General features: G+C 42.4%; 3 protein-coding genes across 7 annotated transcripts; all 3 read right to left on the bottom strand.

Moving 5' to 3' along the window:
* Window positions 1-6437: 6437 nt before the first annotated feature.
* LOC118666111 (cytochrome c) lies at window positions 6438-8863 on the bottom strand. Of its 2 annotated transcripts, none has more exons than XM_036327853.1 (3): window positions 8760-8863; window positions 7529-7705; window positions 6438-7184 (listed from the first exon to the last, which is right to left on the bottom strand). In XM_036327853.1, the coding sequence occupies exons 2-3, from the start codon at window positions 7695-7697 to the stop codon at window positions 7036-7038; spliced, it is 318 nt and encodes a 105-aa protein (XP_036183746.1). In that variant the 5' UTR covers window positions 7698-7705; window positions 8760-8863; the 3' UTR covers window positions 6438-7035. The 2 variants fall into 2 exon arrangements, with proteins under 2 accessions (XP_036183746.1, XP_036183745.1); XM_036327852.1 differs by having other exon boundaries at window positions 8725-8862.
* A 7380-nt stretch (window positions 8864-16243) lies between these two features.
* CUNH7orf31 (chromosome unknown C7orf31 homolog) lies at window positions 16244-43614 on the bottom strand. 4 transcript variants are annotated; one of them, XM_036327850.1, is made up of 10 exons: window positions 43325-43610; window positions 42577-42734; window positions 36180-36356; window positions 31819-31887; window positions 29144-29173; window positions 24198-24379; window positions 21893-21981; window positions 21002-21176; window positions 20626-20717; window positions 16250-17519 (listed from the first exon to the last, which is right to left on the bottom strand). In XM_036327850.1, the coding sequence occupies exons 2-10, from the start codon at window positions 42708-42710 to the stop codon at window positions 16698-16700; spliced, it is 1770 nt and encodes a 589-aa protein (XP_036183743.1). In that variant the 5' UTR covers window positions 42711-42734; window positions 43325-43610; the 3' UTR covers window positions 16250-16697. The 4 variants fall into 4 exon arrangements, with proteins under 4 accessions (XP_036183744.1, XP_036183743.1, XP_036183741.1 ...); XM_036327848.1 differs by having other exon boundaries at window positions 16251-17519; window positions 31819-31890; window positions 43325-43609; XM_036327849.1 differs by lacking the exon at window positions 43325-43610 and having other exon boundaries at window positions 16251-17519; window positions 31819-31890; window positions 42577-43315.
* Window positions 43615-56379: 12765 nt separating this feature from the next.
* On the bottom strand, window positions 56380-58382 carry NPVF (neuropeptide VF precursor). The gene is given in 5 exon segments (XM_036328984.1): window positions 56380-56558; window positions 56561-56760; window positions 57570-57577; window positions 58246-58307; window positions 58310-58382. Coding segments are annotated over 5 exon segments (522 nt in total).
* Window positions 58383-71633: the final 13251 nt, after the last annotated feature.

The following is a 71633-nucleotide window of genomic DNA, read 5'->3' as shown; positions in this document are numbered from 1 at the left end:
TGCTGAGCAGATTTTCATGGATGGCCTGCTGCTCTCCTATGCTGCCGGCATTATTGAACTAAATGCTCATATATCATTCAACCCTGTCTCTGCTTAATTGGCTCAAGTAGTGACAAGCAGCCAGACCCATTAATTGTCCAATTTCAGTAGTGCATTTGGGTTAAGATCCTCAAACTCATGCCATCCTCCAGCTCTGGACTCATTCTTTGATTTCCATAAAAATCCAAAGTTATGTTGGGAGACCCTTATCCATCCAGGGCCCAGACCTCCATCCTGGGGCCAAAAACTCCATTGAGATGCCCAGACCTCCATTCGGGGCCCTGATTTCCGTGCCAGGACCCATAATTCCAAGCCAGGGCCTAGACCTCCATCCCGATGTCCAGAACTCCATCGGAAACCAGGCCTCAATTCCGGACACCAGAACTCCATGCCAGGGCTCAGACCTCCATGTAGGTACCAGACATCCATCCCAATCCCCAGAACTCCATTGAGGGCCCAGATATCCACAGAAGCACCAAGACTTCCATTCAAGATCTCAGACAGCCATCCAGTACCTATACCTACATCAGGGCACAGATATGCATGGCAGGACTCAGATCTACATCCAGCGTCCAGACTCCATTCTGAACCCAAACCTCCAAATGGGACCCAGACCTCCATCCGGGGCAAAGACCTCCCTCCTGTGCTCAGACCTCCCTCCCAGGACCTATACCTCCATCAGGGACCCAGACCTACATCCGGGTCCCTGACTTTCATGCCAGGGCCCAGACCTCAAACACAGTTTTCAGTCCCTTATCGGGGTCCAGACATCCACAGTAGTCCAGACCACCCTTTCTTGACCCAGAGGTCCAGCCCCTGACCCAGACCTCCATCCTGGGCCCAAGACCACCCTCCAGTGGCCAGACCTCCCTCCCAGGACCCAGACCTCCACCTGGGCATCAGGCCTACATCCGAGTCCCAGACCGTCAGACCAGGGTCCAGAGGACAATCCTGGGGCCCTGCCCTCAAACACAGAATCGAGTCTTGTATCATGGGACGATATCTCCATCGGAAGTCTGACCACCATTCCATAAACCATAGGTCCAGACCATGAGCCAGACCTCCCCATAGGGCCCTGACCTCCCTCCGGGGCCCGAACCACCCTCCCAGGACCCAGACCACCTCCGGGGCTCAGACCTCCAATCCGGGTCCCAAACCTTCTTGCTGGGGCCCAGAAATCGTCCCGAGGCCCAGACCTCGAACCCAGTTTTCAGTCCCTTATTGGGGTCCAGACATCTATAGCTGTACAGACCAACCTTCCATGACCTAGAGGTCCATCCCACAAATGAGACCTCCCTCCAGGGCACAGCCCTCCAGCCCGACCCCTGACCTCCATCCTAGGACCCAGAAGTCCATCCAGGTCCCAGACTTTCATGCTAGGGCCCAGAAGTCCATCCCTGGGCCCAGAGCTCAAACCCAGAATCTAGTCCTGTATTGGGGGCCCAGACTTTCATCCATGGTCCAGACCTCCATTCCATGACCCAGAGGTTCACCCCATGACCCAGACCTCCACCAGTGGCCCGGAAGTCCATCCCACGACTCATCCCTCTCTCCAGGACAAAGCCTTTTATCCTGGGCCCAGACCTCCATCCCAGGACCCAGATCTTCATGCCAGGGCCCAGAATTCCATCCCAGGACCCTGATCATGAACCCAGAATCCAGTCCTGTATCGGGTGCCCAGACCTCCAGCCGGGGCTCAGACCTCCATCCCAGTATCCAGTCCTCCCTCAGGGGCTCAGACCTACATTCGGGTCCCAGACCTTCATGCCAGGGTCCAAAACTCCATCCCAGGACCCTGACCTCGAACCTAGTTCCAGTCCTGTATCGGGTGCCCAGATGTCCATCCTAGGACCCAGATCTCCATCTGGGGCTGAGACCTACATCTGGGAGTTTATTAATTGCTGCAATAACAGAAGCCAGAGTATCAGCAATTCCCTAATTCCCAAAGGCCAACACCAGAAGGTCAGATAATACCTGCATACACAGTGGATTATATTACATGAGGAACTCAGAACATAGGGAACCCAATCTTTTATATTGGGCCTAGGCCTGCCTGACCTTTGCCCCTTTGGGAGATATTATCTTTATTTTATTGGACAGTAAACCAACCTTCCCAGAGAGACACACTATCTCTTCCAAGGCTGTTCATTATACAAGCATCCTTGAAAAATCACCCAGACATGGGCCTGTTTTCTAGAGCAGTACCTCTCTCTGTTCATAAGCTTACGTAGAACATGAGACCCCTGGAGAAGAGTTCATGAAACTAATGACACACTAACAGAGGCAACACACTGTGGTTCAGGCAAATATTTTTTAGCAGCTTCCTCCCCTAAAGTATTTCAGGAGCCGATGAAGATCTCCTCTTTCTTCTTTTTTTTGTTTCCTATTTTTACTTTGACAAATGTCTTGTCTATACAATCCAGGAGTGGGACAGAGTGGGACCCCGGATGGAGGTCTGGGCCCTGGGATGGAGGTCTGGGTCTGGGATGGAGGTTTGGGTCTGGAATGGAGGTCTGGGTCAGGGCCCTGGATGCAGGTGTGAGCCCTAGCATGGAGGTCTGGGCCCCAGATGGGGACAAAAATTAGCTAATATTTGAGTGTTTACCAAGTGCTAGACAATGTGCCAAGTAAAGTCTATTGTTTAATTCTCAAAACGACACTAAGGGTAAATATACTTAATGTCAGTTTACAAATGAGGAAACTTAAGGCACAGAAGGGTTAATGTGCCTAAGATTCCATTAAGCAGTATTAGCAGAGGGTTCAGACCTTGAGCTATCTTCCTCCAAGACTCACCAGAAAAAAGGATCAAGTTTTCAGCTGATAACATGGCCTGTCCCAACTCAGGGCAGGTGACTTAAAAATTATCTATAGATTTCCCCTATTACCCTCAAACTAAAAAGATTTGTCAGTTCAGTGCAGATGTCTGATTTTGGTAGCGACAATTTCATTAAAATTAAATGGAATAAAAACTATGTAATTTGTAGAACGTACACAGTTTATCTGTTTTTGTTGGGAGTGCAGTTCCAAGGCAAAGTTCCTGCACAGAAAAGAAAGCAAGCATTCAGCTCTTCCCCTTTCTAAGGGAGGTGAGGCAGAGGACAAGGCGGTTGGGATGGACATCAGATTGACCACACTGCAGCGTAATATCTGGAGCTGCTGTCTGATGCAATTGAACATTCTGAACCATACCTGAATTAAGAGCATTGTTGAAGGTAAGGGATGGTGAACAACCTTCCCTGTCGTCAGAAGTAGAGAATTCATATCTGAAATGGGAGGCAAGGGCATGTGAGAAGGGAAGCTAGGGGTGAGATAAGTTTGAAGAACACGATGAACTTCTACATTAACCTGTGAACACTGGGGGGAGAATCTATAGATATAAAAGGCTAATATGCTAAGTGTCCAACCATTCGGGTAATGTCATGTAGCAACACCCGGCTTCCTCTCCCTAGTGACTAGCCTCCTTGCAGTTCTTCAGCCCAGGAACAGGACTTGCTTTATAGCCAGGTGGAAACACTTTACACTTTAACCGAGTGTCTGTGAAGCATTTTCCTGTGCCTCATCTTGTTTGATCTTCACAGAAGTCCTGGAGTAGGTAGATAGGAGACTCGGTGGAATCCTATTTTCTTTTCATTAGCTGGAAAACGAAGATTTAGAAAGCTTAGAAACTTGACCTGACTAAAAATGATGGACCTTGAAAATGACTTCCAGTTTTCTCACTGCGCAGAATATAGTCAAACACTGCTGCAGTTAAATATTTTACCCTTTGTTCTCCTTGCATGATCTACAATAATAATCTGCTTTGTGTTGATATTTACTGCTGTGTTGCTGACAATTACCTGAAAGTGAAGTTGGGGGTGCTTCACTGGGCTGGAAAAGGTTTAGCTAGATCAGAAAGCAGGTCTAATTAAGCAAGTTTATTCTATATCTATAAAAGGCTAAGTTGACTTGCACATGCACAACACACATAAAGCACTCGCTGGCGCCAATAGCACATGTGTGTTTCTGTCATTGTCGATCATGAATTTGGTTGACACTTCTATTATAAAGGGGGGAATAGTGATATGAATTCGTGCACTGGGCCACTAGTAAATATATTAAAAAGACAGACACAGGGTATCTGCTGGTTCAGTTGAACCAGTAATATTAATGAGAATAAGAGACCAGGAGGGATATGAGGTTGTAATCAGATTGGTGGAGTGGCATTCTAATTTCAGAGGTAGGGAGGTTCTTGAAGCAATGACAAATCTAAATTGCAACCAACCACGGGAAAAGTGCTGAGAAGAGTTAAAATCAAATAAAACGTTTTGAGGCTACAGTGGCACTAAGGATAGGTCATTCATTCACTTCTGTGCAGCTATTACCATTATAAAAAGAAAAAAAAGAGAGAATGCAGTATATAAGCTAGGTGCTGAAGTTGTAGTGTGTGATTAAGGTCCAGAAGTACAAACAGTAAAGGGCCCATAAAGATGTCATGAATCACCCCGCTGGTGTGGCTCAATGGTTGAGCATCGACCTATGAACCAGAAGGTCACAGGCTCAATCCCGGTGGGGGCACATGCCCCAGGTTGCGGGCTTGATCCCCAGTGTGGGACTTGCAGGAGGCAGCCGATCAATGATTCTCTCTCATCACTGATGTTTCTATCCCTCTCTTTCTGAAATCAATAAAAATATATTAAAAAAAAAAAAAGATGTCATGAATCTCACACAGGCAGTTCTGCATGTGAAGGGAAGAGTAATGACCTGGAAGGTGCCAAGACCACAAAGCCTCTTGTGGACACTGTGGAAGAACACGCAGGCTCCACCTGGGAGGGCTGCAGAGGTTCAGAGGCCTGGAGAGAGCCGTCTCTAGTAGGGAAAGACATGTGAGTTCTGTAAAGAGGAAAATAGAGATGACCCAGTTTACATGGAGTTTTAGAAGGCAGGGTCCATACATGTGATACTCCCAAAGTAATGCTCTTGTGTAAACTTTGGCTGTAACACCCTCCAAGCCTGTTAACACGTTAAGCGCCATGTCACTGGTACCGCCAGCATTACCGGTGAAACTGAATATTGCGGGTTTAACGGAAAGACAAAGCAGGCTTGGTGCTTAACGTATTAACTTAGGTACAAAATAGGGACAGCATAGCAGGTCCGTGAATAACATCATTTTGTTAGAAGAGATGCCATAGGAACGTCACTCGTTTATATCAAGTAATCTAGGTTAAAATTGGTTTTGTTATATGCCATTTAGCTAAAGTTGCAGAGCTTATCAACAAGACTTACTGTACTTATTCCATGAGGTAGTGAGGATAAATTGAGATGTGAATGTGCCTTACAACTATAAAGCAATTCAAGTTATAGGACTCGAATTTGGGAAAATGCCATGCTGAATTATCTGGATTACAAACAGGTGATTATAGCTGTATGTACATGAAGATTTTATGCCAATGTATTTTTAGTCCACGTGTGAAAACTTAAACTCAGGATGGTAAAAAAAATTATAATCAAGGGTGTCAAATGTCCCAGAGAGCATCTGACACAGTTGAGAATAAAAAGAATATAGACATGGCAGGTCACTGCTAACTTGCTAACTATGAGAGTGGTAATTTTTTATGTAATTTTCAAGGAATATGACCTGGATATAAAATGAGTATTTCAGTGCTTACCAGTTAAGAGCTTTCACAGATGTCAATGAATGTTTAACAGCAATCTTATGAGGTAGATTACTTCTATTCTCCAGATGGCAAAAATGAGATTGTGCAAAGCTCTCCTGTAAGCCAAGGGTTGAGAACCTTATTCTATAAAGTGCCAGTCTGTATATTAGGCATTGTGGGTCATACAGTCTGTAGCAACTACTCAGCTCCGATGTAGCATGAAAGCAGCCTATGAATGTGGCTGTGTTCCAGTAAAGTGGTTATTTACCAAAACAGGTCCCATGGGCTGTTTGCCAACCCCTACTCTGAATACGATCTAATTTCAAACCCAGCATCTTCCGCACTGTACCACAGATACAATCTAGTCCATGGTCATAGAGGACAAGGAAATGTAATCTAGTAGTACGACTAGTAACACTGCTGCATCATTTAGGGCTATTGCGCTTTTCAACCATTAAAGTTTGGGCGTCAGGCATTAAATCAAGCACATTAGCAAAATCATGATCTGTGACTTTGTTTTTAATTATCTTAAGCCTTGTGATGATGACATAATTTACAATTTTGTGTTGATCTATTCTCTACTTTAATCCTAGTGAGCTGGCAAAAGCACCATTACCAATCACACACATATATAGTCAATGAATAGCTATTCAAGACAATCCTGAATTAAAACTTAGTCTGACCTAAAGAATTCACAGTTTGCTCCTATATCTTGTCACGCTGAATTTTAAAAGCACCTGACCTTAAAAGATCATCTATAAAATGTAAAAGTGTTAAATACTCTTTATTTGATATTATACAGAAACCACACTAAAATGCCTTTCATTCAGTAAAAGGCAACAGTTTAGATACAGGGAATTTTATTAAATTGGCATAGTTGGGACCAAAGAGATAAAACGATCACTGCCAGCTTATCTGCAGCCCTTCCTTTTAACAAGCTAATGAACACAACCTGAAACACAAGCTAGTCTTGCAGGTCTAAGAGACAGTGAAGGGGTATCCTCAGAATTTAAACATATTAACACAACCAGTCATATAAATCTACATGTAAGCCAATCTCCTACAGGTTGTGAGACGGCACTCGCCACCTCTGTGAAAAGTTGAACACTAGGAATCAAGTCCCACCATACTGTTAGAAGGGAGGACAGTGACAGTGCTTGCTGAACCAAAATGATCATCAAAGCTCAAAAAGCTGACCCTGTTCATTTAACCACAAGCCAATCTTATTTAAATCAGGACTGCCCGAAAGAAATGCTCTATTAGCCATTCATGATCTGAATTCTGGTGTATGAGATCAATTTAAATATGGTACACATAAAAAAAGTCATGAGACATTTGTAATAAATAAGGCAGTGGCCAACTATTACTCATTAGTAGCTTTTTTGAGATAAGCTATCAAGTCTGCCCGCTCTGCACTCTTCTTAATGCCAGCGAAGATCATTTTTGTTCCAGGGATGTACTTCTTGGGATTCTCCAAATACTCCATCAGGGTAGCCTCTCCCCAGGTGATACCTAAACAGGAAGAGATGTGCCGGTAAGTATTTCACACTCCTTTTATTTTTTTTAAAAATATATTTCTTTATTGATTTCAGAGAGGAAGGGAGAAGGAGAGAGAAGTAGAAACATCAATGATAGAGAATCATTGATTGGCTGCCTCCTGCACACCCCCCACTGGGGATCGAGCCCGCAACCCAGGCATGTGCCCTTGGCCGGAATCGAACCTGGGACCCTTCCGTCCGCAGGCTGACGCTCTATCCACTGAGCCAAGCCAGCTAGGGCTCACACTCCTTTTAAAGCATCCACCACAGGTCACACCCATGGAACGTGCTTCAGTGATTCCACCGGCTCCCTCTTACCTTTGTTCTTGTTGGCATCCGTGTAAGAAAATCCAGGGGCCTGACCTGTCTTTCGCCCAAAGAGACCATGGAGATTTGGCCCGGTCTTGTGCTTGCCTCCCTTTTCCACAGTATGGCACTGGGCACACTTCTGAACAAAAATCTTCTTGCCCTTCTCAACATCACCCATTTTTAAATCTAAAAATAAAAGACTCAATTTATTAAGTCTTTCCTCCAAGTAAAAACATAGCGGGACCCAATCAACCCGCGATCACCTAACTACCAATCCACTGCAAATCTATGACATCCACCTTCACTGAGGACATTTGCAATAGACGCTTTAACACCAAAATACTATTCGGAAGAACTTTCTTAAAAAAAAACAACACGCCTCTGCTTCAGCGAGGGAAAGTCAACGCCCGAGCACGCGAAATGGGAACCTAATTCGAAAGTGTTTCAAAGGATGAGGTCAAGGTCACGAGTGGAGTTTGAAGGTGAGCACGGTAAGCCAAAATCGCAGAAATTCCGACTAAAAATGCCTATTTATCCAGACTACAAGTTAAAGCCACCCCTCGAACTGAAGAGGAGACGGAGTACATTAAGGAAAGGGGTGGAGGCCGCCTCGGCCCGCGCAGGTCACGCTAAACGGCCTGGCTGCGGGTGAAAGGTCAGCGGGGCGGCGAGGGCTCCGGGCTCCCTGGGGGCGACCACGAGGTCACCCATCCCGGCCGGTTTCAAGGAGACTGTGACGAAGACTTCCTGAGATGCCACGGCGGGTTTGGGGGTGAAGAGACAGGTGGTCGGAAAAAATTACCCCTTCTCCGAGAAGCAGCCGCTTTCACTCTCCTTGAAGAAGAATGGGGAGCGCTGCGCACCTCCTCCCACTCCCGCCCTCACCCCGGAAAGCAAGCCCCCTCCGCCCCGACAACCGGAGGGCCCCGTTCACTCGGCTCCGCTTCCAAGCCGCCTCCGGGGGTCTCAGGGCCCCGACCTAGTTGGCTGGGTCCCCCCGCCCCCATCTCAAGCCGCAGCCCACCGGGTTCCGACTGACCACAACTCGGGGTCCTAACTCTTGGCCCGGCCTGCCCGCGTGGGCTCCACCCGGAGATCCCAGGCGCAGGCCTCCAACCGCCCGCGCGCCCCCCACGCTGGTGCGCCCCCCAGGGGTCGGCCTCCACCCGCTGCCACCTGCTGCGTACTCCGTGCCCTGCGCTCACCGCTCGTTAGTCGCGCGCGACACGGAGATACCCACTCGCGAGCCGGACGTCCCGCTCTCTAAGTCCAAGGACACGCCGGTCCGCGCCTAAGTACCGGTGTTGGTGCAACCGAACTCGCTCCGCCCTTTTGCGGTCCGACGTGCGGCCTGGCCTACCGGTACGCAGTGACGTTGCCGCATCTCATTGGCTCTAGCCGCCAGGCCCTGCGTCAGCGACCAGCGCGCGCATGCCTGCTAGCAGGGTAGGGTGTACCGCACTGGTGCCCTTCCTGTGGAAGCCTCACTGCCGGGCAGTTACGACAGTCCGCTAGACTTACGTCACGGAGGAGGTTTTGGGCGGGGCTGACATCACCGTCCGGCCTTTGTGTGCATGCGTGGCGCGTGCCGTTGGGGAGGGTGGAGTGGACCCCCGACGTGGATCGTGGGCGTTATCCTGCTAAGGTAACGGCTCTTGCGCTCGCTGACGTCCGGCCTAGGAGGACGGCGTTTTGCCTTCCGGGATAGAGACGTCTCCTGGCCACTTCCCTTCAGCTGGCGACCTTTACACGCACTTGGTCAGACTTTCACTTCTGGTGCCAGCGGCACCGGGAGAGCGAGCCTGGAGTCAGGCGTTAGGACTGTTGGACACGTGCACCTGACCTTTCTCCCTCCGCCCTGGGACTTTAAGTCACCTTCCAGGGCGGGGACAGGCACTGCGGGCGCGCAGAGGCTGGGTCGGAGCTCTGGCCCCTCACCTGCCCACACCAGTCTCTCTCCCTCGAGGAAGCAGCGCTGTCACACGATGAGCACTTTCTGTGAAATCTAGGCCGATTGCACCACCTGTCACCTAGGTGAAGGTCAGGCTCAGGAAGCGAGTGTGGCTGCAGTCATACTAGAGCCCTGGCTTGATCGCCACAGCGTCCGGCTGTGCACTTTCCCTCCAACCAGCTCCCCTGACCACGTGCTCAGGTGAATCCCTGGAAAGTTTCTTCTGGGCGCCCTTGTCTCTCAGATTCAGCCCCGAGCCCCAGCCGGTTTGGCGCAGTGGGTAGAGCGTCGGCCTGCGGACTGAAGGGTCCCGGGTTCGATTCCGGCCAAGGGCACCTGCCTGGGTTGCAGGCTCCATCCCCAGTGGGGGGCGTGCAGGAGGCAGCTGATCAATGATTCTCTCTCATCATTGATGTTTCTATCTCTCGCTCCCTCTGCCTCTCTAAAATCAATAAAAATATATTTTAGAAAATTCGGCCCCGGAGTTCTCATGGATTTTTCCTGTTCATAGTTACTGAATACGTATTACGTACCGAGAGGAAATCAGTGGGGACTTTTTCTCCCATAGGAATTGATAATTCGAGCCTCCTTTCTCCCGACCACAAGTTAAGCAACAGTTGCTTGGAGGTTGAACTAAATGACCTCGGATCCCTTCCAAACCACTGGGCCCCTGATTTCTGTTCTAGGCCACCCAATTTCTTTTCAGAAAAATTATTAAATATTTTTATTGATTTTTTTTTTTTTTTTTTTTTGAGAGAGAGAGGAAGGGAGAGGGAGAAATAGCCATGTGAAAGAATGTCCATCAGCTGCCCCCTTGCTGGGGATTGAACCCCTGGGCATGTGCCCCAACAGGGAATTGAACCAGCAACCCCTGGGTGCATGGGCTACCGCTCAGACACCCCCAGGGCTCTTTGTGGTTTTAATTTGCATTTCCCTGATGGCTAATGACGTTGAACATCTATTGTGCTTATGGGCCATCTCTATATGTTCTTTGGTGAAATGTTTTTTTGTCCGTTTTCTAATTGGATTATTATTTTACTGTTGAATGTTTAGAGTTAATGTATTCTAGAAATTAGTTCTTTGTTAGATATGTGGTTTGCAAAATATTTTCTCCCGGTAGATAGCATAGCTTTTCATCCTTTTACCAGGATCTTTTTTTTGCACAGCAAAAGTATTAAATTATGATGAAGACAAATATATCCATTTTTCTCTTATGGAACACATTTTGGTGTCAAGTCTAAGAACTTATGCCTGAATGAAGCAAATCTAACAAGCATTCCCTCCGTAAGGCACACCACACCGCAGACTTCTTGTGTTTGGCTACACTAGACAGCAATTCAGCACTACGCTTGGGGGCCATTTGAGACAGTGAAATCACCAATGAAAGACACAGAAAATACGGGGGGAAAAAAGTGGCAGGAAGTAGATCACAAACAGGACACTTTGTTTACGATGTGAGAACTGAAAAAAAGGCAGCATGTGGCCATGTTGGGCCTCAGCTGGGAGCTCTCTGGGAGAGTTGATGTCAGTGTTCTGGTAGCCTGGTGGGTGGGGGAGGGGGCTGCCCCTCTAGACCGAGGAGTCGTTGAGCTGGTTTTCTCTGCTTGCCTCTCTAGATCCATTTCCCACCCTTTTTTTTTTTTTGCCTTAGGACAAGGGTGTCTAAGGACGGTGGTCCTCTGAGCCCCTTCGCTCTCGGCTTCTGGTTGGGTTTGCCAGCTGGAGGCACTGTAACACTGGGGGGTTGGGAGTGCTGACCTTGCTATTGCTCCTTCCTGGTACCCCACTCTTGAGGTTTCCATAACCCTACCCACATCTTCATAAATAGTCCCTGCCGGAAACTCCCCTCAGGGGAGGCCTTGGGGGCCTGTTCTGCTGAGACCCTTATTGATAAAACTACTCATTTCCAATTTTCAGAACAGTACCCAGTCCTCAGCTATACCTGTGTTTTGCATGCCAGAAATCCTATTTTACCTTTCTTCAGAAAATAATCCTCAGGGCTTCTGCCAGGATGAGGGAGGGCAGCTACCTCGCAGTGTGAAGGAAGCGGGGTGGGGCAGGGAGAGGATCTAGGTAGCAACTGTGCCTTCTCCTTCACTCAACCTTCCTTGATTTAGCAACCTTCCACCCCACTCCACCCCTGCCTCATACACGCCTGGTACCGAGTTCCTGAGCCTTTTGAGGATTCTGATGTGTAAAGTAGGCCATTTTCTCCACTGCCAGGGTAGGGCTCTAGTGTCTCTAGCTCAGTGATGGCAAACCTATGACACGCGTGTCAGATGTGACACGCAAACTCATTTTTTGGGTTGATTTTTCTTTGTTAAATGGCATTTAAATATATAAAATAAATATCAAAAATATAAATCTTTGTTTTACTGTGGTTGCAAATATCAAAAAATTTCTATATGTGACATGGCACCAGAGTTAATTTAGTGTTTTTCAAAATGCTGACACACCGAGCTCAAAAGGTTCTCCAACACTGCTCTAGCTAGTTAGGATCCGTCGTTTTTATCCATCTCCTTTCCAAATGTTCCTAACATCTCAGCTCCTATTCCCCCTATTGACCTATGCTTTTACCTATACATATAAAAGCCTAAGCGACCATTATAACCGAACGACTGGAATGACCAGTTGCTATGACATGCATTGACCACCAGGGGCAGGCGCTCAATGCAGGAGCTGCCCCCTGGTGGTCAGTGTGCTTTCATAGGGAACCTCTCACCAGCCAGCCAACCTCCTGTGGTCCCTCCCCCCTGCTGGCTGGCCTCCCCTCCCCGCATAGGCCCTGATTTGGGGGGTGGAGGGTGGCTGGCCAACCACCTAGGGTCCCTTCCCACAGCTGGCCAGCCAGGCTTAGGGACCCCACCTGTGCATGAATTCGTGCACTGGGCCTCTAGTATATAGGATAAAACAAAAACAAAATAAAAACAAAAAAGTTGAGGGAAAATCAAGATGGTGGCATAGGTAAACACCAGAAATTGCTGCCTCCCACAACAACTTCAAAAATACAACGAAAAGATAAAACGGACATCATCCAGAACTACAGGAAGGCTGGCTGAGTGGAAATTCTACAACTAGAAGGAAAGAGAAAAGCACACTGAGACTCAGAGGAGCTGCAGAAGTAAAGTGCAGAGGTACGGAGGCTCGAGCGCACGCGAAAAGGGGCTGGCACCTGAGGACACGGCTGTTTTTCTGAATCGGGAGGGAGTCACAAGCTCCCGGCTGCTCTGAACTCCGGTTCCGGGAAGTCTCTGGGGATCCAGGACTCATACGGGGAGAAACTGGACTGTCTGGCAGCAGGCAGAACTCTGAACTTGAGGGCGGCTTTCCCTCAGGGGTGCTTGCAGCAATTACCGGGACACTGAGATGCAGGGCCCCTTAGGGCAGGGCTGAGGATCAGCCATAGCTGTTTGCTCCGCCCTGTTGATTCCCTGAGACCCCTCCCCACCCAGGCTGTGGCAGAGGCTTTTGCATATGAATGCCCTGGCCCTTTGCAATCTGAAAATTACCTAACAAATTGCAGCTGGGCCAGACAGACCCAGAACTTCCAAGAGAAGGCCCAAGGCCCCACAGCAGCTTGCATTGCTTCACAGCTGGGCCTCATCTGGGCACCTCCAAACCCCCAAAAAAGAAGGGGAATCTGCAGATCTCTTCGTACTCCTGCTGGGTAGCCTCAGGCAGAGGCTAAATTAGCATGTCCTTAAATCCAAGAGCCAGTGTACCCAGTGGTCAGAGTGGGACCATCCAGACTACAACTCCTCATATCCATAAGGGACACACTCAGGGGGCAGACTCAGTGAGCACCAAAGCCCCACTGAAGCAAGTCTTGCCCCTAAGGGTGTCTTTAGCACAGAAGTTCTCCCACTGCAGACACAGCTGATTCTCACAGCAACTGGCCTGGAGGTCAATTCCTCCCAGTAATACCTACAATAATCAAGGCTTAACTACAATAAGACCATGCACAAAGCCCATAAAGGGGTGCACCAAGAGTGTCCACCTCAGGTGACTGGGGAGGCTGAGCCACTGGGCCCTATAGGACACCTAGCACGCAAATCCACTCTATCAACACAGGGAAGCATAAAAAATGCGGAGACAAAGAAACAGGACACAAATGACAGAAATGGAGGAAAGCAAACGACTGGATATAGAGTTCAAAACCACAGTTACAAGGTTTTTCAAGAATTTTCTGGAAATCACCGATAAATATAGTGAGACCCTGGAGGATATGAAAAAGGACCAACTAGAAATTAAGCATACACTGACTGAAATAAAGAATAATATGCAGAGATCCAACAGCAGACAAGAGGATCCCAAGAATCAAGTCAAAGATTTGAAATACAAAGAAACAAAAAATACTCAACCGGAAAAGCAAAAAGAAAAATGAATCCAAAAATATGAAGATAGTGTAAGGAGCCTCTGGGACAACTTCAGGCGTACCAAGATCGGAATTATAGGGGTGCCAGAAGAAGGGAGAAGGCAAGATATTGAAAACCTATTTGAAGAAATAATGACAGAAAACTTCCCCTACCTGGTGAAAGAAATAGACTTACAAGTCCAGGAAGCACAGAGAACCCCAAACAAAAGGAATCCAAAGAGGACCATACCAAGACACATCATAATTAAAATGCCAAGAGCAAAAGACAAAGAATCTTAAAAGCAGCAAGAGAAAAAAAGTCAGTTACCTACAAGGGAGTACCCATACAACTGTCAGCTGATTTCTCAACAGAAACTATGCAGGCCAGAAGAGAGTGGCAAGAAATATTCAAAGTGATGAATACCAAGTACCTACAACCAAGATTACTTTATCCAGCAAAGCTATCATTCAGAATTGAAGGTCAGATAAAGAGCTTCACAGATAAGAAAAACCAGCATTATATGAAATGCTGAAAGGTATTCTTTAAGAAGAGGAAGAAGAAAAAGGTAAAGAAAAAAATTATGAACAGCAAATACTTATCTATCAACAAGTGAATCTAAAAATCAAGTGAATAAAAAATCTGATGAACAGAGTAAACTGGTGAATATAATAGAACCAGGGGCATGGAAAGGGAGTGGACTGACAATTCTTGGGGGGAAAGGAGTGTGGGGGTGCAGGAAGAGACTGGACAAAAATCGTACACCTATGGATGAGGACAGTGGGAGGGGTAAGGGCAGAGGGTGGGGTGGGAACTGGGTGGAGGAGAGCTATGGGGGGAAAAAAAGAGGCACAACTGTAATAATCTGAACAATAAAGATTTAATTAAAAAAAAAAGAAATGAAAACTGGGGCTTAAAAGCCTATATAATAAAAGGCTAATATGCAAATAAAAAAAGTTTACTATAGTTTTCATGGACTTTTTAAAGTAAGTGAAATTATATGCATTGGTTCCATCTGTCTTAATCTGGAAACCTCCATAAATATTTTTTGAAACTATTTCATGAGCATGTGATGAGCATATTTGGAGTGTATTCTCTGTGGCCTAAATAAGATCCACTAGCCGTAACAGCCTGCAGTGGGGAGTAGGAGAGCTGAGGATGATGACTAGGACAGACTTCTGAATGAAGGCTGCACCACTGCTGCACAGATGGGTGGAGTGAATACCCATAGTCAGAGTGCAATTGTCTAGCCCTGCAACCCAGGGCAAGTGCATTCTAAACCCCCAATTCCTATACTGCAGAGTTGCATCTTCCAAAGTTTGTTCTTTGGAATTCTAGTCCAATGATGTGCTTTATGATAAGAGGGTCAAATTAGTTTGAGAAATGTGTATACTCTATCCCCTTCACCTTGGGAATTCCCAGATATGTTATATATTATAGTCTATGGAGAATCCTATCGTAGTCACATGATTTATTTTGTTGCTCCCAGTTTTCTCCAATATTATTTTACCATGTAACTTTTTGCTTCCATAATATCTAATATAACTAGTACTACAGAAAAGACTTTGGAAAATATTCCATAATATTAGCCCAGAATAATTTTAAAGAGGGTGTAACCAAATGACATGTCGGTTATGAAGCAAAAACAAAAAAGAAATCTCAATCAATGCCTCCTAGAAATTCCTTATGAACTTTCCGTGATAAACTATCTAAAATAAACCTCTTGGCACATTAAATGAATTTTTCCTGCATCTGGGGTAGCTTAACTCCTGTGGACACCTTCCAAAAATGAGGTGATTTGGCTTAATTAATATCAAGCCATTTGTTATGGTCTAAATGTTTGTTACCCTAAAATTCATATGTTGACATCCTAATTCCCAAATTTATTTATGAGGACGGGGCCTTGGGAGGTGATTAGGCATGAAGGCAGAGCCCTCATGAAGGGGATCAGTGCTCTTATAAAAGAGGCTCCAGAGAGACCCTCACCCCTTCTCCATGTGAGGATACAGTGAGAACCTCACCAGACACCAGATCTTTCATCACCATGACTTTGGTGGACTTTCCAGCCATCAGAACTGAGAAATAAGTTTGTTTATAAGCCACCTAGTATATGGTATTTTGTTATCTAGCAGGCCAAACGGACTAAGACACCGTCCTTTCTTATCAGAATAAGAACTCACCAGTTATTAAATAAAGCCATTGCCAGATCTTCACAATAGAATCATTTCCCCCCCTGCATTCAAGAAATGGTTATGTTTCTCTACCACTTGTGTAAAGGAAAAGAAACATCTAGTGTAGAATGCGTGCATACAGAGCATTTTGGGTTTCATCTTTTCTACTGACATTTTGTTCATGTTTACATGTGAAAAGAACAGGGCCTGCATACTTACTTTATGAAGGAATGCAGTTCGCAGAGTTGTCTATCCCTCAATTGACAGGGCATTTGAGTTTTGTCTTTTGTACCTAATGTTATTTTGTACAAACATTTACATAAAGAGAGAGTGTTCACCTATTTATTTTATTAGGGTAATATAATTTGTATAGACATCTGTCCATTATTGGACATTTGAGGGTTTTATCCCCCCAGAAATTCATTTTTTAAAAACTAATGTAAACTTTGCCATGCACATTGTTTTGGGAAATTACTTGGAATATCATTTGGAAATGAGATGAAAGACTATAAGTTTTTCTGGTTCTAATATTTTATTGCCAAATTGGGTTCCTCTGACCAGATCCAAACTTAAATTCCTGAAAACATAAACCTCATTAGCAAGGTTCATGATGGCTCATCTATAAAACAGAATCCAGTAACAAGGAAGAAATTCTATTTTCTTTTCTTGCAAGAGGCTATGTTTTGAAGGGAAAGATGAATATCTCAATTGTAGAAATAATAGGAATTATGGTCATAGAATTGGTGTTTCATCCCTAAATGTACCTTATTCCTAAGGTCTTTATGGTCTTCTCTAATTGATTTATGGAAACGTTTTTGTGCACCAGATTTTGAAAAAGAGTTCTTAAGCTCAAGCAGGTTGGCCTGAGTCTTGGCCCCTCCAACTTTAGGAATCCAACCCAGAAGAGATTTCGTTTCTTCATCAGTTTCTGTGTTGAAGGTCAGCTGTTCTTCTGGCTTCCTTAAAAAACATCCTAGATCAAGAGCTTCTGCGTCTGGTTTATTTTGTACAGGACTAGGCGTACTAAGGTTAACAGGGTTTTGACACATAGCATGCTGGTCAAGTAAGGCAGATTTAAAATGTTCATATTGAATGTATTGGTTGGGGTGGTAGTGAGGTACAGGTTGGGGTTTTAATGGCAGCTGTCTCCAGTACAAATCTTCTGTCTTTTTAGTATCTGTAATTTTTGGAAATGGTTGTATGTCATAACCGTTAGTCATATCTTTCGTTGGGTAACCAGGTGGGCATGCAAAGGTAGATAACAAACGTTGTTCTTCCTTAATCTTGTCTTCAATTTCCTGGTGTTTATGGATCATACCTGCTAGTGTGTTATCACGAAGTGCCATCAGTTCTGAAGAACTGGGTATGAAGGTATGAAAATTACACAAAACTCTAGGGGTACAATCAGGACAGGGAGGTGGTCTTTGCTGGACAATAGCCTCCAGAGGACGTTGGTTCTGAATCAGTCGAGCTATTCGTCCATCCGAGGGTCTGGGGGGTTTGAGGACAGAATGGAATTTTTCTGACTGTAGTGGTGGGATAAAAAGGAGAAAAGTGATTAATTAATAAACCTGGCATTGTAAAGGATATTGCCATAAATGGCCAGTCAAAAATCATACCCATTTTCACTGCCTGAGTAAACACAGATGGGTGTAAGAGTACACATTTGACTGTTTTTATATTTAAAGATACTGAAATTTGGGTCTTAATAAACATGTTTTCCTCCTCTACTAGTTTTTATTAATATGGAAAGGGTGTATTTGTACTTGGCTATACAGAAATTCCTCTATGTAGGAACGCTTTGCTTTCAAACTTTCAAAGATGTAAAATAATCGTTGGAACAAAACTGCCCATCACCAACAGTTGATGTTAAAAGTTATGGGCAGTTATTTAAATCCCTGTTATTGGCCTTCTTTATTAGGCCAAGGGCAAGGGTGCTTAAACCTTGGTTCATTGAAAATCAGCTTTGGAGCTGAAAGAAAACGAGATTCCTAAACTTGATCCTCTGAGATTGTGATTCAGGAATCTGCTTTTTCAACTAACATCTCAGTGATGCTGAGGCTAGTGATGTGCTATGTTGTGGAAACACTGGTCTGAGAGGAATCTGTCATAACTGTCCCCTGTTTTTTGAGATGTTTTATAAATACTGTGAACTCAGTCATGTCTGTAACTGCAAAAGTAGTGAGTGTATTGAAAAGCTGATTAATAGGTATATGTCTTTGGGGGGCAGGAGGAAGGAGGGGAGGAGTTGGAGGGACATGAGGGAACTTTCTGAGATGATGGTAATTTTCAATACATTGCTAGAGGTTTGGGTTACAGAGGTGTATGCATTTGTCAAAACCCATTGAGTGTACACTTAAGATTTGTGCATATCACTGAATGTACATTTTACCTTAAAAGAAAAAACTGCAAACAAATTGAACTGTGGTTAATGATATACATACTGAATGTTTAGAGGTAAAGTATGCTACTGTCTTCAATTTACTCTGAAGTGCATAAAAATAACAAGGTTGGGTAGAGGGATGGAAATATGGATTATGTGATAAGTATAGTAAAATGCTCATGGTAGAATCAAGGAGATGGGAATATGCATATCAACTGTAAAACTGTTTAAACTTTTCTGTGTGTTTGAACATTTTTATATATTGAAGAAAAAAAACTAAAAAAGAATGGATATATGATGATAATGGAATAGAGACGACAGAGATAAAAATGAGAATGGTGAGATAGTAAAAGTAGTTTGGACTTAGGAAAAAAAATGAAGTGAGGAACATACTTTGGAACCTTCTCTGTTCATAGTTGGAAGAATTTCCATACTATTTGTAAAAAATCTGTTACAACCTTTAATCAGGTTTGAGTAGATACTATGAAAAAAAAAAAAAAAAAAAAAGAAAAAAAACCCCCCTCAAAACCCTAGCTCTTTGAAATGCTTTGTTAAATTTATCATAAAGAAAAAGTATAGCCCTAGATGGTTTGGCTTAGTGGGTAGAGCGGCAGCCTCTGGACTGAAGGGTCCCGGGTTTGATTCCTGGTCAAGGGCACAGGCCTGGTTGTGAGCTCAATCCCCAGTAGGGGGTGTGCAGGAGGCAGCCGATCAATGATTATCTCTCATCATTGTATTTTTATCTCTCTCTCCTTTCCTTTCTGAAATCAGTAAAAAAATATTAAAAAAATAAAAAGAATAGGGTATATCATATCCTACTCTGACAGCATCCTTTTATGAAGAAGCAGTTTTTAATACCGTTATTTTATTCTACTACAGCAAAATATTTCATACACATATTTATTACCACTAACCCATGCCTTCCTAGAGTCGTTATTTATGTTTTAGTTAGAAACAAGCAAGATTCACTGAAACTTCCAACTATTTTAGGCATTTTTATCTTGCTATTAATAAAAATGTAGGTGTTGTTTTACTTGTACAATAATTTTGCACATAATATTCTTGACAGACATCCTTTGTACAACTGTGCATATATTTCTAAATAAAAATCATAAAACTGTTTCCTCAGGGTAAACTCTGGAAGTCTGGACAGCTGCTGAACACACCTAACAAAAGTAGATGTATCATCTTTTTTTAAATTTTTATTTTATTTTTTTACATGCTTTTATTGATTTCAGAGAGGAAGGGAAAGGGAGAGAGAGATAGAAACATCAATGATGATAAGAGAGAATCATTGATCGGCCCTGCACACCCCCTACTGGGGACCCTTCAGTCTGCAGGCTGATGCTCTATCCACTGAGCCAAACCAGTTAGGGTTATATATCATCTTTTGTAGCCTTAGAGAATGCTAGTTGAAAATGAAAAGTGAAGAAAATTAAAAACCCTTCAGTGACTGACACAGCACAGTCTATGGAACTACTCTGGTGTTAATGATTTTATATCACTTTGGGAAATATTGAAGCTAGTATAAAAAATTGTGTACAGTTCAGTCTAAGAGTTAATATTGAAATAGCTTATAGTTGTCTTTTATGTGTTTTTCCACAGTTTACCTCTTTGAAAATATTAATTTTGTTTTAAAAACTTTGTAGTTTTAGAGGATAAAATTTAGGCCCCAAATAAAACAATAAATGAATACTATTGGGTCACTTTATTTTATTTACATAATCATAAAGGGCTTGATCATTTCTTTCAGGTCACTTCACATAATTAAGAAATCGCTGATATTTACAAAGAATGTACTGGCTTTTGATTGTAATTCAGCCAACACTTAATCATTGTGGATATCAGAAAGAAGCCTTTATCTCTTCAAAAGCAGTGATAATGTACAAGATACACAAATATGCAAAGATTCACAGAATTTAAGAATCTCATTAAATTACTAGGTAAGCATTTGTAAAACAATGACATTGTAAATTTTAGCAATAGTAACAGTATACAATGTTTTTTTAGAAAACAACCAGTTCTGTGAAGAAAAAAAGAAACCTACCTTGTTCTTCAAAAGAGTGGAGAAAGGTATTCAAGACAGTTTAGATCAATTCAGAATTAACTTCTAAAATGAGTTAAAATGTCCGTTTTCTAGTTTACTCACCAATATTCAAAAAGCAAATAAGAAGTGGGCAAAGCAAGAAAGAGTCCAACATGTGGATACTTTCCCCCCAAATAACTGAGAGTTGACTGCAATTACTTACAGGTTGTGGGTCAAATCCTATCTGTCCAGTTAACTCTGCTATCGCCTTTTCATGGTAATCATCCAGTTCAAGGGGGTTCATGGGCCCCACACCTTAATAGAAACATCATGTCTTATTATTTTGTTAAATGAAAAATGGCATGTAAGTGACCTTTTAGAGAAAAGCTCACCCATTCCCCTTTGTAATATAATTAGAACAATAAAATGAAAACCAACTTTACCTCCTGGTTACCTGCTAAGAGAAACTTACCACCCACCTGAATTTCTATTGGTACTTTAGATTAAGAAACAGGGGGAAATATTAGATGAAAGCTTATAGCAGCATTTGTCAATGACCTAATTATGTTCTTTTCACTTGTATTAAAGTGAACTCATACCTGTGAAATCATGAGTGTATGAACTGATCCAGTGGGACCGCTCAATATTTCTTTGTATGTTGGCTTCTTTTTGAGAGTTAACAGGATCCCATGAATTCAAAGAAGTGTTAGGAGCGAAGGTTTTAGGAGGCTTGGGGTAGAATACTGGCTTGTTTTTCTCAACACATTTAGGAAACTAGAATATGAACATAAAAGATTATTACAATTGATGACATCTAGTAGAATAAGAGCTGATTCACTATCTCAATAAACAGTTGCTATTGTTTTTATTTTATTTTAAAAATATATTTTTATTGATTTCAGAGAGGAAGGGAGAGGGGGAGAGAGAAAGAAACATCAATATCTCATGAGAGAGAATCATCTATCGGCTGCCTCCTGCACGCCCCCTATTGGGGATTGAGCCCATTACCTGGGCATGTGCGCTTGACTGGAATTGAACCTGGGACCCTTCAGTCCTCAGGCTGGTGCTCTATCCACTGAGCAAAACCGGCTAGGGCTAATTTCTTTCTGATACTACACAAATATAATGGTTTCTACAGTAAATTGTAAATCTTGCTTAAAATCTCTCATTTACTCTATGCATATTTAGAGTTACTTAATACAGTTTAAATCATAAGAATAGAGTTGGGGGACACACAGTAAGTGAAATACAGTCCTCTTCCACCTTCTTTCAGGAGGAACCTTATTTTGCTAATTGTGGAATTGTTACAGAACTGCCCAAACTATCTGAAATCAGCTAAGAAAACGACAACAAAAAATGTGAATCCTGGTCAAACTCTCAAAGTTTTCACCCAGATAGAATATAAAAGTAATCAATCTTTTGGACTCTGAGAAACATATAGAGTAAAGACATTTTTTACTTTGTTTCAAACACACATTAAAAATACTTACGTCATAATACACACCCTGACCTGGCCAAGTCAAGGCTTTCTTCTTTGAATCCATGGGAATATCAAGCAGTTCATGTCTGTAAGGATTACCTGGAATTTTCAGGGCAAGCACTGTTATCCTGAATATATAAGAACAATCTTCTAATTCATGGGATTTATGGGTGCAGTAAATAGAAACAAGACAATATGAGGCAGAGAGGATGCAGGTGCACATTTTAGCTATATAGTTACAGCTTGCTTTGACTTCTTGACCTCCTCCCGCCCTTAATACACAGCGTATGGGCCACAGGGACTGAGAATGACTCTCTAACCACAGCGCTCCCAGTGGTAGGAGGGGGAATCGTACTTTACCTTTCTTTGTTAATGAAAGGAATTTTTAGGTAAATTGTAAATCTTCCTGGATCCTCTTTCTAGTTTAGCAAATATAATTCTAAACTACCTGTTTTGGCTTTTCCCTGCCTAAATATCAAGAAATGTAGTACTTGATTACCAAAAAGGTATTGAAAGAGAACATCTTAAACCACGGGTGGGCAAACTTTTTGACTCGAGGGCCACAATGGGTTCTTAAACTGGACCGGAGGGCTGGAACAAAAGCATGGGTGGAGTGTTTGTGTGAACTAATATAAATTCAAAGTAAACATCATTACATAAAAGGGTACGGTCTTTTTTTTCCCAATAGTTTTATTCATTTCAAACGGGCGTATCCGGCCGCGGGCCATAGTTTGCCCACGGCTGTCTTAAACAATACAGCTTCCTAGGTATTGGTGGAACAGTGTTCCCCCTTATCCGCAGGGGATATTTGAGACTGAGGATAGTACTGAACTCTCTCTATACTCTGTTTTTTCAGGCTGATAACGCAGATGCCTCTAAGTGACTAATGAATGGGTAGCACCATACAGCATGGACACGCAGGACAAGGGATGATTTATGTCAGGGTGGCACAGAGTGGGACATTGGGAGAGTTCATCACCCTACTTAATGGCATGCAGTTTCAAACTTATAAACTGTTTATTTTTGGAATTTTCCATTTAATATTTTCAGACCATGGTTGACAGCAGGTAACTGAGTAACAAAAATAGTGACTGCTAACACTTACCTCTATTACCTATGAAGTAGGTACTAATGTTCCTGTTTTATAGATTGAGAAGCGGAGGCACAGAAGTGAGGAAACTTTCCCATGGTCTATGGTGAGTAAGTGGCATAGCCAGAATTCAACCCCTGCAGTCTGACTCCATAGTCCGTGCTGTTAAACATTCCACTGTAATATTTCTCAAAATGTTACTGACCCCTGTAAGGTACTGAGGTTGATAATAATGGCAGTACCTATTCTTATGTTTGGGTTCAATTATTCATGTACAGAGGACCTGAGTTACAGGACAGTTCTTGGGTCTTACCTTCCTCACAGCCCAAATTCATTCAACAAGTATTTATCTCTGCCTACCGTGTACCTCTTCTGTCACCTTCAGTTACCTTCATTCTTTCGCCGTAGGTTTCTTCTCTGTTTTGAGTTGTCTAGTGTGGGATAGACTTGAAGACTAGTGTATGGGTTTAGCATTCTCTATAATAAAACTAATCTGGGAAGACCCCAATGTTTGCATCTGTGATAAAATGCTCCCAAGGTGTTAAAACAGGGGTCCTCAAACTACGGCCCGTGGGCCACATGCAAATACAAATATTGTATTTGTTCCCATTTTTGTTTTTTTACTTCAAAATAAGATATGTGCAGTGTGCACAGGAATTTGTTCATGGTTTTTTTTTAAACTATAGTCCGGCCCTCCAACGGTCTGAGGGACAGTGAACTGGCCCCCCGTTTAAAAAGTTTGAGGACCCCTGTGTTAAAAGGAACTGAACAAACTGCTCCCATCACTTTCTGAGTCCTATTTCAATGAGGGTCTTTCACTTTCATCATGGCTGCTACATCCATAATGCTCTGAACCCACCACTGTTCCTTGTGCTGATGACCTGAAGATGGAATTTTAAAAAGCTAAACCATAGGAGAGAGCAAAAAGGAAATAAAAACAAAATATAAGTAGACTAAAAACAACCAATTCTACAATGTTTCTGATTCTGCCATGGGAGGTTCTGTATAAAGAAGAAAAGCTAAGGGTATCTGCAGAGATTCTGATTTAATTGGTCTGTGGCGAGGCCCCAACTGATTCTAAAGTGCAGTTACAGTTGAGAACAACTTTCTGATGGTCATACTTTTGTGACTTGAATCCTTTGCCCTACTTTCTTTAATTTTATTATTGAATAAACTCCAAATATAAGAAAAATTAATAGTGTTCTGATTTTAAATTACATTTTACCTTTTGTCTTCAAAATCAGTGTATCATAAGGCTTCGTTGGCACAGTTGGAGGAAATGGCTGTTGGCCTCGGGCGTTAATGCCAGTGTAGCGATCCTTAGGTGATGTAAAGGTTGGGAACATGGCACCGCGACAGATGTGTGTGTGGTAGGGATGTTCAACTGGATACGGGGAGCAGATTTCACTGAGATTTAGTTGAGCAAACAAACAAAACAGAAGTGCAATTTTAAAAAATTAATCACTAAATATTTATTGGAACCTTCTTTATGGCAGGTACTGTACCATCCCAAGATTGCAGGTTCAATCCCGAGTCAGGGCACATATGAGAATCAACCAGTGGTTGCATACATAGGTGGAACAATGAACCGATGTTTCTCTCTCTCTCCTTCCCTGAAGTCAGTCAATCAATCAGTCAATCAATAAATAAAATATTTTTGTAAGACAAAAAATCTGGACTCCAGGCAAAAGTCATTTAGGAGGCCAGTCAGCTCTTTTTTTGTTTGTAAAGGAATTAGGTTTTCTTGCCCTTGTCACAAACTCTCTCACCTGAACATATTTTTGAATTGGGTATAGCATTATTTTATTGCTGATCATTAAAAAACTTTTTCAGTTTACTTACTTTGCTTAAAAAGTGCCACATCAACTACTACACAGGACACAAGGTTGTCAACTCTAATGATATGAGAAGAGAATCAGGGCATTCCTAAATTCCAAATGACTGACATTCCTGAGTCATGACAATTAGTGTAGTAACTGCTCTTTTAATGAAGCAATACTGACTATTTCATTTTATATACTACAAATTTGTTGTAAATATTTCCAGTGTCCAATTCAGTGGATTCCATAGTAAACCATTCCCCTTGAATTAATTTCCTCTTTAAAATCTACTTGAAAAAAAGCATTTATAGTTTGAGCAAATTGTGTGAATAAAGTAGGAATGAACACATCTGTGCTCACAGAGAGTGTCCAATCTACTTGAATCAGGAAAGGATGGTGCTTACTGTGGTCTAGTACAAAGCCCATGTTCTGGCTGGCTGGTGTAGCACAGTGGTCGTGCGTCGACCTATGAACCAGGAGGTCATTGTTCGATTCCTGGTCAGGATATATGCCCAGGTTGTGGGCTCGATCCCCAGTGTGAGGCTTGCAGAAGGCAACTGATTGATGATTTTCTGTCTCATCATTAGTGTTTCTATCTATCTATCATCTATCTATCTATCTATCTATCTATCTATCTATCTATCTATCTATCTATCTATCATCTATCTATCTATCATCTATCTATCATCTATCTCTCCCTTCCTCTCTGAAATCAATACAAATTTATTTTTAAAAAAAAGTAGAGATTACTCATTACTTTAGAAAGTAAGTTTTAAGGGCCAAGAACATGTTAAATTACAACAAAAGAACTACATGAATTCCACAAACCATTTCTGGGGAGTGGTCTCCTTGATAAGGAAGTAAATTTGCAAAATGTGTGTGTAGTTCTCAGAATCTTCTGGTTTTGCCTGTGGCCAGGATTTTGGCTTCATGAAGAAGGGGTAAAAGGTGGGAGTTAGGAAGGCAGGGCAGAAATTTTTTCCCCTTTAGATTCTAGAAATGTGTATTTCCTAGCAAATAGTATTAAGTTATATCTAGTAATGATTCAGGAAGATGTTATTTATTCTAAGACCTGAAACCTGTGGACTCTGTGTGCTATGAGTCTATGTATGTTATGAGATTTCATTCAATATATTGCAAAGGTTATATTTGTTTGTTAAAAAACATATTGCAAAATTATACCTTCCACTAAATTTTCAGGTTTTATCTTACTCAGGTTTTGAATACAATAGTATTAAACGACCAGAATGTATTTTTATTCCTTTAAGGAATAAAATATTCAGAAAATATTATGTTCCTGGATATATTAAATGATTTATAAAGGTTACTTTCATTTTGTGTCTTGAGTCCCTAAATAGAGAAGAAATGATAAGGCAGAACATCATTTACTTAACCTCACAGGCATTTAAATAAAGGAATTTGGTTTTATACATCGTTCAGTTAGAGGCATGGGCTGTCTGAGCAAGATTTACCAAGATGTTTAACAAGATGATAACAGCTCTTTCCTGGGGATGTTTGAGGACCATGTCAAAGGAAGAGACTTTGGAATTTATCAGGCTACAAGCAGACGGGTGGTCTGAGAAAAAGAACCCAACAAAAAGGGCTTTACTTTTCATATTTCTATTAAAAGGATTTGGAAAGTCCAAAACAAAGGTCTTCACATAGTTGTGTTTTTTAAAACCCCAAAACAACTAAGATTTAAAAATGTTTTTGCCTTTTTGTTGTTATTGTTAATCTTCACCCAAGGATATTTTTCCACTGATTTTTAGAGAGTGGAAGGGAGAGGGAGAGACAGAGAGAAACATCGATATGAGAGAGAGACATTGACTGGTTGCCTCCTGCATGCACCTCAACCAGGTCTGGGAAACCTGCAACCAAGGTATGTGCCCTTGATTAGAATCGAACCTGGGACCCTTTAGTCCATGGGCTGATGCTCTCCACTGCACTAAACTGGCTAGGGATAAAATTTAATAGCCTTTTGAGCAGATCTTACCCTGTAACACAATTTTAAAATGTTACCTTATTATTTTCAGTTAAGACTGACAGGGACTTTAGTAGCATCAAGCACACCTAGTGTTTAGATCCTGTTTTCTAATACCATTCTCCCATAGAAGGAACTGGGCTCCTTGGCGCAATGGCTGACTCTAGGACTGGGGCAGGAAATATACGTGTGTAGCGTCTTATACTGCCAGAAAGTAAGGAACCGTTCAAAGGAAAATAAAACCCTCACAGCAGTAAGTGATATAGTAGTAAACAAACAAACAAACAAACATGTCAGAAGGACACCACACGGATGGGTATGTGGATATAGGAGCCAACTGAGAGAGCTCCCAGTGGTCAACCTGAGTAACAGAACAAGTAAAGTGGTACAGGGTTACTACTAACGTACCAAAGCACAACGTGAGTACCCTTGAGTCCATATTGATATAAGCGGATCATAAATAAATAAATGGGGTAGAACAATGCCAGTAAGTTATGTAAGTACGTTTTCCTCAAGGAGGGGGAGCATAATTCCAGATCTCTAGGTGCAGCCTGTCTAGAATGGCTTCCTAAAGAGCACAGGACGGGAGGGGAGAAAACAAGAGCGACTGCACAGGGGAAACCTGGCAAACACGACCTCAGCTAGGTAATCAACGTCAACATCAACAGTGGTAAGTTATGTGGATAGCATGTACTCTTTTAAATAATTAAAAAAAATTTCCAATAGCGCCAGTCAATGAAAGAAAAATACCACATGATCTCACTCATTTATGGATAATTAAGACCATTATAAACTGAAGAACAAAAATACAGAGGCAGAGCAGCATCGAACATGCCGGAGTCCATTCATTGTCTTCACTAGCTGAGTTTAGACAGAGACCCCCAAAAGCTAGTAACCTTTGAAGTCCTAGCAAAGGTCAGAACTGTGCACCACCCAGTTAATCTAGGAACCACTCAGTTAATTTAGGTAATAATAGTTGAAGCATCCCCACCTTAGTTCCCTTAATTCCTTAGATACTTATGTAGATCCTTGTTGATTATTGTTGATCAGATACTCTGTTACTGGAAATCATCTACTGATGAGCTAATCAGATACTTTGTCTATTCCTAGAAATTGTCTGCTAATCCGTGTGTCATTGAAACCTCCTTACCCTAAGGGCTACTCCAGATCAATAAAAGATTGGAGCGGCCTGAGCATCGGTGGAAGTCCTTCGGGACTTGCCCGCCTGGTCCCCCAATATTGCAAAATTATCTCGTGTCTTTTTCTCTCATTTGTTGTGTGGCTCCTCTTTCAGATACCGAACCCTACTCCACGCAGAACGTGGAGGGAGTGTTACTTGACAGAACAGACTGTCAAATTACAGCAGGAAGGCCGGGAAGGGTTGGAGGGGGACAGTAAGAGATCAACCGAAGGACTTGTATGCATGCATATAAGCATAACCAATGGACACAAGACACTGGGGGGTAGGGGAGGCCAGGGGATGGTCAAGGGGGGAAAAAAAAAAGGAGACATATGTAATACTCTTTATAATACTTTAAGCAATAAAACAAAATTAAAAAAAAATTTCAAATAGCATGTACTCTTGATAGGATGTGATAAAAATGGCACTTTACCTCTTCCATCCCCAGACAAATTAGCTGAGTCCAATCATGAGAAAAACATCAGACAAATCCCAACTTGGGGACATTCTGCAAAGCATGTGACCTGTAATCCTCAAAAGTGTGTAGACCATAAAAAAAAGGAAACCGTGAAATGGTCACAGCCACAAGGAACTTAAGGAACTAGGGAGACTACCAAATTCTTGGATGGGATCCTGGAACACAAAAAGGACCTTAGGGGAAAAACTGAGGAAATCTGAGTAAAGTATGGGCTTTATATTTGGCTCATTCATTGTGACACATGTACCATACTAATGTAAGATGCTAATAACAGGAGAAACTGGGTGTGAGGTATATAGGAACTCTACTGTTTCCCAATAATTTTGTAAATATAAAACTATACTAAAAAAGTTTGTTTAAAAAAAAGATTAGCAGGGCATATAATTGGGAGAAATCAATGATATTCTAACTTTGGACCTGTGTCAGCCTCTCCCACATTCATGAAAAGTCTCATGTGTCCCCACACTAAGACCTTTGAATCGCCAATACATTTTTTCCTTGATTAGAACAGAGAAGGCCCTGGCTGGGTATCTCAAATGGTTAGAGCATCATCCCAATATGCCAGGGTTGCGGGTTTGATCCCTGGGCAGGGCACATACAAGAAGCAACCAATGAGTGCATAAATAAGTGGAACAAGAAATCAATGTTTCTCTAGAATCAATACATTAAAAAAAGAAAAGAACAGGGAAGGGAAATACAAGTGTATACTTACCCTACTGCTGAATTAGGTGGTTTGGGCAACCTAGAATAAAAACAGGAAACGAATCCTAATTTATATTACGGACTTTTTAAAGCTTACATTTCTATTAGAAACTTGCTTAAGAATAAAGAAGTATCCAATTTTCCAGCTATAGTGTCTTTTATATAATATTGACTTTATAATATCCTAGTTGACTTTCTGGAACAATGAATAGCTGACCAGAGAGATATGATGTCATCCTATCTCAGTTGTCTATTGATCATTTTTTTACCATTCTGATTACTCTAATTTCAGTCCTACTAAACACCCGTTGTGCATTTCTTTTTTTTTTTTTTTAAAGATATTTTATTGATTTTTTACAGAGAGGAAGGGAGAGGGATAGAGAGTCAGAAACATCGATGAGAGAGAAACATTGATCAGCTGCCTCCTGCACATCTCCCACCGGGGATGTGCCCACAACCCAGGCACATGCCCTTGACCGGAATCGAACCCGGGGCCCCTCAGTCCCCATTGTGCATTTCTTATTTGCAGTGCAAGTAGGATTGCTACTTGTAATGATAACAGAGCTCTTGTTCTTATTGACATTCACCCTCAAGCAGTAGCAAGTGCTCTGAGGCAGCCTGCCAGTGTGCATGTGGTACAATTACACGACCTAAAGTGACCTGAGTACTGTGTGTGCTTTGTCCTTTTGCCCAGGATTGCTGATCTCTCCATTGACTGAGAGGCTAGAACAAAACTGAACAAGGTACTTGAAGGTACGCCTTTTCTGAATCAGTTCATCTGAAGTTTGTGTATTTACTAAATATGCTGAGCCCTGCAGGCCATACTGCAGCCAGGAACAGTTTACTGAAGTCATACTGCAGCCCAGGAACAAAGTCCACACTAGGCAAAGATTGTCATCCACTTTCATTGGGTTTAACAATTAGTTTCTAACTATACAAATATTTCTAAATATTTCAGGTGTGAAAAATGAACAGAATGTTAATCAGTTGATAGTAAAGATCAGTAAAATTGAGTATATTCTTTTAATTTTTTATGTTTGTCTATTTAGGAAATGGTATATTAGCCATATAGTTTTATTAGCCTATATTATAAATACATGATTCATATGAGCTATAACATGTTTATGCCCTTCTTTATTTGGACTCTAAGTTTGTGGGTTTGGAACTTAAAAAAAACCATACATGTCTTGTCTTCCGGTTATATTTCTGGTTGAGTTAGGGAAGAGGGGGCAATGAATATAACAACTGAAGGGATCTAGAGTTAGTAGATTGGCTATTATTTGTGAAACATTGTCAGCATCTAAAAATTTTCTCATGTGACACATTTAGTGATGACATTGACAAATATGTGCCTAAAATTGATTTGACTCAAAATGGAATTTTTTTTTTTTTTTTAAAAAGAAAAGCTTCTAAAGACAATCCTCAAAGTTTGAAAATAAAGTGAGTGAGCCCTAGCTGGTTTGGCTCAGTGGATAGAGCATCGGCCTGGGGACTGAAGGGTCCGGGTTCAATTTTGGTCAAGGGCACATGCCCAGGTTGCAGGCTTGATCCCTAGTAGGGGGCATGCAGGAGGCAGCCAATCAGTGATTCTCTCTCATCATTGATGTTTCTCTCCTTCTCCCTTCCTCTCTGAAATCAATAGAAATATATTAAAAAAAGAAAGAAAATAAAATGAATGAAAAGAATATATGCTCAGAGACACCAATTCCTTGACCTGAACCAGTCATACTCTTAACCTACTATTCAAAGTTAACTAATCCCAAAAGGATCAACAGGGCCTACTAACCACAAATATCATGTCTTTTTGGCTCCCTCTTGTGGCTAAACTCTATATTAACTTCTTACTCAGAAATAAATTCCTAATTTGTTAAAGGCAAAGAAGGGATATTTTCAGTTACTTCATTATTGTCAGTGTTTTATTTTTATCTGAAAATTAAAAAGTATAATTTTGTATTGTATGTCACCAATTATTTCAAAGAATAAAAAATAATTACCATGTATTCCTTATCCAAAAGAGATTTAGGGAATAGTCTTTTTAAGAGTTATTTGTAGATTATAATAAGGAATGTCTCATAAAATTCCAATTAAAATTTTTGTTGATGGCACTTAACATTTTCTGTGAGCCTTTAAAGAAATGTAAATATTAGATTGAGTAACTAGGTCAAAAGCAGGGAAATGGACCAAAGTGGCCTATTTAAATCCCTTCGAACATTATAATCTAATTTATATTTCCTACTTTTTCCTCACTTGTTTAAATATTAGAATCAGTGAGTTTAGGATTATTTGTTTTATTTTTGTCATTTGTTTGGTCTTGGTTTCTATTATTAATGATCTCTATAAAAAAAGGAACACTTGTATTTTCTAAAAGTTCCCATTTTGGTTTTTTAAAAAACATTTCTCATATAACTCATTTTCACTTAAAAATTGTTATTTGGCCTTGCTGGTGTGGCTCAGTGGTTGAGTGATGACCTATGAACCAGGAGGTCAGGGTTTGATTCTCTGTCAGGGCACATGACCTGGTTTCAGGCTCCATCCCCAGCAGGGGGTGTGCAAGAGGCAGCTGATCATTGTTCCTCTATCATTCATGTTTCTATTTCTTCCTCCCTCTCCCTTCATCTATGAATTCAATACAAATATAAAAAATGTTATTTGATCTCACATAAGAAAAAGAAACCCAAAACTTACAAAGAATCATTTCCATAGATGTCACTTTTTTTGTTCTGTGTCAAATAATAGAACTGTTCAATAGGAAGCCTTCTGAAAAGAAAGAAAAAATTAAATTGAACACTTTTTCAAATTAACACAATGTAACAGTGAGACAGGAAAAGGCAAATAGCAAATAGACTAATACAACCATGTGTATTGGGAAATTCAGTATATGAAAAGGTGGCACTTTATTGTATTATTTTATTTTTTAATCTTCACCTGAGGACATGCTTAGAGAGAGAGAACATTGATGTGAGAAACATTGATCGGTTGCCTCCCATATACACTCCAAGTGGGGACTGAACCCACAGCCCAGGTATGTGCCCTGATCAGGAATCGAACCAGCAACCTTTTGGTACACAGGCAGATGCTCAACCAACTGAGCAACTTGGGCTGGGCAAAATGGAGGCATTTTATATCAGCGGAGGAGGATTTACTTTCAATATACAATGCAGGAAAAATTCAATAGCTATTTGGAAAAAAATAGATTTATATTTCATACTACTCTCAAAGATAGTTTCAGATGGATTAAAAATCTAAAGAACTAGGAACTACATACAATTATTAAAATAAAATATACAAGAATGAATTTTTTTCTTGGTGATAGGAAAAACATTTTAAATAATATTTTTATTTTAATAAAAGTAACAAAAGTAAATACAATAACATCAAATGAAAAACGTGAAGTCAGGACAGCATAAAAAGTTCTAATAAAACAGATTGGAACCCTGGCTGGTGTGCCCTGAGAGGTCACCAGTTCAATTCCCTGTCAGGGCACATGCCTGGGTTGCAGGCTCCATCCCTGGTAAGCGGCATGCAGGAGGCAGCTGAGCAATATTTCTCTCTCTTTCCCTCTTCCTTCCTCTCTCTCTAAAAATCAATAAAAACATATTTAAAACTCAAAACAAAACATAGATTGGAAGAAATACTTGCAATAAAGATATGTAAAGGATTAATATCCAGAACATAAAGAACTAATAAAATCTATAGCTAAAAGACAAACTATGAAAATGGAGAAAAAATAAGAACAGAAAAGGAAATGTAATGGCTATACCTAAGAAAAAATTTCTCAACCTAATTAGAGAAATGCATTCTGATAACCAAGATACTATTTAGATGGGCAAAAATTATAGTTTGATACTATAATACAGCTGGGCAAGAGTGTGGAGAAATGGATACTTTTAGCTACTACCAAGAGAATATAAAGCACTTGGGCTCTATCTACTAAGATTAAAAATATTTATATATTGTGACCCAAAACTTCCACTTCAGATTTTCCCTAGAGAAACGTTTCTGTACAAACATATTCATTACTTATAATTAATGCAAAAAAAAAAAATTATGAGAATGGCTAAGTAATCTATGATGTATCCATGTTGTGGAACACTGAGAAATTAAAAAGAATGAGATTGATCTGTATTTATAATCTCTAGATTATATAGAGATAAAGAGAACTAACTTGCCTAATACTATATATCAAATGTATCCACATCCTATATAATAAAAGGGTAATATGCAAATTGACCCTAACAGCAAAATGACTGGGAATGACTGGTCACTATGACACACACTGACCACCAGGGGGCAGACGCTCAATGCAGGAGCTGCCCTCTGGTGGTCAGGGCGCTCTCACATGGGAGGAGCTCTGCTCAGCCACAAGCCAGGCTGATGGCTGCCAGTACAGCGGTCGTGGTGGGAGCCTCTCCTGCCTCCTCAGCAGCACTAAGGATGTCTGACTGCAGCTTAGGTCTGCTCCCCGCTGGCAAGTGGACATCCCCCGAGGGCTCCCGGGCTGCCAAAGGGATGTCTGACTGCCAGCTTAGGCCCAATCCCCCCACGGAGCGGGCCTAAGCCAGCAGGTGGTCATCCCCTGAGGGGTCCCAGACTGCGAGAGGGCACACACCGGGCTGAGGGACCAACCCGAATGCACAAATTTTTGTGCACTGGGCCTCTAGTATAAAATAATACCATATATTTTCAATGGGTGCCCATATAATTCTGTAAACTAAAGGTGTGAAAGGAGATACAGGGTAGTGGTGACTGCAATTCTCTCCAGGAAAGAGACTGGGATTGGTGGGGTGGGCCTTATAGATTTTTTAAAAAGATTTTTTTTTCCAGAGCAGTTTTAGGTTCACAGCAGAGTTGAGAGGACATTTTTAGAGCAGGCATCCTGTCTTTGGGGAAACTACTTATTGGTAATTGGTTCAGAGCACATGGCCACACTCTTTAGGACAACACTCAGCCATAACTGAATAGTATTTCACACTACTCAAAAAGATAACTTCTGATGGTTAAAAATCAAAGGAATTGAGAGAAATACATACAAATATTAAAATAAAATAGACAAGAATGTATTTTTTTTCTTGGTGGTAGGAAAAACATTTTAGATACGATTTTTCTTTTAAAAGTCAAAAACATCGATTAGTTGTCTCCCACATGTACCCTGACTGGGGATCAAACCCACAACCTGGGCCTGTGCCCTGAGCAGGAATTGAACCCGTGATCATTCAGTGTATGGGAGGAAGCACCAACTAGCCACACCTGCCAGAGAGGCAAGGGTTGAATTTAAAAGGTGCAATGGTCTTACCAGATTTGCAGAATGGTAGAATAGCCTATTGAAGACTCGGTTATGGCTGAGTGTTGTCCTGGAGTGTGGCACATGCACTGAACTACTGACCAATAGTTTCCCCCAGCGACAGAATGCCTGGCCTAAAAAGCACAGGGAGTAAGTGGGAGACTGCCTCTGACTGTTTTCTTCCTGTTACACTTGAGAACTAACTTTTACTTCCTGCACGCCCCTGGGGCGATGCTGGTCTAGAGTTCGAGAGAGCAGTGCTTCCATCAAGAGAACACAACAACAGTCCCGTTGAACTGGAAGTTGAAGGGATGATGAGGTAATTGGGGCTCCTTTTGACTCTGGAGAAAACAGGCAAGAAAGGACTGTACCAAGTAGGCTGGGATGATTGATCCTTAACATCAAGGACAAGAGGACTGCTGCTATACAATGCAGGGGGGAAAGGAGTATTTCTGGAACCTAAATAAGCTTTTGACACCTCCTAGCATTGCTTCCAGTGGCATAGAATTAATGGAATACTGTAGCAGCCTCACACTAAGAGCTTAGATCTCTCAGGAACAGAATTTGGGGTTGTCCCATCAGGTAATGAACTACCAGCTCATGTACTGGCTGAGGGCAAGGGAACTTGGATGGGTAGTGGAGGAAGGAAATTATAACATAAGAGCCTCATGCCAGCTGTAGAAATAAGGTCTAGTCACATTCCATATTTTCTTCCTGTTGTGTCCTATATACTTTTATACATTCACTAATTTTTACTTTTTCCTTATTATTTCATATAGGGTGTGCTGGTGATAGGTTTATTAAGTGCAGACATGTGGACTATCCTGACAAGATTATGACCGAACTAGACAGGGGTGAACGTACACAGAGATCCTAGACTTGGAGCTGGATGTAGGAACTGATGAGATGTTGGGTCTTCCCTTTTGAGGAGGTGAGCACATTTTCATTTGTCTGCTTTTTACTGCTTTACTTAGGCTTTGAAACGGTCATTGGCTGCCACATGTTCCTGTTGTTACTGTTTCTCTCTCTAGCTTTGACTTGTCTTTTCTAATTTCTTTTAACTGCTTTAGAACAACAAGTTAGTTAGCTAGATTATTTATTAGTAAACTAGGTAACCAAGATTGCTAGAGAAAGCAGGAGTAAGTAAGCTGTGTATGAAAGTTTGATGGATTTTATTTTTAATAAATTTCATAATTTTTAGCAAATAATTCATGTGACATTATATTTACTGCTCAGATTTATCTTTGCTTTCTCTTCAGTTTTAACCAGTTTTACATAAAGTTACTGAGTGACTTTAAGATTTATAAATTATTAGATATTTTAATAACTGAAAACAATGCCCAATAGATTCTAATAACTACAGATTCATGAACAAATTAGAAATCAAAAGTTCCAAAAATTCAAGAACATCTGTACACATTAGGCCAGCTATTTGCTCAAGCAAAAACATTTTTAATTAAATCTCTCAGGATATTCCCATTTAGTTTTAGATAAAATGAGATTAGCAAGGGAATTAAATTAATAATCAAAATTTCTGATAATAACACTTGAACATCTCTAAGGACAGCAGACATCCATAAACACAGATTTTTTTTTTTTTACTGACTTCACAATTAGATATTATATAATTAGTTTTTCCATCTGTGTCTTCTTATAAATAGTCAAAGAAATAAGTTTGGGGGCAGATTTAAATTAGAAAGGACTCACAATAGAAATAAAAATGAAAAATAAATACCCCTGTGTGAAAGGCAGAAAGATTACTTACCTTGGCCAGGTATCTCCACCATATCCATAGTGCTGATGTCCCTTGCCCATGGCATGGAGGGGGTCACATTTTGGCCTGTGTTCCTCAGGGAGTGAAATGGGTATCATCCCACCATATTCCTTGTCAGCACCCCATGGAAGCCTGCATGGTTGGAGCGACTCCTTCAATTCCTGATACCTGTGAAAAAAGAGAGACTTTTAAAATAGCTTCAGTATGGAATTCTATGGTCTGAATATTTGTGTCCCCCCAGATTTTTATGTTGAAATCCTAATGCCCACTGTGATGATATTAAGGAGGTGGGGCCTTTAGGAGGTGGCTAGGTCATGAAGGTGAAGCCCTCATGAATGGGACTAACACTCTTACAGAAGAGACCCAGAGAGCTTGCTAGCTTTGCTACCAGGTGAAGATACAGCAAGAAGGTGCCAGCGATGAACCGGGGAGAAGGTTCTCACCAGAACACGAACCTGCCGGTGCCACGACCCTAGACTTCCAGCCTCCAGAACTGTGAGAAATACGTTTGTTGTTTACGAGTTACCCAGCTACCTGGTCTGTGCTAGTTGGTTAGAGCTGCCCAAACGGCTAAGACAAACAACTAAAATTCCTACAGCTTCAAAACTATTTTTAGATTATATTTTCAGATTACAGAATTCTCAGTGCTGGGTAGATGATGATAGAGACTGGTTATTTAGGCATCATTGGACTGCTGAGGGAAGGAGGTTAAATTCCTGAGGGCTTATAGATTATCTGTAGTTGTTGTTTTTTTTTCTTTTTTCAATAATAGTTGTAGTATGTATGCTTACATCTTTTAAAAGTTTTTATTGAGCTATAACTCACATGCCACATAACTCATCCATTTAAAGCGTACAATTAAGTTGTTTTTAGTATACTCACAAATATGTCTCTTTCCAGAATTTTGAATATTACATTCCAATCTTGGGAGGCTTAATTTAGCCAGCAGTGATCATTGGAAGGCATGATTAAAGGAAAGCTCAGAACAAAGATACTTTAATTTTTAGTTGGCAGAGTGCTAATAGTCAAAAAAATATTTAGTAATCAGAAAGCAATGGAATGAATCCAGAAACAAAATGGGAACGTATAATGGAATCTGAAACAATTGTCAAGGCACTTCCTTAATTAATATGTTTGTCTCCCTAATGAACAGACAACTTGCTAGAGCAAGCATGTCAGACTTTCGGCCCATGGGCCACATGTGGTCCACAATGAATACTTTTACGGCCCAGCCAACATAGCGGTATGTAAGAAACGTTTCAATAAAAATTTCATAACTTAATTTTTACACTATCCTGTTATACATAATTATTTATAACGAACTACAACGTTTGTTAATGACTGATTACTATAATCCTGTTGCGTTCATTTCCCTTACGTGCCATACATGCAGGCACACATTTCTCTCCACTAATACTAGCAGTGAATATTTTAGCAGCCGATTGCCACGTCATTAGTCTTGTACTGACTTGCTTGGTGTGTGCAACATAAATAGTTCACTTTCGGAGAACAAGAAAAATAGGTTTATTTGCGTTACGCTTATTAATTTGCACAGTTATTCAGTGTCTGGGAAATTAATGTTGAAGAAAAAATGTTAACTTTTATTAAAATGTTCGATTATTTTATGTTAATGATTACTAATTTATTTCAGCTTTTTGTATTCAGTATGTCTGTATCGAAATAAACGTATGTTTCTATGAAAATTGAAGCTTTTGTGTTTTTGCGGCCCACATAAACTTAAACCTTGTTTATTTGGCCCGTGTTAGCCTCTGAGTTTGACATGCTTGTGCTAGAGGTCAGAAGATGTCAACCGAATGGAAAAAGGATATAGACATCTGTGATTCTTAATAGCTGTACCTGTCATTCTTAAATTTTCAATGGAAGAAATACAAAAGTACACCATCAATTTATTAATATTTTAAAAAGCAATCAACTGAGTATATATACAGGGTGAGGCAAAAGCAAACCAGCTTCTTCTTGTATTATTACTTACTAGAGGCCTGGTGCACAAAAATTTGTGCACTCCGGAGGAAGGGGGGGTCCCTCAGCCTGGCCTGTGCCCTCTCGCAGTCTGGGACCCCTCGGGAGATAACGACCTGCTGGCTTAGGCCTGCTCCCGGGTGGCAGAGGGCAGGCCCAATCCCTAGGTGCAGCCCCTGGTCAGGCTCATTGGGGAGCAGGGCTGATTCGGGAGTTGGGGCGCCGCCCCTTGTCATGCACAGAGCAGGGCAGATCGGGTGGTTGCGATGCCACCCTCAGTCACGCTCAGGGTAGGGCCCATTGGGGGGTTGGGGCACCGCCCCCTGTCACACTCAAGGCAGGGTTGATGGGGAGGTTGCGGCACCACCCCCTGTCACGCACAGAGCAGGGCCAATCAGGGGGTTGGGGCGCTGCCCCCTGTCACTCACAGAGCAGGGCCCATCAGGGGGGTTGGGGCTCCGTACCCTGTCACACACAGAGCCGCAGGGCGATCAGGGGGTTTGGGCGCTGCCCCGTGTCACGAATAGAGCAGGGCGGATAGGGAGGTTGTGGCCCCATCCCCTGTTACACACAGAGCCGCAGGGCGATCAGGGGGTTTGGGCACTGCCCCCTGTCACACTGATCCTGGTGCTGGGAGGCATATTACCCTTTTACTATATAGGATAGAGGCCTGGTGCACGGGTGGGTGCCGGCTGGTTTGCCCTGAAAGGTGTCCTGGGTCAGGGTGGGGGTCCCCACTGGGGTGCCTGGCCAGTCTGGGTGAGGGGCTGAAGGCTGTTTTCAGGCTGGCGGGTGACTGAAGCTCCCAACCGCTCCTTTTTTTCTTTTCTTTTTTTTTATTCTGGGCCAGCTTTAGCTCTGAGGCTTGGCTCCAGCTCTTAGGCCTCCGCTGCTGAAAGCAGGTATCTGGTTTGTTTGGGTTCTATAATCGAAACACTGTTTCAACTCCAGCTCTGAGATCCCGGCTGCCTGAATGCAGGTTTCTGGGGTTTTGTTTAGCTTCTATATTTGTAACAATGTTTCAAACTGCAAGCTCAGAGGCCTGCAGTGGCAGGTGGGGAACGTTGGAGTCCTCCGTCACTGAAGCAAGCAAGCCTCATGTTCGCTTCAAGCTGCCTGGCTGCCGGCCGCCATCTTGGCTGGCAGTTAATTTGCATATCACCCTGATTAGCCAATGAGAAGGTTAGTGGACGTACGGCTAATTACCATGTTTCTCTTTTATTAGATAGGATTATTTATTGTAGTATTTTCCATACAAATAACTATAAGCCTACTTTTGCCCTACCCTGTATTAATGACTACTGTAATTGCTTCAAAATTTACCAGTGAAGAACGTAACTGAAGAATAAAGATTAAGTTGCCCTAAGACAGTGGTGAGCCAGAACCATAATCCTGATTGTCTAACTGTTTTCAGGCTTTCCATTAGCCCAATCGTTCTCAAAAAAAGCTAGAAAACTCTTACAATGCAGATTCCCTAGACCCACCTCAAACTTACTGAGCTAGAACATCTATAGAGAGTACCCAGGAATCTGCATTTTTAGATAGCTTCTCAGGTGATTTTGATGTACCCTGTCTGTATACCATTGGGTAACAATGGTGCTAGACTGCATTACCTATTCTGGAAAGAAAAAAAAAAAGTAGTCTGATGTGAGGAAATAATTTTGCACTGCTGTTAAAATTACCAACTGAGTTCAAAATACATTATGATATTAAAAAAAAGACATCCCCTTAAGCACATCCATATTTAGAAAATTAAGCTGCTGAGAGCTAACATGTGCTAGGACTCATGTTCATCCTTACCATTATGAAGGGTAATTTCTAGAAGCTAGGAGCTTTTCGTTTTGTTTTGCTTTTGAGATTTGAGTTGGGAGTTACTGACCCTTAACCTGGTCTGAAGAAATAAGCCTCAGCATTGATAGAACAGAGGTACCAATCAGTGTTCTCTTGATGACACTTTCCAGAGCAGTTCCAAATGACAACCTGGAGAGAAAAGCCAACTTCTCATTCTGTAAGCTGCCCGGCTGATTCTTGAGAGGGAGTTAACAGGAGGGGTTCTGAGAATATATGATCATCCTGACTTTCCCACTTAGGGACCATGAAAGGAAAGAAGTCCATGGAGTAAAAGAGAAAGCAAGTTTTAGTAATCAGAAGCCAGGAACATGTTTATACCTAGGACATGTGTTTACTTTATAGTCAGTTAACAAAAAGCAATTACTTTCTTAAAGATGCTTCTCTTACATTTCATGCCAGTTAAAGGGTATTGGAGCCAATTATAAATCAATCAACCATAAGATCATTTAGCTAGAAGGGATCAAAATTTCAGTGAAAAGCCTTAGAGTACTTTTGAGGGGATAAAGATCAATCAGATATGGCAGACCTAAATTCCTACTCCGAAACCTTTTGGCCAAGTATAAAACCTCACAATGCTGCTTTTAAGCCAACTGCTCATCCCCAGATCACTCATGATCTGCTAATGGTTCTCCCTGACTCAGGGGAAGCCCTGCCTAATCGGATGGCCCTTGGAGCTGAGAGGAATTTTGGGCTGACAACCGCTTTTTGGAATCAGGTTAATAGTAGAAAAGACGGTACAAAAAGGACTAATTCAGAAGTGAGCTGAGCCCTCTCTCCACAAATATGACAATATTCATTTTCATGTAGTGAAAATAGTTTACAAAAAACACATTGAATATGATCTTTAAATTTAAAAAAATGAAGAGAACACATGTTGAGATGTTAACGGTGGTCATTTCTAGATAAAGAACAGAGGTATTCTGTACAAAGGAAGTACTAATTTTTCTTTCTGTCAAACAATGGGAAATTTGTTTTCTTTATGGATTTCCATGGTTTCTAAAGCATTCATAAGGAAGGTATTAGTTTTATAATTAGGAAAAAAGCCTTCTTTTTGCTTTTCATATAAAGAGCATGTTTACAGACCGGAACAGATCTATGCAAGATCAAGATTGTGAAAGCTGAGATGGAAGAAGAAAGAAGAGTCAAGTCTATTGAGAGCCAGTGTTTAGTCTGACAAAGAGAACTCTTCTAGGGCCAAAAGAATCTTCACACTCTTGAAGGGCTGTTATCATAGAGATGACTGATTTTTCTTATTTTGCATGGCTTCAGAGGGAAGAACCAGGGTCAGCAGGTGGAAATTAAGAGGGGGAATTTTCTCAGTAGGAAGAAAATTATCTAATAATCAGAAACATTCCAAATGGACTTCCTGTGAGGTAGTGATGTTCCAGACTTGCTGTCTGATTTCTTAATGAAATAATTCTTAAGTGAAGAGGTCTTAAAGAAATAATTCTAAATGAAATGAAATTAAAAAATAAAAACAAACAAAACAAAGAAACAAAACAACCACACGGGCTAGTTTTTCACCCATCCAAGTGTGAAATTCCCCCACCCCCTCAAAATGATTCAAGTAAATACAATGCAGAAAAGCTGGCACTAAGATCTTGGAGAATTTGTTTTACCTATTACTTCATACATAACATGGGAACAGTAATAGTACTATCTTTTAGGGTTGTTGTGAGGATTAAAAGAATCCTATATAATAAAAGCATAATATGCTCAGTGTCTGGTCGACCGGTCGCCCGTTCAAGTGTAATATGCTAATGATATGCTAAGGCCACTCAACCGCTTGCTATGATGTGCACTGACCATCAAGGGGCAGATGCTTCGACTGGTAGGTTAGCTTGCTGCTGGGGTTTGGCCTATAGGGACTGAGTGAGAGATGGGCTGGACACGCCCTAGAGCCCTCCCACTGTCTCTCCCTGGCCCCAATTGTGGACTGGTGGGGTCCCTTGACCTGGCCTGTGCCCTCTCACAATCCAGGATCCCCTTGGGGGATGTCAGAGAGCTGGTTTCGGCCCAATCCTGCAGGCCAGGTGAGGAACCCCAGTGGTACATGAATTTGTGCACTGGGCCTCTAGTTCTCACATAAAAAGCATTTGGTAGAGTACCCACACATAGTAATGACTCATTATACAGTAAATGCAATTTTAATCATAATCCGCAGTTATTGTGTTACAGGAAATTTGGTAAAGCAAAAATTTAGGTGCAACTATGAACAAGATCCTGGGAGTATTTTTAACCCGATCGTGTCATAGAATAAAATTGTTTGAAACAGATTAATTTTCAAATGAGGGAACCAATCATCCTAGAGTTTTACAATGCAATGGGTGAATTTGATGTCTACCTTTTAAAAATACACACCCACTTACTTTTTATCAAGTTCCTACCAGATGTGAGCACTTTCAAGTTTAGGTAATTGTCATGTTATGCTTTCCCAATCGTGTGATAAACAGAAGAGCCCATAACCGTAAGTGGTTTTTTTTTTTTCTCTTACATATACAAGCATATTAAAACCCTTTAATAAGAAAGGGTTTGCTTTCTCTAGTTTTTGTTGTACCTGTCCTCCGAGGCAGTTGGGCGAGGAGTTGCTTGCAGCGGCGTGTGCACCTCGTTGGAGTAAAAGGTGTCTGACAGGAGGTCAGCTCCTTCGCGCTCCCTGCAGCAGCAGGGCCGGTGGTGGATCACCTCCATGCTTCCTGGCTAAAAAGGCACAATCTGGAAAAGAGGAGGGGGGCACACTCGACTTGGCAGCGGGGGACTCGGCCGCTGTCACAGGGACCCGCCCTCAGGGCAGGCAGCAAACAGGCTTTGCTAAATTGTCCACCCCAACGCGGCAGAGGAGCCAGGGGCTTCCTTCCTCCCGACAGCCCCTCCGTGGACCCTGCGGTGGCACATCAATCATTACTATGGGGATGAATTTCAACGGGAACAGATCCGCAAAGGGGAAGATGTTCCCGAGTAGTGTGAACGCCTGTAGGTCCGTCCTACAAGGGCTCCACTTCGCGGACACGGGCTGACATTCAGTTCTGGCCTCACATTCAGCCGTAAACGTTCAGGAAAACTTAGCTGATCAACGCGCCCCCCATGGTCCCCCCAATGGAGCAGGAATCATTATTCAGCAGGTCAACAGCGGTGCTTCCGAAGACTTCGGGTGTCCTGAGCGAGGGGAGCCCTTTGCAGAGCGGGACCCCAAAGGGTGAGAACCCCACCCCGCCCTCGGGCTTGGAGGGGGACCCCCAGGAGCGCCCAGGCCGCGCCCCCGGCCACCAGCGCCCCGCCGAGCGCAGCCTCGGGTTCGGACGCACCTGGGACATCAGCCTCCCCGTCCCTCCCCAGAGCTGGCGGGCCTCGCGGGGCGTGGAATTCCGCCGTGGCCCGCACCTGCGGCCCCGGGGAGCTCGCGGGCAGGTGCGGGAGCCGGAGAGGGACTGAGCGGGCCGGGGCGGGGTCGGGGCGCCTGTGACGGCGGCCGTGACCGCGGCACTAGGTAACGCATTCTTGCGGGTCGGCGGGCGGCTCGTCCCGGTTTGGCGGGGAGCCGGCCTCGGAGCTCCGGGACCTGAGAAGCGGAAGCGGAACCGGAAGTGAGGAGAGAGGGCCCGCAGCCCAGTCCAGAGTTGATCAGGGCTCATCCGCCGCCCCAGCCCTCGGCCGGGCCCCACCTCTCCCCCGCCCGGCCCCCGCTCCTCGCCTCAGGGCGCCCTCTGGCGGCGGCATCACTCTCTCCTTCCAGGGCTGCCTGTTCAGTTTCTCCTAGAAGAGTCCATCTAACCTTTGGGCCGCTCGTTTTCAGGATCTCCTTACATTCTCTCCTAGCAGATACCCTGTCAGCTCAGCCCACTGCAAGCACCCAGCTTTCCATGCTCCACGCTAACCCTGACCCTGACCCTGACCCTGACCCTGACCCTGACCCTGTCCCTAACCCTAACCCTGGCCCTAACCCTGATCCTGACCCTGACCCTGACCCTGGCCCTAACCCTGACCCTGACCCTGACCCTGGCCCTAACCCTGACCCTGACCCTGACCCTGACCCTGGCCCTAACCCTGACCCTGGCCCTAACCCTGACCCTGACCCTGGCCCTAACCCTGACCCTGACCCTGGCCCTAACCCTGGCCCTAACCCTGACCCTGACCCTGACCCTGACCCTGGCCCTAACCCTGACCCTGACCCTGACCCTGACCCTGGCCCTAACCCTGACCCTGACCCTGACCCTGTCCCTAACCCTGACCCTGGCCCTAACCCTGACCCTGACCCTGGCCCTGACCCTGGCCCTGACCCTGACCCTGACCCTGACCCTGTCCCTAACCCTAACCCTGGCCCTAACCCTGACCCTGACCCTGGCCCTGACCCTGGCCCTAACCCTGACCCTGACCCTGACCCTGACCCTGTCCCTAACCCTAACCCTGGCCCTAACCCTGACCCTGACCCTGGCCCTGACCCTGGCCCTGACCCTGACCCTAACCATAACCCTGGCCCTAACTCTGACCCTGACCCTGACCCCGACCCTGACCCCAACCCTAACGCTAACCCTAACCCTGGTTGGAATGAAAAAGGAAGGAGGGGAAGTAGAGATAGTGAGTACAGTCAACTCTTGAATTTTTCTGTGAATGGAAGCAGAGAAATCAGGCGAAAACTGGCGTTAATATGGGGTCAAGGGAGGACTTTTTTAAAAATGGGAGGTATTGCAGAATGTTTGCTAATGGGAGTGATTCAGTAGAACAGAAAAAAAGTGATGATGCAAGAATTCAAAAGGTTTCCAAAAATAAATAAATAACCCCGTTTCTCAAAGCTCTTAGATTCCAGGACATGTGCTTTCCCACCTGCTGCTCTACCCGCTGGAGTCTAACTGGTAAGGGCCCCAGATTTAGAGCAGGTGGGAGGCAACCATAGGCAATACACGAACTTTCATGTCCAAGTTTCTCTTACAAATTATTACCTTATTATACATGACATTTCACAACAGGATTTTAAAAAGGAATCTTTATTTTAAAATACTAACTTAAAATTATAATGCTACATCTAGTTGAGTAAGAGGATTTGTAGCATCAATTAAATAACAGTAGCTAAACTAAGAAGAGGCCAATCAAACGTACTTGAAAGAGAAAACAATGCGGATGTCCTCTTGTGGTTGTGGGTGTTCAAGACCCAGCTGCTGTGGAAACTGCGTCAAACCTGCAGGTGACCCTGGGTTCTTGAGCTTTTACTGCATAAGCCTCCTCCTTCCTGGGGGAGAGGGGGCTCATGATCCCGGGGATCCCCTGACACGTTCGGTCCTCTGTGGAGAAAAAGGACCATCTGGGAAAGGCTGGGACTTGGACTCAACCTTGGCCAGCATTTGCCTGTTGCAATCATTTTCTTTCCTTAACTCAATGAATTTTCAGTCGACATGGCTGTGTTCCAGTTTTCTTGAGTTTTGTTTTTTGTTTTTGTTTGGCATGGAAGGTTGTCTCCTTTCTATAATTTCTTGCTCATGTGTCCCTCCATCTTCTCATACAGGTTGCAAATCTTCACCCCACACGGCCTGACAGAGTCATTGGCTTGTGCCATTGGCCCATTATTCTCACTACACCGTTCCTTTCACAGACTTCGTCGAAGTCAGAACACTTTTTGCCTAGCACCTTCACAATTCTTAAAGTGTGTCATCTCTTCACTGTCAAAACCACCACCACAGCACATAGCAGGATCCTCCAGGGAAATGCATAGGCACGTGGGACTGTCTCAAGCTTTCAGGAATCACCAGCAGAACACTGCTCAGGTGCCGCAGGACTAGCTGAAAGGCGAATGCATGGCAGGCACGTGGCCCTCCAGGACTGGTTGGGCGCTCAGCTCTGTCTCTGAGTGCCAGTGCCCTGTGTGCCATACTTGACCACGACGGAGTGTTCTATTCCTAAGTAAACAGGTACCTAGCAACCAGGGCAGATCAGTTGGGCTGGGGGAGGGGAATCTAGCAGGTTCTAGAAAACCATTTTTCCTACCTGTACTCTGAAATAGAACGTGTTCTCACGTGTACAGGCACTGGGCTCACATGTACGCCCCATAAAGTGTCACCTACCATTAACACCTTGCGTTAGTGTGGTGCATTTGTTACCACTGATGAACCAACATTGGCACAGTAGTATCAATTAAAGTCCATAGTTTACATCAGGGCTCATCCTTTGTGTTGTGTAGTTCTGTGAGCTTTGACAGGTACATGATGTCATGTATTCAGTATCAAACAGAATAGGGTACAGCCCCCCTAAATTTCCTGTGCTCTACCCAGTCATCCCTCCTCTCTTCTTGAACCTCTGGAAACCACTGATGACTTCCCTTGTTCTGAAGGCTGCGTTGTCTTTCAATTAGTGGTAGCATGGCATATCTTTCTCCATCCCTTTAGTTTCCAAATAATTATGTCTTCCAAATTAGTTTATTGTACACAAAATACACTTGGGTGTGGTTTTCTAATTCCTCATAACAATCCATATCCTTTAACTTATACATTTAGACCTTTGACATTTAAAGTGATTGTTTATATATTTTGGGTAGTATCTATTTTATTTCTTATTGTTTTCTGTTCATTGTCTTTACTTTTTCTTTTGTCTTCCTCTCTCTTTTTCCTTGTATGGTTTTAGTTGAGCATTTTATGTGATCCCATTTTGTCTCCTCTTAACATATCAATTATACTTCTTTTTAAAATTTTTGAGTAGTTATCCTTTGACTTTGCAATATGCACTTACATCTTATTCAGGCCCACTTTGTTGAGAATTTGAATGGATATGAAATCCCAACAAAGTGTGAAAGAGGAAAAGTCATTTTTAGATGAATAAGTCTTCAAACAATGCACCATCCAGGCAGCTCTATTTGTTTAAGTCAATGCTTTCCTCTCCCTTTGACTTCAAAGGCAATTTTTAACTGATACAAGTAGTATAATCATTCTTTGTTTGCTTTTTTTTTGTTTTAGAAATTTGAAGCCATATAGAAAAATTCTAAATGAATTCAGGGTAGTTGGGGGAATAAAAACTGGGGGGGATGAGGTTGGACTTGAGACAGTAGTTTTTCATCCGACTGGGACACTAATGAGGGTGAAAGGGGACACTATTAAAATTACACGGAAAATAAGCATAAATCAGAGATGTTCCTGGAAAACTGGAATGCAGTCACCCTGATTATAAGCCCCGTAGAGTTCTTTGACTTTTTAAACTTTGTGCATGTATTTCTCTTCAACATAAAATTAATCTTAAATGCAGACTGATAAGGTTTGTGAAGTCAGTGAGTCCAGCTTCACAGTCCATGCAGAAAGGACATCAGTGATATTCCTGACGTGTAACCATCTAGCCTTTGCTCAAACCCTTTCCCTGGCTCACGCTAGGTCTATTACAGGGCAGCTGTAATTATTATCAGTTTCTTTCAAACTTGCCAGCTCCACCAATAGGAATATAATACAGAACCCTTTCTCCTTTATGGCTAGCCCTGGGTTTAAAAGTGCATTGCTTCTTTAGTCCAAAAGAAGTGACACTGGTACCTTGTCCAGTCCCCCAGCTTTTCGGCCCCACTGTGCTGTGTTTATTAGTATTAGAGTGAAAAGTGGGGAAGGCGGGTTTGTTTAGGCTAAGGACCAAGACTTCAGAAAGGATTTATTGTCTTGGGCAAGGTCATACATAACCCTGCAGAAGGTTTGATTGGCACGTGACAGGCTCATGCATCAGAGAAGTCGCTGACTTCAGTGACGCATAACCCCCGGCTCCATGCCTGCTCCATTCCTCTCTTTGCCCTCTTGCTGTCCTATGATGTAGGACTTGGCCAAGATTGACAGAGAGAGAGAAGGTTGAAGGGCAGTGGTTAAAATGTCACCTATCCAGACTGAAATCCAAATGGCTTAGTTTACCATGATGTGTTTTAATAAATGAGAGTGAAAACGGAAGAGGCTGTGGTTTCTAATCAAACAAAGTAGTGCTTTAGCTACTGAAATGCAAATGGTTTAACTGGTAGGGGAACACACGTTAATTAGGTCAAAAAGATATTTTAGGAGGAAACTAAAAACATCATTGCCACAGTTAGATCTACAGCTGGTTTGTGGCAAAAAAAGACACACATGGAAATTACAGAGTCAAATGTTAATATTTTTATCTTCTATTGCTTTGTAACTTGAGTAACTATTTTAGTTTTATAATAAAAACAACCTTTGCATTTCACTGCAGGTATTTTAACATACAAACAATATTACTGATTCTCAGTCACAGTGTGTTTTGTGCTGTTTGAGCGCTCTGCCTTTCCTGAGGGTGTACTGATTCCTTGATGGTAATAACCCTTACCTCAGAGCTAGACGCAGGCTGCAAAAATGATGTTTACTTTTGCCTTCTGTAAACCATTGAATTTAGGCGAGTGTATGTTAGTTTACAATTTTTAAGTGGTTAACTGAGCCTTAAGTGTACAGTGTATTGTATAGAATTTAACCAGAGGATCTCAGAGACTTTTTGTGGTGGTGGTTATTGTTTTGATCAAAGAATGGTCAAAGAATTTAGAAATTAGTTAAGTACAAATGTGGAGCATTTTCTGCCCTCTAGTGGCAAAAAGCAATTTTGCAATATTGGTTACATTTCAGTGTTTTAAATTATAAGGGAAAAGCTACATGCTATTTTATAAGGGGTTTGAAAATTATATAGGTACATTGCTATAGCTAATTAGTATTGTTTCATATTTTAAGAAAGATACACAATATTTTTATGTTTTATTAACCACAATATACTAATGCTGGGAAATCTTACAAGAGGTAAAATAAATTTTGAGATAATTTTTCTTTCGGATTAAACAGTATTTCTCTACCTCTACAAAGAGTATTAATTCAACATTAATCTCATTATAATTTAATTTCACTCCTGATTCTAATTGTGATTTTCCTATTTGACTCCTTTTACATGTTAGTTTCTATATTTAGGAGGAGAATAACGGGCAATACTTCCCATTTCCTAAGCTACACATAGGAATAAATGTGTTACACGAGTGTTATATTATGAAAGGAAAACTTCATGATACATGAGAAAAATAGGCCATTAGGAAGAATTTGATAAAGCCCTGAAGTTCAAAGTGCTATAAAAATAGTTCATGAATGATTTTTGACCATTCTTTTTTTCTCAGGAAAATTAAACTATCCAAACTCTTCATTTTCATTACTGTTATGAAATAAATACCTTCTCATGCCCGACAGTTTCAGATATTTACAGAGAACCATTAGCTCTGGCCCCAGTTGAGATGATAACATGGTTCAGGAGATAAAAAGATGAGCAACAATGACTCCATTCAAAATAAGCTTAAAGGGACTATAGGGAAAATGTAACATTCTGGTGAAAAATGTGATACTCCTACCTAACCTATTAGCCTGTCAGAGTCAGGGCATCTCTAAAAAGCATCAACCTTGGACCTGGACAGTATTATGCTAAGTGAAGTCAGTCAGTCAGAGGAAGACACATAGCCCATGATCTCACTCATATGTGGAATCTAATGAACAAAATAAATTGACAAAATAGAAACTGAGGCACGGATACATGGAACAGACTGACAGCCTTCAGAGGGGAGAGGGCTGGGGGGCTGGATGAAAAAAAGGTGAAGGGATTAAGCAAAAAACATACGTATATAGCACGTAGACAGACAAAAGAGTGGTGATAGCCAGAGGGAAGGGGGTGGGGGTGGGGGTCGGTGGAGTGGGCAAAGGGAGGAAAATGGGAATGGAAAGACTTTGTTTTGGGCGATGGGCGCACCATGCAGTGCGCAGGTGATGTTTTACTGAGTTGTACACTTGAAACCTGTATGGTTTTGCAAACCAGGGTCACCCCAATAAATTCGATTTAAAAAGCATCAATCTTATTGTTGTCATAGGAACTTTTTTTGTAGGCAAAATAACACGAAAGCTTTGGGTATGGTATTATGTAGGTATTAATAGTCTGAGTGTAATTAGAGAATAGATGATGTTGAAAGGGAAGTGAAATGCACTTAATGCCACTAAATTGTACATTAAAGATGCTTAAAAGGGTACATTTTGTTATGTATATTTTTCCACAGTAAAAAAAAAAAAACTACATAAGAAAGGCAAGTGATATCTCTCTGATTTTTAAACACTTCTACCAACAATGAAAAAATGTGCAATACCTAATACACCTCTCAGGAAGTCAGGGTCACTTAATAAATAGTCATTTAAAATAAACATTGGCTGTCATAAAGAGGGACAAACGTTCGCCGCACAGTATTTTCCTGATTCAAGCCTGACTCTAAGAAGCAAAGTGATTATATTTCCCACAGAACAGTGGGTAACAGACTTCCATCTGGGGGAGAGGAGGGAAAGGCTGAGATACTGGAATACTCCTACGGTTCATGTCAGTGAATTCTATTCTGACTTATTTTAATTCCTTTACTGCTCTGTCCTAATTCATGGGTGAGATCTGTAGGAGACCGGAAATAACCCAGAGATTGAAAGACGAGACCTCCCCTTGCAAAAGCTTATCTCCTGATGCCTCCACTTGCCAATGACCACCTGTTTCAGTGGCTCCCTTGGCCAGTTCAGGTCTCCATCGAAGCAGAAACTGATAATTGAATTTCATCATCAACAAGAACACTTTGGTTCGGGGGACGGGGGGGGGGGGGAATCATTATTGCTCCTTTAGAGTCTAAGATAAAAATGGCCCAGCATTTATTCTGTGACGTCTTTACCCTTTATAGTCATTACTGATAGATAGTTACTTATTATTGATAAGGTAGGCACCTCCTTACCTGCTCTTAAGATAAACACTTTATTAAAGCTGTCCAGGCATCTACGGTCTTTTTCTTTCCTTCCTCCTTCCCTCCCTCTCTTCTTTTCCTCTTTATAAAATCTGTAGTCAGGGTTATAAAACAGTGAGGGTTTATTCCTGCGCTCTAGGGCGTCATGTTTTCTTTTTAAAGCTCAATCCAACAAATGTTTGCCGAGTGCTTCACAGGTTTGAGGGCTGGATGGGAGGTGGCTGTGTGGTGGAGGACAGGGTAGCGGATGGAGGAGAGCACAGACTTTGAAGTCAGACAGATCTCAGTGGAGCCCACTTGTTAGGTTCGTTTCTTCAGAGAGTTCTTCCTTTTTTTAAAAAATATACATTTATTGATTTCAGAGAGGAAGATGGAAACATCAATGATGAGAGAGAACCACTGATCAGCTGCTTCCTGCACACCTCCTACTGGGGATCGAGCCCACAACCCAGGCATGTGCCCTTGACAGGAACCGAACCTGGGGCCCTTCAGTTCACAGGCAGACGCTCTACCCACTGAGCCAAACTGGCTAGGGCTTCAGCGAGTTCTTTCTGAGCTCAGTTCTCATGTATAAAAATGAGCAAAACAGAAGTGGGTAAAACAGCATTAAATGTTAAAAAAGACACAATTATAACAATAACTAGTCCCTATTTTTATTAAGCTAGGGAGGGAATACAAAGGACAGTCTAGTGCAGTGGTTCCTAATCAGGAATGCTTTTGCACCCCAGGAACCATCTGGCAAAGTCCGGAGACATTTTTAGTTGTCACATTTCGGGGTGGTGCTACTGCCATCTAGTGGGTAGAGGCGATGGGTGCTGTTACATACCCTCTGGGCACAAGGCTGCCTACCCACAACAAAGAATTATCCCCCCAAATGTCAATTGTGTTGACCTTGGCCTAGTGAAAGAAAAAAAATAAAACGTTACATATTTTATATAACAAGGAAGTGCGCTCATAGAAGCTGGGCAGACCATCTAGTGTTCTACTTGTCCATCCAATGTCCCTGCTTTTTTCGCCATTGTAATAGTGGCTGGGGCGCTGTGTCCAGAGGAGAAACTACATTTCCCAGCTTCACTTGCCGATGGGGGTGGCCAATGACACGAAAGCTGTTGGTGATGATCTTTAAGGGGCCCTTGGGGAAAAGAGCACCCCTTTGCCTGTTCCTTTGTGTTTGCTGCCTGGAAGGGGCCGTAATGGCCAGGTGGGAGCCATGTGCTTGGGACAGAGGAGTGGAGAGATGGCAGGAATCTGGACCCTTGATGACTGTGGAGTTTCCATACAAGCCCAGAACTGCTTCCTTCCAGACATTTTTATGTGAGAGAAAAGTTTTGCTTGGTTAGCCCTGGCTGGGTAATTTGGTAGTTTGGAGTGTTGTCCAGTACACTGAGAGGTTGCAGGTTCAATTTCTGGTCAGGGCACTTACCTAGGTTGCAGGTTTGATCCCCGGTCGGGGCTCGTATGGGAGGCAATGTTAAAACAATGTTATTCAGTTTTCTATTACATGCAGCTGCATCCACATTTGAACTGGGTTTTGAAGGATTTAGACAGAAAAGGGGCCTTACAGGTAAAGGAATTGGAATGAAAAAAGGTGCAGAAATGTGACAGGAATAACATGTGGTTTGATAAGATCCAGAGGAGAAGTGTCACACAATGTCTGCAGGAAGAGCTCTAGGGAAAAAAGTACACACACACACACACACACACACACACACACACACACACAAGTGGAGGCCAAGCGCTCACCTTTCTTGCCCATTTCATTTTGTTGGTCACACTTAGGTGAACACTGACCTTTCATTTTTCTCACTGAGAAATTGGTCTCTGAGTCAGTATATTTTCCCCCCTTTTTGTGTTTCTCAAGGTCACTGTCACAGTATGATGTATGAAATGTGGGTCTGAGAGCACATGGGAGTTGCCTTCCATGAAAATCGTTGACGTATACTGTGCCATCCCCAGTTTTCCCCTCAAAGCCCTGACCGTCCACTCATCTTTACAGGCTGCCCGAGTCTTAGGTCAGGACCAGTCGGGTGGAATGTCCTTGCAGAAGGGAAGTTTTGGAAGAGAGAATGGTTTGGGGAATGAGCCTGGGGAGGCACAGTGAGGAGAGGTGCATAGGCACCAGCTCACCTCTGTTTTCTGCTGCTGCGGGAAGTCAGTATTTAGAGGAGGGGCAGATTAAACCACTTGAGTGATTCTGATTATTTTGGCATCATGTTCATAAGCACTTTAATGGCCAATCAGAAAATACTATTCCTTTATAAATTGAATTAGATATTACTTTAAAATAATTCTAGAAATAAAAATGTCTTCTGTTGCAGTAGTTCTTGAACTTAATGGGATCACAAACCCCTGAGAGAATTTAACCCCAGAACTCCAAACTCTCTCCCCTGCAAATGAACCTATTTTGTGTAATGATTCAGAGAAATGGTCATTTTTAGGAGCTATAAATATTCATTAAAAGGTGAGATTTATCTTTGTTGCAAAAGGTGTCAAAACTGAAGTTTTAACTAAAACTCCAAAATATAACAGATGTGAAATTCCCAAGGCAAGATCACCACTTGCAGACTTTTAAAAAAACTTATTGAGTTGAAAAAGAGGGAGAGGGAGAGAGAGATGTCAATTTGTTGTTCCACCTGTTTACGCATTCATTAGTTGATTCTTGTATGTGCCCTGACTGGGGATCAAACCTGTAACCCTGGCGTATCAGGACGATGCTCTAACCAACTGAGCCACCCAGCCAGGGCTATCTGCAGACTTTTTGAAGGAAGTGGTTCTCCTAGTTCTCAATTCTCTCACCTACTTGGAGGCTATTAAAGGATAGGATTGGGGTTTATGGGAAGATTTCTTTGGAGAGCATGTTACCTTGCTGTGAATGCCCCTTACCTATGCCCAGCTGTCCCTTCACCAGGGAGGGCTTCCATAGGATGAGGAAACATGCTCCATGTGGTTAAGAGAAGCAAAGAACTGGTGCCCAACTCCAGGCCAAAAAGCTGAAGCGTCTGGGGGAGGCAGAGTAGAGGAGGGCCTCCAGTGTGGAGGGTGAGCCGATAGAGGGTGATTCCTGCTGTACAGGACCCCAGAGAAAAATGGGCATGAGTGGAGTGGGTGCCTGTGCCCCAGGGTGAGGGCTGAGGCCAGCCTGAAGATTGAAAGGTATCATGGGAAACAGAAGACCTGCCAGGAGGGGGGCCCCGCAATGGTGGGCGGTACCATCCTCTGGGTCCCAGGAGTGAATTTGGCTCTTTATCTATTTGTGCAGCCGGATGTTGCATGATACTTTATCTGCTGCTCAAATCTGGAGGTGCGAAGGTCCTAAACACTATGGACACGGCAGGAAGCAGTCTTACCCATCGGCCCCTGCTCCGCTAAGCAGGGCAAAGAGGATTGGAGACACATAGGAGCAGCAGAATGGCAGTTGCGGGGCAGCCTGCAGTTCTGCCCTGGGCATGGCAAGTGGTGTCTGCATTTTCTGTGGGTCAGGTGGATGCTGAGAAGGTGGCAGGCCTGAGCCCTTCTTGGGCAGTAAATGGGCCTGGGAGTCCAGGTGAGATGGGGGTGGTCGGAGAGATCAGGGAGCATGCAGGTCTCTCAGGTCAGCGTGAAGGTCCCTGTTGTGCTTCCCAAGAACTCCCGTGCAGAAGCAGCACTATTTTGTAGAGAGGACGAGAGGGCTGCTCTTGATTCCCATCCGCACATCCTCCTTTACCCATCCCAACACCCTGGAGAAGTAGGAGGTTGTTTTCCAGGCTCTACCGCATCCTCTCTCACCACCTACCCCTGAGGTGAGAAAGGGGAGGCAGAGAGAGCGGAGACATGCTCCTTTCCTCTGCAGGTGCTTCCAGCAGCCAGCCCGGCCTGCGATGGGGAGGGGAAGCTGTGCTTCAGATCCAAGGTTGCGTCTTTAACGGGACTTGATGGCGTTTTTAAATACCAAGAAGTGACTAAAGAAGTTATAGAGTTTGTCCACAGCATCATTCAGGGATCTCTACCCAGCAGGGAAAGGAGATCCAACACGGCCCAGCCAGAGCAGGGCGGATGAAAAATAACACCATTTCCGGTTCGCACCCTATGGAGTTGAATAAATTATTTATATCTGATTAAGGGCTTCATATTCCTATGAATAAAGTCAAATAATTGCATTAGGATTGTGGCATACTGTGCTCATCAATTGTTAGTGTAAGAGTGACCAGATTTTTTCCCTACAAATTAAATACTTGAAACATTAAATGAGGAGGAAAGAGATCCTAGTTGTGTTGCACTTGAAAGGAGTGATTTGTAATGGGCACTCAGACTCACAAACTTAACATTGACTCTTCTCTCCCTCATCACGGCCCCACTCCCAACATGTGATGAGTTGGTGAACTCTACCTCTGCGTGATATCTCAGAACCTCAGCAGGAACACCAGCGGTTTTCCTTTTCCTGATGAATAACACCCCCAATCCTTTGCCTGGCCCTGAGTGCACTCTCTGCTTCCAGCTCATCCTTCTCACCTTCTTTCCTCTCCTCTTTGCATGCTCTGTGCTTTGCCAAACTGAACCCCAGGTGTTCTTGGCTCACGTGGCTTTAATACCTTTGCTCATATCCCCTGTCTTTGCCTGAAAGTATCCTCTTTCCTCCCACTGGTCTCTAAATGCTCAAAGTAGAGCCACCATTCAAAGTCCAACTCATGAAACATCCCTGGTTTCCCAGATGAAGAAACATTCTCTTTTTGTTGAGCCTTCATAGGAATTTATTAGTGCCTCTCACATCATTTCATTCATTCTGTCCAATCTTGAGGGCTTACTATGCATAAGACACAGTTGTAAGCATTGGAGATGTGGCAATGGACAAAAATTGTGGGATTTATGGAACTGAAATTCTCGTAAAGGGGACAGACCCTAAATACATAATGTTAGGTTTTGATAAGAAGATGGTAACAAGTAAACCAGTGGTGTTCGGAGGTCTTATGATGAGGTGTTATAGCCTGCCACCGTACTCCTTCAGGTCTTACCTAAAGTGTCATGTACTATTTTATCCAAAAATTTTTTTTACATGTACTTTCTACTAGAAAATAATAAGTAGGTAGCTTATTTGTTTTTTTAATCTCTTGTAGACCTTGCACTCTCATTTGTACATAGTAGATACTCAAGAAATACTTATTATTTAATAAAAAGAATGATTATAATAACTGAAATGATTTATGAATTGAGATCCAGAAAAGAAATTTAAAGTTGAGGAGGATAATCTTCTGAATTTGAGAACTGGGTATCCTTTGTACTTGCAGACAACTCATATGAGACCTTTTCTGTTAGAGAGGTCAAATGTCGGACAATGTCATGAGCTTAAATTCCCAATCTGTCACCATATGTCCCATCTTTGTGGCTATTGGGTAATGATATGGCCCATATGGGGCTTAGGAGGAGCCATCTCATTACTTTATACCTACAGTCGTGTTTGCACCTGACCTTTTATAGTTCTCAACGTACAGGTATTTATTTCCCTGGGTCTTTGCCTTCTTCCTTCTAAGAAACTTAACTTTCTTGGAAACGTCTCTGGAAAAGATGCAATCCTGTGTAGGGTTTCTGGACCAGCGGCACATAACTGCCCACGCAGTGTCATGGGTTTTCAGGTAACTACCCTGGGTGTTTTTGATCAGGATTCTGGATTTCTGGGGGCTGACAGGACAGAGCCTAAAGCAGCTCACTGACAGATGGTGAACGCATGGGTCTTTGGAGCACATCACTCAGTGTCTCGGTCACATTTTTGGCTGTTGTTCTCCCAAACCTTTGTGGCAGATTAGGAACACGTCTGAGATGCTTTCCTTTATGTTTCTTCCAAATCTCGGAGGCAGGGTGGCCATTGCCCCAGTGCTTGCTTCTTCCATGGGCCTCCCAGGTCGCAAGGGCAAGTTTTTGTTGACTGCAGGTGTGCTCATCTTCATGATGGGTTTTGGACCCCAAACTTTTAATTCTTCAAAACGGAAACTTCTTTTCTTTTCCCCTTTAAGGTTTCCTCTACGATATAATTAGAAATGAGAATTAAAATTATTTATTATTGTTATAAGCAATAGAGTTGAACCCCAAATGAACTTAAATCCAGACTTTAATCTGTAGACTTGTTAAAGCTATAACCAAAGTGTGTGTTTTCATGCACATAATAATTGAATAAATAATTTGCATTAAGTTTCTGAAAGCAATCTGGTTTCTCTGTCCCTGGACTATTGTAAGACAACTATAAAATATTAATATGTAGAGTGAATACAGCAATGTGTTCAAGCAGCAGGAACAAAATGAGGCATTGAAATGAGACAAATGTTTATTTTACTCCAGTTATTCCTTTTCGGCTTTGGATTCATATTGTTTATGGAGTATTTCATATATTTTTATATTTTGATTTTAGAGAAACCTCCCATTGCCTCTCCGTGTCTCTTGTTTCCCCCTCTGTGAAGGCCACAGTGGTGGACACATGGCCACAGCGGTGCTAGCCTGGTTTTGAGGTGCAGGTGGAGGAGGCTCCTCTGCATTTCTTTCCACCAGTTCATATTCAGAGGTCCAGTCCAAAAGCATTTCTCAAGAAACAGATGGTATCTTTATTAGTATATAAATTATATTTTTAGTAAAGCACCAGCTAGTTTGTGGGTTATTGCCCCAGTAAGATGCCAACTTTAAAAATATATTTTATTGATTTTTTTACAGAGAGGAAGGGAGAGGGATAGAGAGTTAGAAACATCAGTGAGAGAGAAACATCAATCAGCTGCCTCCTGCACACTCCCCACTGGGTATGTGCCCGCAACCAAGGTACATGCCCTTGACCGGAATCGAACCTGGGATCCTTGAGTTTGCAGGCTGACGCTCCATCCACTGAACCAAACCGGTTAGGGCAAGATGCCAACTTTAAAGAAACCATTTAAAACACAGCAACTGTATAATTAGATTTATTTAATCATGAAAGTTTGTCCATATAAAGATTTTTAAATGATTGTTTTCTGATTGTAGAAAGTAATATATACTCATCTCAGCAAATGTGGAAAATATCTAAGAGCATAAGGAAAAAAATAAAAATAACTCGCAAATCCACCATGTAGGGATACATATTTTAGCTAGATTTACCACAAACTTTTATTTATTTGCTAAGTAGAAAATAGCAATGTCATATTGTTTTGTTTGTGGTTGCAGACAGTTCAAATGTCCAGCTGAAATGTATCCAGATCTTATTTTTGCAACTGTTTATTACAACTGTGTACTTCTGAGTCCACTGAAAATTATTAATGCACCCTGTGCTTGCTAAGTTGATACTGTACTTACACGGTAATTGAAGAAGCCAGGCCTTTTGCTGTTGCGTTAAACAGCCCGAGTTGTAAGGAATCCGCTGTCATGGGAATGCCAAAATTAGAAAGAAAGCAAAACACAAATGAACTCTTCCTTACGCTTCACAGAACCATCACTCCGGGAAAATATGTAGTTAGTACCAGTCATGATAGATAGAGTTAAAGAGCTTACTTCAGAACATTTGTCATCATTTTCTTTGCTGTGAAGATTGCACATCATTAATTCATCTGCATGAAGATGTTTGATGTTAACAAGCTTGAAGTGGCTAAAGTCAATAAAATGGATCGTTTTGATGAAATAACTTCCATTTTGTCCTAAATCTAGAATTAAGTTTATAGGTGCAGCAAGATGTCTGACGTCTACAAGAAGGGAAACTGTGGTCTTTTTATACTGTCTAAAAAAAAGGCAAGTTTGCTTTACCATGGAAATCAATCCCACATGTTTTAAGTACTAATATTAATTAGAGTATTTAACTAAAATATGTATGTAAGGAATGTGGGTAACTATTCTGGAAGACAGCAATGTTTCTGCTTGCAGATTCATTAACTTTGAAAATAATTTTTCCTCATTAAAAAGGAGCTTCTAATGAGGTAAGTTTGGGGCCATGGTAATTAAGATTTTGAGCAAACAGAATGCGTTATTTCTCTGAGCTCAAACAAAAACTATATTGGTGTTTGCATCAATTCCTGAGAGAAGGAAAAAATAATATTCAATACATGCTAGCCACGTTAATTTTTTTTATCCACACAAAAGAATTAGGCATACTATTTTCAAAATGTCAAACAAAATTAAGAAAGTGAAAATAGGGGCTGGGTGAAAAGGGGGAAAGGATAAAAAAAGAATGTGAAAATAATTCTAAGTCTCATAATACCCAAATAAAATGCCATTAATTAACTTTTTGCAAAATGCTGTTTGGTTATTAAAAAGCTTTGGAGTAAATGTCAGCTGTAGCGTGAAGGGTGTGCATAAGACCATGTGATAGGCATTTTGACAAACTGGCTGTCTCGGGAGAAGCTGGAGGCAGTTCAAGGCCTTTTGTATTTGCCCTGTGGGCCTTATTTGGCAAAACTGTATAAATCATCGGGACTTTATTTTTATGAGATGCTGCATCCTACCTTCTTCCTCAAAGCCCTTAAGGACCCCAGCAGAGGTTTGGTGAGTCACACACATGCTGATTTTGTGGTTCCCCTGGCCCATATTATTTAAGTAATCTCACATTGCCACAGGCACACAGACATCGTGGCAAAAGAAAAGAATTTGCAGAAATAAATGCTTATGTACTGAAATGCCAAAGAGAGTCTCTTTTGGAGGAGGTGCCTGGTATTCTTAAAAGACACACCTATCACTAGACTGCCAAGGTCAGTGGTCGTCAAACTCATTAGTCAACAGAGCCAGATATCAACAGTACAACGATTGAAATTTCTTTTGAGAGCCAAATTTTTTAAACTTAAACTATATAGGTAGGTACATTGTTATTAACTTAATTAGGGTAGTTCTAAGGCTTAGGAAGAGCCACACTCATGGGGCCAAAGAGCCGCAGTTTTCCGACCACAGGTCTAGGTTCTAGGGAAATCATTACTTGTTCCTACCTGTCTATTGAACTCTTTCAGGAGAAAAAGACAGATTTCCAATACTCTAGCTACTTCTAGGCACAGACACTTAGAGGTGGATTAACAAAAGAACCAATCATAAAATTGCACTTTTTGTGTCAAGAATTGTACCACCTTTAGCCTCTCTCACCAACGTATCACAGTCTGAGGTGTGAGATGGCAGGAGTGAAGCCCTTTCTTTCTTTTTTTAAATAAGTTTTTATTGATTTCAGAGAGGAAGAGAGAGGTGGAGAGATAGAAACATCAGTGATGAGAGAGAACCACTGATCAGCTGCCTCCTGCACCGGGATGCAGGCTGGATCCACGTCGGGGAGTGGGGGAGCCCACAACCCGAGCCTGTGCCCTGACGGGAACTGAACCGCAACCTCCTAGTTCATAGGTTGATGCTCAACTACGGAGCCATGCTGGCGGCTGAAGCCCTTTCTTTGTAATGTAGGTCCTGAGAATAAACCAGAAAGTGGAAAACAACAGTGGGCAAACTCTCAGGTACCCACGTCACACTTGCCCACGGCCTCTCTTAAGGCAGTTGACTTCATTGGCCTCATTTGTTTTGGTCTGTGGTAGCCACGGATCCCCACAGTAAGAGGCAATTAATTCAATTCATAGTCGAATGTTAATTTTGTAAAGCCGTTAGTGGATTATTTGGGTTTAATTTCCCTGAGGATTTAATACATTTCTCTTCCAAATTGTTTCTTTGAAAACTGCTGATGAACTTCCTTTTTTTTTTTTTGTGGTCAGTAGATCTAAACTTGAGAAATGGGAGAAGCAAGGAGCAAGTTATGTTGGTCGAGTTCACACTCTGGAAAAAATAGAAGGAATGGCTTGGGCCTCTTTCAAAATATGTTTGTCTCTAGTTGTTTCGAACTTCAGCAGTTCACCGGTTTTCAGTGCTGCTACTTAGGGTCCTGGCACATCCACCGTTTGTCCAAGCCAAAATCCTTTGTAAGATCCTTGACTGTTTCCTCCTCTTTTCTGCCACTTCCCATTCTATAGCTAATGAACCTTATTTCTAGTTTTGAGCTATTTCAGCCAATAGATAACATTTTTTTTGAGCACCTATCATGTGCCACGAACTGTTCTAAGTACTTTGTGAATTAACTTATCTTTCATACAAATCCCATGAGCAGGTCCTGTTATTATTGTTCCTACACCACAAAGGGAGACTAAGGTGCAGGAGGGTTCACTTTCTCGCCAAGTGGCAAAGTCAGGATTTGAACCAAGCTGTCTGAACACTCACTGTGCTAGTTTGCCCAACCAAGTCTGGCCTCTCCTAACCTCTAAATAGCTCTACATGTGTTCATGTCTCTCTATTCTTCCTGCCATTACTCACTCACCATTTTCTCCTGACTAGAACTTTTTCCTGGTCCTCTCCAATTCTTCCTCCACAGTGCAATCAGAAGAAATTTAAAACATACAATACCACATATTTGATTTCTTCTTTAATACCTTCCTATGATTTCCCATTTCTCTGACAATCTTTAGAGAGCCCGATTGTCATTTCTTATTTCTTATTTCTCCCGCATTCTCTCCACTCCCTACAAACTCCCTGCTTTATGACCAACTTCTTTCTGTTCTTCCAAGTAAGTGGATGTGCTTTCTCATGCCTCCAGGCCTCTGTTCATGATTTTCCTGTGGAATATTCGTCCACTTCTTCCACCTTTTCACTGTTTGGGTCTCAGCGGAGGCATCACATGTCTGAGAAGTCCCTCCTGACGTCCAGCTCCAATAAATGGCTTTGTTCTTCCCCAGCCACGCCTCTGCTCACTCTCACTTGTCTTGCTTCCGTGTTTCCCCTCCGCTGCTCTGGAAATGATGAAGGCAGGACCCAGCTTGTGCAGATCCCCGTGGCATTTCCACTGGGATCTCAGGACATTTCATTTCTAAATGAATGCATACATATTTCATTAGTTTTGGAAATCGGAGTTAAAACTGAAGTTGCTTGTTAATTAATTTTCCCAGCTTTGGCTGTCGACCAGAGTTTTCTCTCTGCTGTGACTTATACATTATTGGAGCTTAAGTTTATTGGCTTATCCTGAAATCATAACATGTTAACATCTCAGGCTTTCCAGGTCAGAGACCCATATAAGGAATATAGTCAGATATAAGCCATTTGAATGTGAGTTTAGGTTTATTCTGTAATAGTGCAACTTACAACTTATTAGGTTCAATATGTTCTGCTGGATCTTGCCATGTCGAAGGCCCCAGACACCAGGAAGGGTCTGAAAAGAGACTACACAGCCCCATGGAGGGCTTTCTGACAATGCTTCGGGGTCTCCCACCTGGCAGCCTTCATAGGCCTACGGGCTCCTCTGGCTGAGGCGAGAAGGGGCTCTCTGATTGCTTATTATTTTTCCATGCCCACTAGCTGCACCCTAACCTCTGGCAGGCAGTTAGAGCGGGGAACGCATCATTTCCACCAATTGGGAACCGGACTTACTGGAGATGGGTGTAGGATTTTTTAAGACTCCACTAAAATATTTAAGATTAGAAGTTTTTTGCCATGGGTTGCAAGTTTTTATTTAAATCTTTATGTAAGGAGACTACTATTTGTAATACTTTAAACAATAATATAAAAAAAATAAAAAATAAGTAAATAAATAAATCTTTATGTAGATCGGCTAGCTCACTCCACACATTTATCCATGTCCCCTGAGCCCACGTGAGACTTACCAGGGAGGTGGTGAATTTTAATATCCAGAGGAACCTCATTAGAGAACCCTTCTCCTCACCCTCGACCCAGAAGATTACTTCCAGGGTTTTACCTTTTTACACTGTTTATGTCTTCCTTCCCATCTAAGCATAATCCCATTGTGCTATGCAGAAGAATTTATGGCATTATAGCTTTATTTTGCATTTCATGATTGCAAAGTATTTTGCAGCCATTTGTTAACTAATTTCAGGCCCTCTTTAGAGGGTGGGTGGTGGAATGACTGTATAATTCATTTCAGCATTATGTATGCCCAGAGAAAGACATACCTGCCTTGGTTTCAAAGAAGATCATCATATGCAAATGGCATAAAATTACTGTTTTAAATGCGTGGTGGTGCCTTTGTTTCGAGATTTATGAGTGGCCTGTTATAATGAGCTTGTCACATTTGGATGCAGCGCTGTATTTACTTCTCTGCCTTTTCTTATGACAGACACCAGCACCGGGGCCTTGGAGGTGCCGACGCGAAAGGGAGACAGACTATTCCTCCATGTCCTAAATGCGGTTGGAATTCAATTTTAGTTGAAGTAACTTAAAGAATCAATTTGTACAATACGAGAACAAACATGAAATATTTATAAACATTAACTCACAGGATTTATTCTAGAAGGTTGTTTAAAGGGCAAGGTCCCTATGTCTAAAGGGCATACGTCAGAACCACATATCGAACAAACGCAGCCTCGGTGTTAGATCTTGCAAACCGCATGCAGTGGTAACGTTACAGAAAATTTTAAAGCGCTTGTGCGAGGCTGTTTAGGGAGCAGCCGCTCTACAGCACAGCTTTCCAATTCCAGCTTTTACGCTTTTTAATGTTCATTTTTATTGACATTTTTTTCCTTGCAGGAAAAATGTGTGATTTTTACTGGCCTGGCAGGAGGTTATGGTACCTCTTGCCAAAGTGTCAGGTAAACTCGGAATTCTCTACATGAGGGACAAAGACCACATGTTTAGTTAAAACAACACGTAGCTTTTGTACAAATATAGGTAATGGAAACCCAGACTCTTGCTTGGATTTTTTTCCTTTGGCTATTCACGTTTGATGTTTTAAATATAAGTCAGCAGCCACCTTGTAATGCCAGCCCCAGCGGAATAATTCAGTTTCTTACAAAATGTGCACTTTTTCAACGTCTTGTTTTTAATTTTTAAATTTTTGTTTTGTTTTATCCTTGTTTTCGAGGGTTCTGCTCTAAAAAGGGGAAAGTGCTCTCCAAATAATAATTTGCTTTAATAAAAGAACATTTTAAACTGTCAATAACTGAGCAAGGACCTAGCCTAATCCATATGCTTTTTCCTCCAGCCTGACCACACCTTCACTGGGGAGGAAATCTGTGGCTTAAACCTACACCAATGCGCGTTTGGGGGTGTTAGCAATGGACACCTCACACAGGAATGAGGGCAGATGGGTAGCTAATAAAAATGAGCATCATCAGTAATTCACCCTGGCTGGTTTGGCTCAGTGGATAGAGTGTTGGCCTGTGGACTGAACGGTCCCAGGTTTGATCTCGGTCAGGGGCACATGCCCAGGTTGTGGGCTCGATCTCCAGTGGGGAGTGCACAGGAGGAAGCTGATGTTTCTCTCTCTCTCTCTCCCCCTCTCCATTCCTCTCTGAAATGGATAAAAAAATAAAATAAAATAAATGTTAATATAACCCTATTAAATACCTAATGAATTTAATTCTACACTGGGTGTTGTACCCGGTGAGTTTAAGAAATTAGATATTTCCCCTTTGAGAACCTGTAATAAAGAAAATAGACAAAGCTGGTAAAGGTTTTAATGCTCAACCAGGCGTACAATCTTTAGGGACAGTAGCCAATTATAAACAGGCTGGAATGACCCAGAGCAGTTGTATAATGGTAGGCTTTGGCTGCTGGGCTCTGGTAGAGCCCTCTCTGTCCACATACCACCCCTCAATTTCTAGGTCAAAAGCAATGGAATCACCCTTCCTATGTTTTATATAAATAATTGATTTTTAGAGAATGAGGAAGGGAGAGCGAGAGAGAGAACCATCCATGTGCGAGCGAAACATCATTCAGCTGCCTCCCGCATACCCCCAACCAGAGACTGAGCCCACAACGAGGGCATGTGCCTTGACTGGGAATCCAACTGGCAACCTTCTGGTGCCACACTGGCCAGGGCTGTTTCCATATTTTTTAGTTTGATTTGTTTGTTTGGAGTTACCACTTCAAAACTTCCCTTAATGCATGTCTTCACCTGATCTAAGTTGGACAAAAACACCCAGGGAGAAGGAGCCCCAGGATCCTGGGCTAAGTGGTGCAGGGTGAAAGATGGAAGAGGACTGTGGGCTCTCTTTGGACCTCCCTGTTTCTTGAGCAGTTTCCTATTCTTGTAAATGTTGTGTAGCTCAGGCTTTAATATTGGCACAGCTGCAAAACCAGGCTCTCCTCTATCTGATATATTACTCAGACTCCTTGGTTGCATGTTACTGAAATTCCTAACGTGTGTAAGCAAAATGGGGAATTTATTATGAGGATACTGGGATGCCTTATGAGTGGGGTTGGGACCTATAGAACATCTGGAGTCTAGGACTCAGATCACCATTGGGACGCTCCTGGATTCTCATTTCTTCGTTCAGTACATCAGTTTCATTGTCCCCTCCTACTGCTGTCTTGATTTTTCCACTTCTTTATCAATTTGTTAGCGCCTTCTGAGTTTACATCTTCAATTTTAGCCCCTCCCCCCTTCAAGAAACTGCTTTATCTCAGATTCAAAATACGAGGAAGGATTCTGATTAGCCCAGTCTAGACAAGGTGCTCTATTCTGAACCAGTCATCTGTGGCCAGGAGTGGGTCACATTGCACCAACAGAAAATCCAATTGCAAACCTGTGAAAGAGTTGGGGGTGGGTGATGCTACTGGGAAGACAATAAAAAAGGTGTCCAATAAAGCTGCACAGATACAGAGTAAGGGAGAATCTGGACTCTTCTCTGCCTGAATCCATTTCCCTGTTCAGAGGGAAAAGTACTTCCCAAGCTGATGAAGAACTAAGTTCCGAGTTGCATCCCAAGGACCACTTAACCATTCTGTGTTGGTGTGGGCATTTCTCTCTTTCTCTCTAAAGATGCTGAAGAGGTCTCTCTCCTCGACCGGTGATTCCAGTCGACAGTGCTTTCATCTATGCCATCTGGGTCTTTGTTTTTGCAAGCAGGTGTTCTTGTGTGATATTTTTGTGGCTCATGTGGGGCTTTGGCGGTAAAAACAAAACAAAACAAAACAAATTCTAGATCTTCCTTCCCTAGGGGCAGCTGAGGGCACAATTCCCAGCTATTTCTCTATAAATCCATCAAAAGCAGTGCCAACTTTGAGAGCCTGTAAGATTCCCTTTCTCCCCTGGCAGGTGAGAGCCCTGGCTCAGGTGTTTCTCTTTGGCATTTGGAGGCGCTCCTGTTTCCAGTGTTGTTCTCAGCACCAGATATGAAGTGCTAGCCTGAGAATTTCAAGACCAGGTGGTTTGGTCCCTAAATGGTCCTAAACTCTTTTTTAACTTGGGCCTGTAAAAAAAAAAGTTTCACATCCTTTGTTTTGCTGTAGTGATACCTACTTGCCCCATGTCTCCCCACTGGGTTTATTAAGTTCGGATGAGTTCTGTGACCTGGACTAGAGTGGTTCATTGGTTTTTGAGCAAGAAAGCTGATTTTTCTATTAAGTTGGCAGATTTGCCATTCTCTCTCTGACACTTGGATAGACTTCTCTTGGGAACACTCCAAAATTTCCTCCATTATATAATGTACTGTGTGGAGATCAGTAAGAACTGTTTATTTTGGAGAAAGTAAAAATAAGACTCTTGTGAATACTTCCAAATATAAGCATATATTCTTTTGGTAATTAGCTTCATTGTTCTCTGTCAGTTTTTTTTGACAGTATTTACACTAAATTAGAAATAGTAATAATGGGACATCCTAGTTCAGTCCTACAATAAAAATATTTGCTTTCAGTGACAGAAAGTATTTTAGAAGTGTTCATTAAAACAATTTAGATAACTGTGTATCCATTATTAATAACCCAAGGCAGGGAATTACATATTACGTGACTCATGTAACCAATAAGGAAGCTGCCATTTCCATAATTATAAAGAATTCATATCACATCCATTTTACTATTCTATATCACTTGACCCATTTATGGCTCATTTTGAAAGAGTAAGATTTAAAAAATTCATAAAGTTTTTTAAATGAAAAATCTGCCAAGAAATACCTCCCTTCCACAGCTAGCAGTGGGTGCTCTCCATGTAAGAGGCCGGGCCGTTTGGTCCCACACCCCTCTCCTCTAACCACACTCTCAGAGGAAGTTCCGGATGCCCTGGGTCATGCTGAGCTCTATCGGGTCAGGATAGAGCCCGAGCAGAGGACGCACGCTCCCCTCCGGGAAGCCTTCTGAGGGGCCAGTTGTGAGGAGGATAGTTGGAGTGCGAGGGAGCGATGTAGGTTGCCCACCTTCTGGAACAAATTAAAGCCATGGGGTGAAGGGCAGCCACAGAGTCCGCTGCGCTATGTTCAGCGGCTTAAGTCAGTTTCTCCATTTGGAGAAAACACTGAGCAAATACTCAGCAGGCCTGGCTGAGTCATCAGCCCATAAGTTGATTCCAAATGTCGGTTACTGGTAGCTGCTGCTGCTGCTGCTTTTATTCTTACCACCCTCTCTAGACCCATGGTCGGCAAACTGAGGCTCGAGAGCCACATGCGGCTCATTGGCCCCTTGAGTGTGGCTTTTCCTAAGCCTCAGGAGTACCCTAATTAAGTTAATAACAATGTACCTACCTATATAGTTTAAGTTTAAAAAATTTGGCTCTCCAAAGAAATTTCAATCGTTGTACTGTTGATATTTGGCTCTGTTGACTAATGAGTTTGCCGACCACTGGTCTAGACTAATTGTGGGGTAGGGGGAAGAGGTAGTGGGGTGCAGGCTTGGAGGAAGGAGGGCATAATTGAAAGTCTGGTAGAAGAGGCATGTTTATCTTCTAGGTTTTCTTTCTGGCACTGAAGAGAGAACCAAGCCTAGTGAATAATTCTTGGCCTGGTATTCCTTTCCCTCACCTCCACCCCAATCTGAAAAGTTATTGAACTTGGAGCATCTTGTAATTAGGGTCAAGGAGATCCCCAGATTTTGGTCACACCTGAGGACCTGGGGCAGCATTGTTTTTAATATGTAGTAAAATTAGTACCTAGAGACTCTAACTCCTCTTGCACGTGATCCAATTGCATCACCCTCCCGCTCTGTGGACGGACCTGTGCACAACAGTTGCTGAAGTGATTTTGATGAGATGTGACATTTGAGGACCGTGGCCACCGACCAAAGAATCTGAGCTATATTAGCCAACATTTTACGGGCTACAAAATATACGCTGGCCAGCATTTATTGCTGGTACTGACAGCTCGAACCAAGTTTCCTAAGCCTACAGAGCAGACCTCTCACTGCTGCTAATTTTACTATCAACAAATAAAGGGAAATAGGAAACAATATGGAACAGCTGAACGAGAGTGTTTTTGGAGGGTGTTACACACTCAGGTAATCTGTAGGAAGGGTGACTTTTTTCCCTAAAGCTAAAAAAAAGGACTCAATTTGCACAGAAATAAAATGGAAAAAAATATAATGAAGAAAGGGTTATAAGCAGAGATTCTGCACTGGCCTCTCAGGGCAGCAGTGATTACATATTAAGGCAGCCACAAGGGAAATGTTAAAAGCTCTATAGGGACATTTCCAATATGATGGATAGAACTTTAATATTAATATAAGATTCATCATTGTAATGTAAGTCATAGATCTAAATTGCCTTTCATCCATTGAATCAGTCCTTCCTAGCCTATTATACAGGTAGCACATGTTTTAAACAGTGTCATATAACAGGACTGAAGTCTTCCTTTATCTGTAGTTTCTGAAGTCCTGTTCACAGAAATAGTGACCTGCTGAGTCATTCATCTTTTACTGTGTTATCTAGACCATCTGCATTTTCCCCTTTTTATTAATATTTAGTACACCCTAAAAGATACATACATTGTATATTTTTCACAAATAGAAAAATGTATTATTTCACATACATGCAGTGCATTTAAAGGGAAGAGTTGATTATTAATCTACTTGTTGATTATTATACAAAGAGGAAGAGTGTTTGGTAGTTGCCTAGTGCATCATCACTGACCCTGGGTGTGTGTATTGTTCAGTCATCTCACTCTGGGTTTTCCAGTCTTGTTATACTGACATAAAAAAAAATGTTGGCATGGCCTTGCTAGAATTCATCTTGTAAGACAATGACAACCTTTTGGAATGAGAATGATTGTAGTGTTGATAGCAGTAATAATAAACGCTAAGACTTGTCTGCTGCTTTTTCCAACAGGGATTTGAACATTCATTGGTGGAGCGTACAATCACCTATTCTTATCTTAGTCCAAGATACACATGAAAATAAATCCATGAGTATAGATCACAAATAAAGTGTGAATACGGACAAGTCAGACCCTCAAGTTCTATAAAGAAAAGGGTGCTTTCCAGAATATGGTAGCAGAGAGAATGAAGATGGTGGCGTAGGCAAACACCTGTACTCATTGCCTCTCACAATCACATCAAAATTACAACTAAAATGCAGAACAACCATCATCCAGAACCGCTGGAATGCTGGCTGAATGGAAGTCCTACAATTAGAGAAGTAAAGAAGAAAGCACACTGAGACTGGTAGGAGGTGTGGAGCACTGAATGGGTTGGTCTGGCACCCACATGGGCCACTTTTTTAATTGGGAGGGAGATTGCCTCTGTGGAGGGCACCTGGAGGAGCAAGGGGCTCCAGCCTCACACCAGCCCCCCAACTCAGGGTCCCAGAGCTGGGAAAAGAAGTCCCTACAGGCAATAAGAACTACGGGCTGTAAAAACCAGTGCGGATTGGGGTTCAGTGACACAGAGGCAGCTGGTGACCCAGCTGCTCCTCTTAAAATGTCGGCACCACAAACTGAACTTACAAGCTCCCGCTACCTCTGAGCTCCAATGCCAGGGCAAGGCTCTGGGGGATCTAGACACATACAAAGAGAAACTGGACTCTCTGTCATCGTGGCAGGAACTCGGGGGCGGCTTTCTTCCAGAGGAGGTGCTTGCAGTGGTCCTTGTTCCAGTGCTGGGACCTCCCCAGTTGCAGGGGAGCCATTTCTGTTTGCTCCACCTGGTGATTCCCTGAGACCTTGCCTGACCCAATTTACTACCCACCTAAGCTGTGTGCAGCAGCTTTTGCATATGAATGGCCTGTCCTTTCTCAGGTTAAAACCATAAAACAAGTTGAAGCTGGGTCAGGAAGCCCCAAACCTATCAAGAAAAGGCCCAAGAATCAGCACCAGCACCAGCCTGCCTTGCTTCACAGCTGGGCCTTGTCTGGGCACTTCCAAGCCCGATACAAAGAGAAGGAATCTGCATATCTCTCTGTAGCTCCTGCTGGGTGGCCCCAGGCAATGGCTGACTTTGCACTTCCTTGGAGAACCAAGAGCCAGTGTACCCAGTGGTCAGTGTCAGACCATACCAGATTATAACTTTACACATCCATAAGTGACACACTCAAGGGGCAGATTCAGTGAGCACCAAAGCTCTACTGAAGCAAGTCCTGCTCCATAAGGGTGTCTCCTGCACAGCAGCTCTCCTACTGTAGTCACAGCTGGTCCTCACAGCCAATTGGCCTGGAGGTCAATTCCTCCCAATGACACCAACAGTAATCAAGGCTCAACTACAACAAGACTGTGCACACAGCCCACAAAGGGGTGTACCTAGAGCAGTGGTTCTCAACCTTGGCTGCACATTAGAATCACCTGGGAATCTTTTTAAAATCCTGATTTCTGGGCCCAATCCTCCGGAAATTCTGTTTCTTTGTTATGGGGTGGGGCCACAACATTAGTAACAAAGAAACAGAATTTCCGGAGGATGAGACCCAGAAATCAGGATTTTAAAAAGATTCCCAGGTAATTCTAATGTGCAGCCAAGGTTGAGAACCACTGACCAAGAGTGTTCACCTCAGGTGATTGAGAAGGCTGAGCCACTACACAAGGACACCTACAACACAAGGCCACTCTATCAACTCAAGGAGACTTAGCAGCTCTATCCAAGATATAGACACAAACACAGGGAAGCAGCCAAAATGTGGAGACAAAGGAACATGTCACAAATGAAAGAAATGGAAGAAAGAAAACTACTAGATATAGAGTTCAAAACCACAGTTATAAGGTTACTTAAGAATATTCTAGAAACCTCCAAGGGACTTAGTGAAACTTTTAAGGATCTTAGTGAAAATGCCAAAAAAAAAGAAAAAAAAAAAAGAAAAAAGGAAAAGGACCAGTCAGAAATTAAGCATACACTAACTGAAATAAAGAATAATACACAGGGATTCAACAGTAGATTAGAGGATCCCAAGAATCAAATCAATGATTTGAAACATGAGGAAACAAAAAACACCCAACCAGAAGAGCAAAAATAAAAAAGAATCCAAAAATATGAAAGAGTGTAAGGAATCTCTGGGACAATTTCAAGTGTATCAACATTTGAATTATGGAAGTGCCAGAAGAAGAGAGAAAGCAAGATATTGAAAACGTATTTGAAGAAATAATGACAGAAAACTTCCCCTACCTGGTGAAAGAAATAGACTTACAAGTCCAGGAAGCATAGAGGACCCCAAACAAGAGGAACCCAAAGATGACCACACCAAGACACATCAAAATTCAAATGCCAAGGGCTAAAGACAAAGAGAGAATCTTTTTTTTTTTTTTAAATATATTTTATTGATTTTTTACAGAGAAGAAGGGAGAGGGATAGAGAGTTAGAAACATCGATGAGAGAGATCGATCAGCTGCCTCCTGCACGCCCCCTACTGGGGATGTGCCCGCAACCAAGATACATGCCCTTGACCGGAATCGAACCCGGGACCCCTCAGTCCGCAGGCCGACGCTCTATCCACTGAGCCAAACCGGTTCGGCACAAAGAGAGAATCTTAAAAGCATCAAGAGAAAAGCAGTTAGTTATCTACAAGGAAGCACCCATACGACTGTCAGCTGATTTCTCAACAGAATCTATGCAGGCAAGAAGGGAGTGGCAAGAAATATTCAAAGTGATGAATAGCAAGGACCTACAACCAAGATTACTCTATCCAGCAAAGCTATTATTTAGAATTAGAGGTCAAAGAGCTTCGCATACAAGAAAAAGCAAAAGGAGTTCATCACGACCAAACCAGTATTACATGAAATGCTGAAGGGTATTCTTTAAGA

The sequence above is a fragment of the Myotis myotis genome, unplaced genomic scaffold, assembly GCF_014108235.1.
Source record: "Myotis myotis isolate mMyoMyo1 unplaced genomic scaffold, mMyoMyo1.p scaffold_m19_p_11, whole genome shotgun sequence".
Classification (NCBI taxonomy): domain Eukaryota; kingdom Metazoa; phylum Chordata; class Mammalia; order Chiroptera; family Vespertilionidae; genus Myotis; species Myotis myotis.
Note: the sequence above shows the minus strand (reverse complement) of the source record. Positions and strands in the feature narration are given on the sequence as shown.

Bases quoted from the DNA above. Each gene is read 5' to 3' on its own strand.
- LOC118666111 (XM_036327853.1), bottom strand. From the start codon at position 7,697: ATGGGTGATGTTGAGAAGGGCAAGAAGATTTTTGTTCAGAAGTGTGCC. The intron at 7,185-7,528 runs GTAAGAGGGAGC...CTTCCTGTTTAG, and splicing joins GGATGCCAACAAGAACAAAG to GTATCACCTGGGGAGAGGCT.
- CUNH7orf31 (XM_036327848.1), bottom strand. From the start codon at position 42,710: ATGGAGGTGATCCACCACCGGCCCTGCTGCTGCAGGGAGCGCGAAGGA. The intron at 29,174-31,818 runs GTAAGTTTTGGG...TTTTTATTCTAG, and splicing joins ATCTATGGAAATGATTCTTT to GTTGCCCAAACCACCTAATT. The intron at 24,380-29,143 runs GTAAGTATACAC...ACTAAATCTCAG, and splicing joins CCACCTAATTCAGCAGTAGG to TGAAATCTGCTCCCCGTATC.